Genomic DNA, 72089 nt, shown 5'->3' with positions numbered 1-72089 from the left:
TTTCTCTGAATCTATTTGTGCCCCTGCAGATCACAACTCTTACCATGTCACAAACTACATCGTACTATAATCAGTTACTTCTCTTTCTTTCAACTAAAGTGTGACCTACTTCACGGTAGGCAAATGACTTCTTAAGTCTTTACCTGAGCACATAACAGGGACAATCTAAATATTGAATGAATGAAGAAATTTTAAATGTATTAAAAAAAGAAGGGATATGTCAGTACCATATTGTCACGGACAGTTGTATATGTGAGGAGACTCTGTCTAGAGATGAGAAAGTCTTGTTTACCTGTGTCTGCCAAGGGGTAAAGTGTTTATTTTTGTTTTTCAGTTTCTTACTTTTCCTGGATGGAATATTTGGATAAGCTATTTCTTGGAGTAAAAAGTGAAGTAACTATCTTTCTCTGATGAAAGGGTGGTTTTTAACCTTGTATATTAAGGGCATAATAAAGTAATGGCATGATACGTAGGGCAGAAGTCCAGGCAGGAGTCTCCTGATTGTTCTGGTCTCCTTAGACAATCCTTTTCTGAATTCACCCTTCCTGGGCCTTTGATCCCTGTCAGCCTGGTGATGGTTAGTTGTGCTTTCAACTGCCAAGTAGTATAGAAACCACTGGTACCAACTTAAAATTTTTGTTCAGTTTATAGAAAGCTTAATATGTTGGAAAAATTATGAAGACGATACATGGAAGTGGTGTAAATGGCTCAATTTTATAGTTGTATAGGTGTAACACTCTTCCCATTGTTCTATTCAAAAGGCAACTTGTTATTGTCCAGACTAGATGGTCACTGGATCAGTTTTTCTACCAACTATTAGTAAAGACTTGATGGCAATTTTCCTCATTTCTTTGGATTGTATTCTTGAAACATTATGGATAGGCAGGAGATAGCCAGCATGTAATGAATATTTAAAGATAAATAGCCAGAGTCACATTGCAAGTATTCAGGGAAGGGATCATAACACCAAAACAGTCCCATGGGTTTACCTTAAATGCAAGAGGAATCCAGCTTCTTAGAAGTGTGGAAACCTGTTCAGCTAAGTTTTCTTCACTGAAGGTGGAGATGTGTACCTCTTAGCAACAGTGGAGCAAGTTTGAATAGAACAAAAGGCAGGTTCCCTTGACCCATAAATCATGTAACTTTTTCTGTGTAAGAGAGCTAAGTGCACATTGTTTTAGTGAAATTTATTCCAAGTTAAGTTTCAGTATAAGCCTTGTACTAAATAAGACATAGATCCCTGGGAGAAATTTAATTATTCTAAATAGCAGAGATTCATTTGGGTTCATGTCAGATGAACAAGGTGGTTATCAATCTGATCAAAACAGAGTTAGTTTGAGAGCATTAAGAACTGAATTCTAGCTGGTGTATTATTCAGTATGACAGACATTTTTTAAGTAACATCTCCTAATCTATTCTCACTCCTTGGGAGGGAGGGACAAGTGGAGGAGAAAAAGGCTGGATGGAACTGGGAAGAAAATAAGCATATTTCCAGAGCAAATTGTGCTATTACAGGAAAAATACCTTGAAGTCCCCACTTTTGTCTAGTAGAGGGGTACGGGAAAGAGGACACACTGTGGGTGGGATAGTGTTCAGGAGCTGAAATGAATAAAGTAACAGAAATGTCCTCCAAATGCCTCTAGCTAAGTGGATTTCTACCATGGATTGAAATTAGAAGGGCAAAGAGATGAGTTTGGACATATCAGGGATTCCGTTGTAGCATTCTACAGGGAAATTGTCTCAGAAGATACCAGATCAAGGGTCCCGTGGAAGAAGAATGTTAGAATTTCCATCAGTAGGTTCATGCCGTAAGTTCTAGGCACAAAGTTCCCTGGAGCACTTGGGGTCATATCTGAGGCCTTGAACATCAAAAACCACATGTGGCATTATATACATGTGGGGTAGAGTGTAAGATTCCAGAGGAAAGATTTCTTCCCCAAAGCATTTCTCTCAGATTGTCATGTGTTGTCTTGTGCAACTAATGCCTGACATATTAAAAATAAAAAGTCAAATGAAAACAAAAAACACTAACTGTCCTTCTCTTTCACAGCATTCGGGGGTGTGGTTATAAGGGTTGGGCCACCGGAGATCCTAGTGTCAAACCCCATGGCTTTGTCAAAGCTGACCTTCTACTCCCAAGCAGAATTACTGTGATTGGACCAGGTTGTGGTCCTCAGGATGTGTTCTTCTTAGAAGATCCCTTGTCATCTCATGCAAATGGAACCCTGTGAGCCCACTCTAAGACCCCTGACACAAGCCACACTGGTATGAATCCAAGGACAACACTAGTTAAGCTCAAGCTAGGCATCTTCAGTACATAAGGAAAAAAGGTAAAATATAATACATTTATTATATAAATATATTTAGGCAATTCAGATGATGATATCATATCCTGAATAAACATTGAGTAAACTGTGAAACCCATACCTAGTGACATGTTTTTGAAGAAATAGATACACCCCCTACCAGGGTACTAGCTCTGCTTGAGCCTTAATTCTCCCTGAGCTGGGCTCAGACTCGGGGGTATAATAATCTATGCAAGAAGGAGACCTCACAGCTTCTGTACCAAAAGAGAATCTTGCTTCTTTTATGCCTGGAGAATAGGAAGGACCAGATTCCCTCAGAAGCTGATGGAAGATAGTCAGCCATGGACAAAAGACCAGGCCACTGTGTCCTCTGTGAGTAGCACCAGCAGATGTTCAGCCTTGAGGCACAGCAGATCTCATGCTATTTGGGATAAGACCTGTATGGAAAAATTCCTCACTGGACCTCATCAGCAGGTGGACAGCTGGAGATGTATTAGGGGCAGGAGAGGGAGGAAGGAGGGGCTCCTCCTGAGCAGTGAGGAACCAAGATTGGAAGGTTAGAGGACCTTCCAAGGAGTAAGCCTCTAAATGAAAGTAAGTGAATATAGCCTCTGGGAGGATATCAGGGTGGAAATCAGGAGGGGCTTCCTATACATTAAAAAACTTGCTAAAAAATTAAGGAAATAAGGAAAATTAAAGAATAAAGAAGGAGACCCTGGCTCTCTCCATATGGGGGTGAATGTTGACTCACTCTGGTACCCACACAAGCAATATGGTTTGGTACCCCAGGGTTAAGAAGGGTAACTTACTATTGCAGTGCTATTGAGAATAACACTCAGGGATCTCAAGAGTAGAGATCAGGCCATAGAAACTGGGGTTCATGCCATGTCCTCTGAAGAGAAGGGGACCAGGATCCCACCTTCCACGATGACTGCCAGAATTACCTCAAGCACCCTGAGCAGTGCCATTCAATGGTAGCTGTGAGTGAGAATCATCTGTAGACCTCCTTGCCCTTCTCCCTCATCAGCTCCAAGTCCTCATTTTATTTATTTATTTAAATATATGATACAAACTATATACAAATTCGTATACATTGAAATGTTAACAAGAGCAAAGTAAAAAACGAATGAGTATTTACAACCTCTCCCCCTCAGGTACCCTCTAAGAAAGATTGTACATCTCCTTGCTTGGTTTTTGGTCTTTTGCTCTGCTGCATTATGTGTATATATAAAGTATAGAAAGGGATGCAGAAATTGTCCCAGAAAAAATATAGAGCAATTTTCATAATATAAAGGAAGAAAACAATTGGGAGATGGATAGAAGAATGGATCCAGAAAAGCAGTGGCAGGAATCAAAAAATGGGCAAATTTCCATGTAGTCAGAGAAGATTTGAAGAGAGGGTCTGCAGGGATTTAGAAAGAGAGGTAAAGGGAAAATATCTTAAGGGGTTCTGCAGTGCAGGGGCTGGAGAAATAGGGTACAGAATGGGGTGAGCAGAATCCAGATGGAAGAGCCTGGAAAAGATGGATTTTAAGAAGTTTTGTTCTGTGTTTTGAGTCCCAAAATGATCTGAATTGCATTTTCATATGCCTTTGCAAAAAACATATTTTTTTGTTGAGACGTATGTAATTTTTTATTTAAAGAGAAAGAAAATGTTTTTAATTGGAATTTTTAAAGTTGGTATTGGCACAAAAATAAACAAATAAAACTGCTTTAAGATTCCTTGCATACTCATGTATATATGAGAACTGATAATTGAATAATGGTTGTTTTTAAACTAAATGGGGAAAGCTTGACTGATGCAATAAATATTGTTGGGAAAATAGGATATCTGGGAAAAAATTAGATTCCAAATCTCCCACAATACACAAAATGAAATTTGATGTATACAGAATAAGAGGCAATAAGAGGGTTGGCTCTGAAGGCAGATCACCTGGGTTTCAATACCAGCTTTGCCATACACTGCTTTATGGCCATGAGCATGTTACTCTGCATCTCTGTGTCTCAGGTCATCCAGCTGTTAAGTGAGTATAATAAATCACTGAATGGTTATGGTTATAAATATATGAAACAAAAACAAACATTAAATACTAAAAGAAATGTGTATATAAAAAGTTTTTAAATTTTCAGATAGGAAAGCTCTTCCTGAGTGATGTGAAACACAAGGCTAAAAGGAAATGAGCAACACATTTTAATACATGAATTAAAAACAAAAGTCTCTCCAATACAGAACTATCAAGAAAATATAAAGACGTGAAAAAAATCTTAAAACATGCAATAGAATAATAATATTTTCAATATAAAAAGAGCTCAAAAAAGTTTAACCCAATAGCAACATGAGCAAGAAATATTGAGGTAATTTTCAAAAGCAGTAATAGCTACAAGTAGATAATATACATGTGCCAAATAATCAGCCTTCCTAGTGATCATGGATTTTTCATATAAATGAAAAATATGATAAAGAACAAGATAGCTTGGTGATGGTTGGGGTAAGAGCCCACACCTATACACAGTAGAAACATGAAATTTTTTAAAAATCAGTAATTAATTTGGTAAAAATTACCAAAATTTTTGAACCACTGGACTCACCAAATGCAGTTCTAGGTACTTATATTACAGAAATATTCTGTCCATACCCCTGCCCAAATATGAATACGAATTTATTTATAGCAACCCTATTTATATAAAAAGGAATTGTAGTCAAATTAATGTGCTATTATAGAGGATTGGTTAAGTAAACACTGATCCCTTCATATTATGGAATACTACACAGCAATTAAATTCATTTAGGTAAAGAATAGTCACCTAAATCCAAGCTTGTTCATAACATATTGAATGATGTTGAATGAAAAAGCAAATTAAGGAATAAGAATGATTACACTGGGGAAAACTGATGTCTCATTATTCCTAGAGAGTGCGATTTGATGGAATGGAGGGTAGAAATGAGATCTTTAAACTCCATTTTAATTTTTGGAACCTAGGTATCTTTCCCTTTTTTTTTTTTTTCTTAGTTATGTGTTTAAAATTGACTCTTTTAAATTGTGTCCAGTATTTCTGTTTTTCTGAAAAAAAGGGGGCTTGTCTTAGCTCAGTCTCCCAAAGTTGGTACTAGAAGATGACTCCTGACTTTGTATCACCAGGGACAGTATGGAGGAACCACTTCACTAGACTTTGTTAAAAGGTGAAGGTGGAACAGACAGAATTTTGGATAAAAATATTTTCCTGATATATAAATAAGAAAATTTTAATATGTTTCTCATTTAATGAATAAAACCATTGATATAGCTTTAAATAAGAGTAAGTAACTGACTCCTGAATGCTGATTTTTTCTTTACTATATGGTTTTTCATAGTAGTTTATGGATGAATAAAGTACATCCTGATTGTTTTCTCCAGCACTATTCTAGATCTTGGATCTATGTTTCTGCACCTCTTGGTATTAACTTATTTTCTCTTTAGAGCAAATACTTTCACTAAAAAGGATTTCTCTAACTCAATATCTTGCTTCAAACTTACCTTTAGCACTTCCAGGAATTGTTGAATAAGTTACAGCAGAAATTTCTCTACATGTATCTATTCCAATCAGAAGGGATGCTCTTGGATGAAATTAACATGAAGGAAGAACTTCTGGGATGCAAGTTAGGGAAGAAAGACATTAAGAAAAGGACTTCTGGTACAGAATTAGCCAAGATCTCTTACCTGCAGGAAGTATGAACCTACAACAAAACTCTACTAACTCAGAAGGATCCTGCAGCAGTCCAAAAGACCATTGTGATGTTGCCAGACTAACCAGGTTAAAAAAACTCAGAAGATTATGAACTTACTTGCATCTCTAGCTTACTTACATCTGTAGCTTTCTTGCAAATTTTTGAAATATGTATTTCAGTATCAACAAGAAAATGAGAAAGTATCTTCACACTTTGTGAAACTGCACTTCACAGAAGAAGATATAAACTGCACTTCACAGAAGAAGATATCCAAACCATCGATAAACTTGAAAAAAAGTGATCAACATCGTGACTGCTCATGGGATGTAAGTTAAAGCCAAAATCTCATACCACAACACACACACCAGAACAGCTAAAACTAAAAATATTAAATTAAAAAATTTAAAATACTGACATACAATTGTTGATGATGGGAGTATAAATTATTAAAACTTTTGAAAAGTGCTTGGTAGATTCTATAAAGATAAGCATGTATATACCCTGTGACAAAGCCACTCCACTCCTGGGCATATATCCAATAGAAATTATTGCTTAGGTCCACCAAAAGAAATGTCCAGGTATGCTCACAGAAGCCATAATCATAGTAGCCCCTACACATGCCAAAGAAAGCAAAAGTACATTAGTACTAGAATTGACACATATATTTTGATCTATTCAAAAAACATAGTACATAACAATGAAAATAATGAATTATTGATACACAAAACCAATATGGATGATTTCACAGACATAGCATTGAGTGAAAGAACTAGATATAAATAAAGTATCTGAAGTGTGTTTTCATTTATAAGAAGTTCAGAAATTGGCAAAACCAATCCATGGTGATAGAGGACTCAGAGTGGTTAGATTTATGGTGGAGTGTTCATTAATAGGGCTCAAAGGTAGTCTTACTTTTACCTTACAGAACTGTATTTTCCACTTACTATAATAATTTTGCTTCCTTTTTTTTGCTTCATATTTATCGTTATTATTCCACCACAATATTAAATACTAGAAGGGAGGTAGGTATTGTTGTCTTTTACCTAATTTTTAGGAAGAATACAGGCGTATCTTCTTTATCGTGCTTCGCAGATACTGCATTTTTTACAAATGGAAGATTTGTGACAACCCAGTGTTGAGCAAGTCTATCAGCACCATTTTTCAAACTTTGTGTCTCTGTGTCACATTTTGGTAATTCTCACAATATTTCAAACTTTTTCATTATTATTATATTTGTTATGGTGATTCATGATCAGTGATCTTTGATGTTACTATTGCAAAAATTATGATTCACTGAAGGCTCAGATGATGGTTAGCATCTTTAGCAATAAAGTATTTTTTAATTTAGGTATGTGCATCATTTTTTTAGACATAGTGTTATTGCACACTTAATAGACTACAGTATAATATAAACATAACTTAGATGCACTGGGAAACCAAAAAATTTGTGTGACTCACTTTATTGCAATATTGACTTTATTGCAGTGGTCTGAAACTGAACCTGCAAGATCTCTGAGGTATGCCTGTATTCCAGTTTATCATTTCTCCAGTTTATAAAGAAAGCTGCTTGATATTATTCCCATGTTTCTGTTTATTTCTCATCAGTTTGGAATTTTTAAAGATGATGCATATAATTTCTTTTTTTTTTACAAATATCACATCAAAATATTTGAGATGAAAGTTTATTTTTCTCATGTTAAATACTGATGAATAGATTGTTTTGAATTGTTCCCAGTAGTTGGATCAAAAATCCATGTTACTGGTTGCTTTATCAATTATGGTAACCAACTTAGAAAAAAATTGTACAAAAATCTTCCAAGTGCCATTGTATTAAAAAATCAAATATATTTACAGAAATCTAGAATAAGTAAATAATGTAAAAATGAAGAGGAAAAGGTAAGCTTTAAAATGGCGATGTCAGCCTGTGTTGTTATATACTACGTAATCTGACCATATCAGGCATCCAATGTAATTTAAGGGAAGTTCTGGAATTCTTTCCATTCTGATTTTAATAACATATCTTTGTCCTCTGGTGTCTCTTTGCTAAGAAGTATATTTGAATGGCTGAGTGCTGGTTTAAAAAAAAGTCTTAATTATGTTCATTAAGGATGAACATAACATGGTGTTATGTTAACTAACCAAATGCACTAAGACATATGAATACCTGGACTTAATTTATTTGCTTACTGTTGACACGGTAAGCAAGTGCCTTCTATGACTAATGTTATTCTGCCCTCTACTGGTTCAAATTGAAATCCCCAATTTAGATACATTCCAGGAAAACAGCTTTAAGGTAGAATTTTAATGAAATTTTCCCCTTAAAAAGAAAACAAGCAAAGGAGATTGGTTCAAGATGGCGGAGTAGAAGGATGTGCGCTCACCTCCTCTTGTAAGAGCACCGCAATCACAGCTAACGGCTGAACAAACATCAACAGGAAGATACCCCACATCCAAAGACAAAGGAGAAGCTGCAATGAGACAGTAGGAGGGGCGCAATCACTATAAAATCAAATCCCATACCCACTGGGTGGGTGACCCACAAATTGGAGAACAATTATACCACAGAAGTTCTCCCACTGGAGTGAAGGTTCTGAGCCCCACGTCAGGATTCCCAGCTTGGGAGTCTGGCAAGGGGACTAGGAGTCCCCAGGGAATCTGACTTTGAAGGTCAGTGGGAGTTGACTGCAGAACTTCCACAGGACTTGGGGAAATAGAGACTCCACTCTTGGAGGGCACACACAAAGTCTTGTTTGCACCAGGACCAAGGGAAAGGAGCAGTGACCCCATAGGAGACTGAATCAAACCTACCTGCTAGTGTTGGAGGGTCTCCTGCAGAGGCATGGGGCAGCTGTGGCTCATTGCAGGGACAAGGACACTGGCGGCAGCAGTTCTGGGAAGTACCCATTGGCATGAGCCTTCCCAGAGGCCGCCACTAGCCCCACCATATAGCCTGTAGGCTCCAGTGCTGGGTCGCCTCAGGCCAAAGAACTAACAGGGAGGGAAAACAGCCCCACCCATCAGTAGACAAGTGGATTAAAGTTATACTGAGCACAGCCCTGCCCACCAGAGCAAGACCCAGCTATACCCACCACTAGCCCCTCCCATCAGGAAGCTTGCACAAGCCTCTTGGATAGTCTCATCCACTAGAGGGCAGACAGCAGAAGCAAGAAGAACTATAATCCTGCAACTTGCAGAACGAAAACAACAATCACAGAAAGTTAGAAAAAAAAAAGGCAAAGGATTATGTCCCAGATGAAGGAACAAGATAAAACCCCAGAAAAACAACTAAATGAAATGGAGATAGGCAACCTTCCAGAAAAGGAGTTCAGAATAATGATAGTGAAGATGATCCAGGATCTTGGAAAAAGAATGGAGGCAGTGATTGAGAAGATGCAAGAAATGTTTAACAAAGACCTAGAAGAACTAAAGAGCAAACAGAGATGAACTGAAATGAAAAATACACTAGAAGGAATCAATAGCAGAATAACTGAGGCAGAAGAACGGGTAAATGACCTGGAAGACAGAATGGTGGAAATCACTGCCATGGAACAGAATAAAGAAAAAAGAATGAAAAGAAATGAAGACAGCCTAAGAGACCTCTAGGACAACATTAAATGCAACAACATTCTCATTGTAGGAGTCCCAGAAGGAGAAGAGAGAAAGGACCTGAGAAAGTATTTGAAGAGATAATAGCTGAACTCCTCCCTAACATGGGAAAGGAAACAGTCAACCAAGTCCAGGAAGCGCAGAGATTCCCAAGCATGATAAACCCAAGGAGGAACACGCCAAGACACACAGTAATCAAACTGACAAAAATTAAAGACAAAGAAAAAATATTGAAAGCAACAAGGGAAGAACAACAAATAATATACAAGGGAACTCCCATAAGGTTATCAACTAATTTCTCAGCAGAAACTCTGCAAACCAGAAAGGAGTGGCACCATATATTTAAAGTGATGAAAGGGAAGAACCTACAACCAAGAATACTCTACCCAGCAAGGCTCTCATTCAGATTTGATGGAGAAATCAAAAGCTTTACAGACAAGCAAAAGCTAAGAGATTTCAGCACCACCAGACCAGCTTTGCAATGAATACTAAAGGAGCTTCTCAAGGCAGGAAACACAAGAGAAGAAAAAGACCTATGAGAACAAACCCAAAACAATTAGAAAATGGTAATAGGAACATACATATCAATAATTACCTTAAATGTAGATGGATTAAATGCTCCAACCAAAAGACATAGACTGGCTGAGTGGATACACAAAGAAAACCTGTATATATGCTGTCTACAAGAGACCCACCTCAGACCTAGAGACACATACAGACTGAAAGTGAGGAGATGGAAGAAGGCATTCCATGCAAGTGGAAATCAAAGGAAAGGTGGAGTAGCAATGCTCATTTCAGACAAAATAGACTTTAAAATAAAGACTGCTATAAGAGACAAAGGACACTACATAATGATCAAGGGATCAATCCAAGAAGAAGATATAACAATTGTAAATATATATGCATCCAGCATAGGAGCACCTCAATATATAAGGCAAGTACTGACATCCATAAAGGGAGAAATCGACAGTAGCACAATAATAGTGGAGGACTGTAACACCCCACTTTCATCAATGGACAGATCATCCAGACAGAAAATCAATAAGGAAACACAGGCCTTAAATGACACATTAGACCAGATGGACTTAATTGATATTTACAGAGTATTCCATCCAAAAGCAGCAGAATACACATTCTTCTCAAGTGCACATGGAACATTCTCCACATGCTGGGCCACAAGGTGAGCCTCAGTAAATTTAAGAAAATTGAAATCATATCAAGCATCTTTTCTGATCACAACACTATGAGGTTAGAAATAAACTACAAGAAAAAAGCTATAAAAAACACAAACACATGGAGGCGAAACAATATGCTACTAAGCAACCAATGGAGCACTGAAGAAATTGAAGAGGAAATCATAAAATACCTAGAGACGAATGAAAATGGAAGCACAATGATCCAAAACCTATGGGATGCAGCAAAAGCATTCTAAGAAGGAAGTTTACAGCAATACAAGCTTACCTCAGGAAATGAGAAAAATCTCAAATAACAACCTCAACTTACACCTAAAGCAACTAGAGAAAGAAGAACAAACAAAACCTAAAGTTAGTAGAAGGAAAGAAATCATAAAGATCAGGACAGAAATAAATGAAATAGAGGCAAAGAAAACAATAACACAGATCAATGAAACGAAAAGCTGGTTCTTTGAAAAAATAAACAAAATTGATAAACCGTTAACCAGACTCATCAAGAAAAAAAAGGGAGAGGACTCAAATCAATAAAATTAGAAATGAAAAAGGAGAAGTTACAACTGACACCACAGAAATACAAAGGATCATAAGAGAATACTACAAGCAACTGTATACCAATAAAATGGACAACCTGGAAGAAATGGACAAATTTTTAGAAAGGTACAGTCTCCCAAGACTGAACCAGGAAGAAATAGAAAATATGAACAGACCAATCACAAGCACTGAAATTGAACCTGTGATTTTAAAACTCCCAGCAAACAGAAGTACTGGACCTGATGGCTTCACAGGCAAATTCTATCAAACATTTAGAGGAGAGCTAACACCTACCCTTCTGAAACTGTTCCAAAAAATTGCAGAGGAAGGAAAACTCCCAAACTCATTCTATGAGGCCACCATCATCCTGATACCAAAACCAGACAAAGATACCACAAAAAAAAAGAAAATTGCAGGGCAATATCACTGATGAACATAGATGCAAAAACCCTCAACAAAATACTAGCATTCCGAATCCAACAATACATTAAAAGGATCATACACCATGATCAAGTGGGATTTATCCCAGGGATGCAAGGATTTTTCAATATTCTCAAATCAATAAGTATGATACCCCACATCAACAAATTGAAGAATAAAAACCATGTGATCATCTCAATAGATGCAGAAAAAGCTTTTGACAAAATTCAGCACCCATTTATGATAAAAACTCTCCAGAAAGTGGGCATAGAGGGAATCTACCTCAACATAATAAAGGCCATATATGACAAACCTACAGCTCACATCATACTCAATGGTGAAAAGCTGAAAGCATTTCCTGTATGATCAGGAGCAAGACAAGGATGTCCACTCTCGCCACTTTTATTCAACATTGTTTTGAAAGTCCTAGCTGTGGCAATCAGAGAAGAAAAAGAAATAAAAGGAATCCAAATTGGAAAAGAAGAAGTTAAACTGTCATTGTTTCCAGATGACATGATACTATACATAGAAGATCCTAAAGACACTACCCGAAAACTACTAGAGCTCATCAATGAATTCGGTAAAGTCGCAGGTTACAAAATTAATACACAGAAATCTGTTGCATTTCTATACACTAACAACAAAAGATCAGAAAGAGAAATTCAAGAAACAATCCCATTTACTATTGCATCAAAAAGAATAAAATACCTAGGAATAAACCTACCCAAGGAAACAAAAGACCTATACTCTGAAAACTATAAGATGCTGATGAAAGAAATCAAAGAAGACACTAACAGATGGGAAGATATACCATGTTTGTGGATTGGAAGAATCAATATTGTCAAAATGACTATACTACCCAAGGCAATCTACAGATTCAGTGTAACCCCTATCAAATTACCAATGGCATTTTTCACAGAACTAGAACAAAAAAATCTTGAAATTTGTGTGGAGACACAAAAGACCCCAAATAGCCAAAGCAATCTTGAGAAAGCAAAATGGAGCTGGAGGAATCACGCTCCCTGACTTCAGACTATACTACAAAGCTATAGTCATCAAAATAGTATGGTACTGGCACAAAAATAGAAATATAGATCAATGGAACAGGATAGAAAGCCCAGAAATACACCCATGAACCTATGGCCAATTAATCTATGACAAAGGAGGCAAGACTACACAATGGTGGAAAGGTAGTCTCTTCAACAAATAGTGCTGGGAAAACTGGACAGCTACATGTAAAAAAAATGAAATTAGATCATTCTTTAACACCATACACAAAAATAAGCTCAAAATGGATTAAAGACCTAAACGTGAGACTGGACACTATAAAACTCCTGAGGAAAACGTAGGTAGAACTCTCTCTGACATAAATCTCAGCAATATCTTTTTCAATCCATCTCCCAGATAATGGAAATAAAAATAAATGGGACCTAATTAAACTCAAAAGCTTTTTCACAGCGAAGGAAACCATAAACAAAATGGAAAGACAACCCACAGATTAGGAGTATTTGCAAATGATGTGACTGACAAGGGATTAGTCTCCAAAATTTCCAAACAGCTCATGAGGCTTAATATCATCAAAACAAGGAACCCAATCAAAAAATGGGCAGAAGACCTAAATAGACATTTCTCCAAAGGAGACATACAGATGGCCAAGAGGCACATGAAAAGATGTTCAACATCACTAATTATTAGAGAAATACAAATCCAAACTACAATGAGATATCACCTCACACCAGTCAAAATGGCTATCATCAAAAAATCCACAAACAATAAATGCTGGAGAGGGTGTGGAGAGAAGGGAACCCTTCTGCACTGTTGGTGGGAATGTAAATTGGTACAGCCACTATGGAGAACAGTATGGAAGTTCCTTAAAAAACTAAAAATAGAGCTACCATATGACCCTGGGCACATATCTGGAGAAAAACATGGCCCAAAAGGATACATGCACCCCCATGTTCATTGCAGCACTGTTCACAATAGCCAAGACATAGAAGCAACCTAAATGTCCATCGACAGAGGAATGGATAAAGAAGATGTGGTACATATACATACAATGGAATATTACTCAGCCATTAAAAAGAATGAAATAATGCCATTTGCAGCAACATGGGTGGACCTAGAGATTGTCATATTGAGTGAAGTAAGTCAGACAGAGAAAAACAAATATCGTATATTAATGTATATATATGGAATCTAGAAAAATGGTACAGGTGAACCGGTTTGCAAGGCAGAAATAGAGACGCAGATGTGGAGAACAAACGTAGGGACACCAACGGGGGAAAGCAGGGGGCGGGGGGGTGGTGTGATGAACTGGGAGATTGGGATTGACATGTATACACTAACATGTATAAAATAGATAACTAATAAGAATCTGCTGTATAAAAAAAATAAAATAAAGTGAATGCTTTAACTCAAGTTCTATTTTAAAAACCCTTTAAAAAAGTAAAATGGATAACCAACAAGGACCTACTGTATATAGCACAGGGAACTCTGCTCCATGTTATGTGGCATCCTGGATGGGAGGGGAGTTTGGGGGAGAATGGATACATGCATATGTATGGCTGAGTCCCTTTGCTGTGCAGCTGAAACTATCACAACATTGTTAGTCAGCTATACTCCAATATAAAATAGTTTTTCAAAAATCATGAAACAAAAACAAGCAAAAAATAAAACAGTATGGAAAATTTGATGTATATACATCATCAAATAATCAGAGCAGAAATATTTTGATCCATGTAAGATTTCAGATTTACATTGCTTAGCACATTACGTCGTTCAAAAGCTTTCAAAACTGCAACATTTCTACTCAGTTTTAAGCTTTCACAACCAACAATAGCTTCAACAGTAGAGTTCAACAATAGCTTCCCCATACCATTTTTTGAGCAGAGTAACTTATCTTCAAGCCTTAAGAGAGTAACATTTCTGAAAGCCAGAAATGGAACATACAACATATTCAGACATAAAAAAAAAAAAGCTGACAAACTTAATATTCTAAGTGCTTTGTATACACTATTTCCTTGTAGACACTAGGTTTTTTGCTGCTGTAGCCGAATAGCTTTCAACACACACACAAGAACAAAGGCACACGCGTGAACCACCCCCCTACCCTCCGACATACACACACATATACAGGCACCCATGTGTGAATGATACAGACTGGCTTCTAGACCAGCTAACCCAAATTCTCCAGATACTCACGCCTGTTTCTGCCCAGGTTATTTGTTGACCCTCTGAATAGTCAGGTGGCACTGACTGCATTCCCCCACTCTCCAGCCATTATCTCTGCAGGATGTTCTCCTATACTAAGCATTTTCCACTTGGGATGGATGTGGCTATAAACACATGTGCTTTTCAATGGTGCTTTCTAAACTGCAGCTTGCCTGCACATATTTTCATCTTTCTTTTATAGATATAACCAAAGGCATAAGTTTAGATAAGAGGCAATATCAGAACAGGATCAATATACCGTGGATGAGAGCTCCCCAGGTCTGTGACTCAAGCACTGCTGTTTTATTTTTGCAGTCTCCCTTCCTAGTTCTTGTCTATAAAAGCAAGTCCAGCCCTTTATTGGTCCATATCCTCAAATTTGTTACCATAAAAGTGTGGACTTAGCATTCTTTGACCTATGTCAGGTGCCTGCAGATTCTCCCTCATCCCAATAACTTAATATGTCCATTGGTCCTGAACAAAGAGGCTTCACTGAGATTCAGCCCCAAAATCAGCCTGGGAAATATAGGTATTCTTGTTTCCAGTGTAGGTCTCACATGGGAAAACATCAGCTCCATTGCAGTTTGTGTGTGCGTTGATTTAGATATAAAAATTGAACACATGAGCATATAACTTTTGAGAAATTGCATGTATGTTTACAAAATAAAGTTTTATACATTGTAATGAGAACATTTTGTTCTATAAGATATAAATAACATGTAGAAAATAAATATGTGATAAATTTAAAGCTGCCAGGCTTATAATCATTGAATATAATTCATATTTCTCTGCTTTTAAGGTCACCATTGTTGATTCTAGGCTTCAGTTTTCAGTTGGTAAAGGAACTTCTAAAATGCATGAAAACCTGAACTTTGTAAGGATCATTTTGTCACCGTTTTGTGAAAGCTTAGTTTTCTTCCTTTTTTTCTTTAATTTCTTTTACAAGTTTGTTAATGAAGAGAAAGCACCTGTTGATTCCCACTGCGACAGTTTGTTAAACATGGGGTCTGTATTATTCCCCCTTTAGGGAAAGGTTCATTCCTTGAAAGTAACTCTTCATAACCAGTCTTGAATCCTCACTTCTAGCAAGTTCTCTTCTAAATGTCTCTCTTGTCCCAAACACATCTCCAGCTGTTCTGCTACTGATGATGTCCAATGTGGAATTTCTCCAAGAGAATCTCATCCCAGACATCCTGGGCCCTTTGTACTGAAGATGCTACAGAGAAATCTCAGGGAAGACAGCGTGATGTGGACTCCTTGAAACTGCCCAGCATGCCCTGGTTCTCAGAGATCAGTCAGATCTGTTTTCCAGAAATAACAGATGGGAAGCACTTGCTTTTTGTTGGAGAAACATTAAGATGTGCCTCTTGTCCAGCCCATGACCTGAGTCACCTCACAACTTGGGCAATATTTGGGGCAGAAGAATGGAAGTTCTTTAAATTCTTTAAATTTTTTTCTGTAAAGTATTTTGCACTGATTTGATAGACTTTTACAGGCAGGTTCCCAAGGAAAATGTGCATGTGTAAATGTCAAATAAAGATGTGAAAAGATGCTCAACATTATTAGTCACCAGGGAGATACAAATTAAAAGCACAATTAAATACCACTTCCTATTTATGGAAGTGGCTAAAATTAAAAAGATTGTCCATAACTAGTACTACAGAGGATGTGACATCACTGGAGTTCTCTTCCATTGCTGGTGGAAATGTCAAATGGTACAACCACTTTGGAGAATGGTTTGGCAGTTTCCTAAAATGTAAAACATATACCTTTCATATGATATAGCCGTTCTACTCTTAGATATTTACCTGAGAGAAATGAAAGTACATGTCCTCATAAAGACTTATACATGAATGTTCTGAGCAGCTTTATTCCTATTTAAAAACCCTGGGGAAAAAAATATCCATCAACAAGTGAAACAATGAATTATCATAGATCCATAAAATGGAATATTTTATTGCTGAATGCAATAAAAACAATCAACTATTGAAACATAGTAAAATATGGGTGAATCTTAAAATGTTGAAGCCGAATGAAAAGAAAAAGAGCACATACTGTGTTATTCCATTTACATAAAATTGTAGGAAATGCAAACTTGTCTTTAGGGACAGAAAGGGCTGACTGGCAGGGTGAGAGGTGAGGTTGGAAAGGGAGAGGGATTACAAAGGTGCATGAAGAAACCTTTGGAGGGTGACAGGCATCTTCATTATCTTAATTGTTGTGATGGTTTTATGGATATATATATATATATAAATATCAAAACATAATTTAGATTTATATTCTCTGCAGGTAGGAGATCTTTGCTATGTCTGTATCAGAAGACCTTGTTCAATGTTTTCTTCTTCCATAAGGCACGTTCCAGCAGACCCTCCCTGCTATTTTCTGCCAAGAGTGTACCTAAGGATTGGAATAGAGACCCATGAAGGATTTCTCAGCTGATGGAACAGCTAAAGGTAAATTTGGAGCAGGATGTTGAATCAAAAGAGTCCTTTTGGTGCAAGCTCTGGCTCTATAGAGGAAACAAACCACTACCAAGAGGAGCAGAAACATAGCTCTAAGACCTAGAAGAGTCTGGAGAAAAAAGCCAAGAGGTGCTTTTTATTCATTCATACTAAGAAAACTCAAATGTTGAAGAAATAAACTTCCAAGATTGAAAACATTACTTTTGTATAAAATTATCTCAAAGTTTTTATTTATTAAATGAGAAACATCACTAGCGTTCTCTTCTTTCTGTATTGGTAGACAACTCCGACTGCTATCTAAAGTTTTAAGTGGTCAATGCTGTCTGCTCTACCTCTGCCTTTTAAAGAGTCCAGTCAACCATTTTCCCCCATGTTTTCTCCTGGTGATACAAAGACAGTGCTCTTTTTTCAGTATCAAACGTGTGGGATACTAAGCTAAGATGGACATCCCTTGCTTCAATCTAATAGAAATGTTGGAAACAATATTAAAAAATCAATTCTAAGTATATAGCTTATTTTTTTAAGTAAATAAAAAACGATCTATAGGTTCCAGAAAACAAAAGGAAGTCAAATGATCTTATCTCTACCCTTTATTTCCTAAAATCCTAATCTTTAGGAATAGCTAGATATCAATTTTCACCAATGTGTTTACTCTTATCCCTTAACTTGCTTTTTCACTCGAGAAAACACTCAGAATATCATGAACATCCTTGGATGCTGGTGAGTATTGGTCCACCTTATTCAAGTTAATGTGGCTGCACAATATTCTGTGAAGGAATCATGATTTACTTAACCATTCATCTGTACTGTCACACATTAAGTTGATTTCAATTACCGTTCATATAAATAATGCTACACAATGAGCAAATTTGAGTATTCACTTAGTATTTCTGTAAGATAGACACATACTGCTATATTTGCTGGGTCTGATGCTTTAGAATTTTTTTTTTTAATTATTTATTTATTTTTGGCTGAGTTGGGTCTTCGTTTCTGTGTGAGGCTTTCTCTAGTTGCGGGAAGTGGGGGCCACTCTTCATCGCGGTGTGCGGGCCTCTCACTATCGCGGCGTCTCTTGTTGCGGAGCACAGGCTCCAGACACGCAGGCTCAGCAGTTGTGGCTCACGGGCCTAGTTGCTCCGCGGCATGTGGGATCTTCCCAGACCAGGGCTCGAACCCGTGTCCCCTGCATTGGCAGGCTGATTCTCAACCACTGCACCACCAGGGAAGCCCTAGAATTTTTGATAGATGTTACTAAACTAATGATCAGTAATGTTTGAAATTTTTACACTTCTACCAACTCTGTGTAACTGTGCACTTTTACCCCAACTACCACCAAGCAATCTTTTTGTTGTTGCTGTTCATCACATTTTTCATTTGAAATTTCATTTACAAAATCTGTGATCACTAGGAGACTGATTATTTAGCATATGTATGTTACCCACTCAGTTATTTCTGCTTCTGTAAATCGCCTCTTTATATTCTTTTGCCCAGATTTTTTTGGATTCTTAAACTTTCTTGAGCTCTTCCTATTAGTAAAAATGTTAATACTCTACTATACGTTATAAGGTTTTTCAATACCATGTGTTTTAAAATTTTATGATGCTTTGCTAAACAGACTTTTAAAAAATTAATGTGTCAAAATGCGTTGCTCTATTCCTTTATCGTTGCTGTATCTCAAGTTTCTCAGACCTCTGCATCTGTTAACAAAACAGGCTGATGTAGTTTCTTTCATTATTCTCATTTTTATAGAGAAGAAAACATAGCCATGGAGAGATTAATAACGTTCCCAAGGTCCTGGCCTTGTTTTAGAATCCAGGCCCTCTGAATGCACAGCTTGAGCTCTTCACCAATTTTGGGAATATCGAAGTCCACAAGGATGAGAAAGACCGCCGGGAATCTGAGCATTCTTTCTCCAGGACAATCTTAAATAGATAAATAATGATAAGTTCTTTCTTCCCAATTCCCATTTGTCCCAGTCATAATAGGCACCATTCCCTTGTGACAGACTTTTTATGGTACCATTAATTTGGTCATCACTTTCCTTATACCTGTTACAAACCAGCCTTGTCATCCTGAGAATATTTCTGTGTTTTACCAGCAGTGTTATCTAAAAACTGAATTTGGGTGATATATACATGTTGCATTATGTGAAGTATTTATTTTCTGCCTTTATTGAATTTCCAATCAGGCTCTGATTTCCAGGCTCTGATTGCCTCCTTCAACAGCCAGCCATTCTGCAACTTGTCCGAAAATACAGCTGGAGAAAGAAAACCATAAATGTAGACAGAAAACCATAAACCAGTCCATGGCCTGGGGGTTGGGGACCCCTGCTCTAGATCTATCTATGTTGTTGCAAATGGCAGGATTTATTTTTCTTTTTATGACTAATATTCCATCATGTGTGTATACCATATTTTCTTTTTTCAAATATGAATGGACACTTAGGTTGCTTCCATATCTTGACTATTATAAATAATACTGCAGTGAACATTGAAGTGCATATATCTTTCCAAATTAGGGTTTTTCTTTCCTTCTGGTAAATACCCAGAAGTGAAATTGCTGGATCATATGGCAGTTATATTTTTAATTTTTTGGAAAACGTCCAGACTGTTTTCCATAGTGGCTGCACCAATTTACAATCCCATCAACAGTGCACAAGGGTCCCCTTTTCTCAATATCCTTGCCAACACTTGTTATGTGTTGTCCTTTTAATAATAGCCATTCTGACAGGTGTAAGGTGGTGTCTAATTGTGTTTTTCAACTGCATTTCCCTGATGATTAGTGGTGTTGAAGATCTTTTCATGTGTCTGTTGGCCATCTGTATATTTTCATTAGAAAAATGTCTATTCAGATCCTTTGCCCATTTTTAATCAGGTTGTTTGTTTTATTGATGTTGAGTTGTATATGTCCTTTGTATATTTTGCATTTTTTCCCCATTGATTATATTGTTTGCAAGTATTTTCTCCCATACAGCAGATGGCCTTTTCATTTTGTTGATAGTTTCCTTCACTGTGCAAAAGCTTTTTAGGTTGATGTAGTCCCATTTGTTTATTTTTGCTTTTGTTTCCCTTGCCTGAGGAGACAGATCCAAAAAAAATATTGCTGTGTCAAAGAGCATACTGCTTATGTTTTCTTCTAGGAGTTTTATCGTTTCAGGTCTTACATTTAAGTCTATAATCCATTTTAAGTTTATTTTTGTATATAGTGTGAGAAAATAGTTGTTTCATTCTTTTACATATAGCTGTGTAGTTCTCCCAACCATTTATTGGAGAGGCTGTGTTTTCCCCATTGTAATATTCTTGCCTGTTTTGTCATAGATTAGTTGATCATGTAAGTGTGGCCTCTTAAACTATCCTCATTTTTTAAAATTCTTTTTTTCATTTAGCTTGGGTGATTTCCACTGCTCTGGTTTCCAGTTCACAGATCCATTCCTCTGTATCATCTAATCTACTGTTGATTCTTTCTAGTGTATTTTTTATTTCAGTTATTGTATACTTCAGCTCTGTTTGGTTCTTCTTTATATTTTCTAAGCCTTTGTTAAAATTCTCACTGTGTTGATGCGTTCTTCTCCTGAGTTTGCTGAGCACCTTTATGATCATTACTTTGAACTCTTATTGGGTAGATTCCTTATCTCCACTTCAGTTAGTTCTTTTTCTGAGGTTTTGGCTCGTTCTTTTGTTTGGAATATATTCCTCTGTCTCCTCATTTTACCTAATTCTCTGTGTTTATTTCTACATAGTAGGTAGATCAGCTATAGTTCTGAATATTAGAAAAGTGATCTTATGCAGGAGATGTCCTAGGGGGCCCAGCAGCACACTCTCCTCTGATCACCAGGGCTGTATGCTCTAGGGGTGCCCCCTGTGTGGGCTGTGTGGGCCCTTCTGTTTTGGTGGGGCTGACTACTGTGGGCACACTGGTAGGTGGGCTGGCCCCTGGCCCAGTTGGCTGCCTGGCCCTGCCTTGTGTGGTAGCTGCTGGCCTGCTGGTAGGTGGGACCTGGTCCCAGGGCAGCTGGTTGTGGGGCGGGGAGTGGCGGTTCAAATTCTTGAGGGGCTGCTGGCTCCTACAAGTATTTCATAGTTCTTGTTGCTTTGTTTATTGAGCAATTGAGCATTACATGACTGGTGCATTATTCTTCTAGTGGAATCAGAACTCAAATGCACCTAAACATTGATGCAATGACCTCCTGGGTTCTTGACCAGCTTGTTTCATGTAGACATGTGGGCAGTGTTGGTGCTTGCACCTACCTCTATTTACTGCATTTCTGTGCATTGCTGGATATCAGGAGCACCTTGACCTCTGCAGAGGAGGGCTCGGCAGATGGAGAGGGTTGAGTCGTGGCCATGTTCCTACTCTCACTCCAGCAGCCAGCAAATCTCAGCTACCTCTCACTGACAATGCACTATGATCCCCTGCAGAAGCTCATGGCCACCATAGCTGCAACCCTGTCTTCCCTCATCCTTTCCCCAGTTGACCACATGTGTCTTGAGCTGCTAAAGTCCAGAGCCTGGGCAGGACCTGTGCACGGTTGGCTGGCAGCGCAGTGCTAGCAGCAGCTCAGTCATCCCTAGCTCTGCTTTGCCAACCCAGCTTCTTGTTTCTCCAATAATTTGGAACATACAAGTTAATAACTTCTGAATATTAAACAGGATATGACTGCAAGAGATTTTCAGGGCAAGGTGATAGTACAGAACTAGCTAGGACAAGTTTTTTACATTAAATATAACAATGTAACAAAATGAACAAAAATTATACGTATATATGTATACCAACTGGCCAAATGGGTGGGTCAACACTACATCCTATATTGTGAGGTATGTATGACTCCTTAAGTTTCATACTATGGATTTCTGTCATCATTTCTTAAATTTGAATTTATTCAATCCTTAAACTCTCTCTTGCTCTCTGTTCTTTTTTTCCTGGCTAATGTTATAACTTTTCCCATATATTACTTAGTAATTGTTCTTAGCCTTAAGTTTTGGGAGAAAGATTCTCTGATACCATTTCTTTCATTCATTTTTATTGGATGTCTCTTCTTTGTTATAATTAGCCATTTGGGGATCCACAAATGTTTGTGATTCTCATTAAGCCAATGCTCTTAACCTTAGAACAATTCTAAAACTAGTCAGGAAATAATGCAAGCAATGATATTTAAAAGCCGAAAGGGATTCTTGACCTTGGTTTGCTACCTCAACCAGAAGTATTAAATGAGTTTTAAAGTAGCTGTAGTAAAACAAGTGTAGCAATGAGTAAAGTTCAGTAATCATATTAATAAATCAAAGAAAATCTCAAAAATAGTTGTATTATCAGAATTAATTAGATTTATGCTAAAGATGTACCTATTGTTAATAAGGAAAGAAATAATATTTCAATAAAATGTTCTAGAAAAATTGCCTTGCACTCTAACAGAAAGCAATTTAGATTCTCATATCATAGATCAAAAAAGGAAAAAAACTGCTAATGAAATACTGAATTTAATGTAAAAACAGGTGGACAAGAAAGGGCACTGAATACATGTAAACTCAAAAGAGGAATGAATGTGACTAGGGAGAGCCTTGGTTCTATGTCCTAAACAGCCCTTGGAGAAATATACAGGAACTGTCCAGGTCTTTGTACACAGGAAAAATTAAAAACAAGTCAAAACTACAATGAGGTATCATCTCACACCGGTCAGGTTGATGGCCATCATCAAAAAATCTAGAAACAATAAATGCTGGAGAGGGTGTGGAGAAAAGGGAACACTCTTGCACTGTTGGTGGGAATGTAAATTGATACAGCCACTATGGAGAACAGTATGGAGGTTCCTTAAAAAACTAAAAATAGAACTACCATACGACCCAGCAATCCCACTACTGGGCATATACCCTGAGAAAACCATAATTCAGAAAGAGTCATGTACCAAAATATTCATTGCAGCTCTGTTTACAATAGCCAGGACATGGAAGCAACCTAGGTGTCCATCATCGGATGAATGGATAAAGAAGATGTGGCACATATATACAATGGAATATTACTCAGCCATAAAAAGAAATGAAATGGAGGTATTTGTAATGAGGTGGATGGAGTTAGAGTCTGTCATACAGAGTGAAGTAAGTCAGAAAGAGAAAAAGAAATACAGTATGCTAACACGTATATATGGAATCTAAGGGGAAAAAAAAAAAAAAAGGTCATGAAGAACCTAGTGGCAAGACGAGAATAAAGACACAGACCTACTAGAGAATGGACTTGAGGATATGGGGAGGGGGAGGGGTGAGATGTGACAGGGTGAGAGAGTGTCATGGACATATATACACTACCAAATGTAAAATAGATAGCTAGTGGGAAGCAGCCGCATAGCACAGGGAGATCAGCTCGGTGCTTTGTGACCACCTAGAGGGGTGGGATAGGGAGGGTGGGAGGGAGGGAGATGCAAGAGGGAAGAGATATGGGAACATATGTGTATGTATAACTGATTCACTTTGTTATAAAGCAGAAACTAACACACCATTGTAAAGCAATTATACTTCAATAAAGATGTTTAAAAAAAAAAAAAACAAGTGTCCATCAAAAGAATATGGCTATAATTTATAGAAAATGTATGTGTCAATGATTAGAGATATAAAATGATAAATAATGTAAATTACCAATATAAAATTAAAGGAAGTAGCAGATAAAAGAAAATGAAGCTTGATTGTAAAACTTGATTGAAAAAAGAAATTAAATTAGCAAGCAAATGGGTTACCATTGAAATTCACTACAAAGTGATATTAATTAGAACAATGCTAAATTAATTTTTAGCCAAATAAGCAATGTATTAAATATCTAACTAAGCAATTGTTTAAATCAAATAAGTTAGATATTAAAAATGTTCTTCTGTTTTGTGGCAATTCATCCATTCTTTGAAAATGATTCTCGAAAAACATGAAGAAAAATGTGCATGGGCATGTTAAGCCACAGTCTCCTCTATGTACCATCTTATTTCACTTCTCCACTTCACAAACAAAATTGTGAAGGTAATTGTCTATACACAATGCCCCTAATTCTCTTTCTTGTGTTTGCTTTTCAACCTACTCCCATCTAGTTTCTGTCTCATTAATTCTACTAAACCAGATCCTGCTAAGGTCATAGTGGCCTTTGTTTACAGGTCCGCTGGGATAGTTCAGTCCTCACCTGCCCTGCAAGCACCCCTCCTTCTTTTAAACACACTTCTTCCCTTCAGTTTTGTCTCCCCTGTTCATCCTTGTGTCCTTCTAACTGTACTGCCACTCTGCCTTAGTGCCTGTTGCAGACTCTCCTCTGTTCAACCTTTAATGCTGAGGGTCTGCAGGATTAGGTTTAGGTCCTCTTCTCGTTGTCCATTCTGTTTATAAGTGACCGCATCCATCCCCATGCCCTCATTACCAGATACACAATAATTTCAAATTAATACCTCCCCCTTGGCATTTTTTTTTTGATTCAAGACCCATATTTCCAGCTGTCAATAAGACTGCACTTTTATGTCTTCCAGGCAGCTTAGAAAGGATATACTGTATAATATTATTTTTCCTTTCCAGCATCATTTGTACCTAAAACTTCCAGTGTGAGAAAATTATTTTCCTTTACTTCTCTTTGCAGTGTTTAATATACTTGAAATAAAATAAACAATAATACTGTTTTATGTCCTCTTCCCTGTAAGACTGAGAGTTTCAACACAGTAAAAACTGCATGTGCTTTATTCGCTTGCATTTCTTGATAGCAATTACACAAACTATCTGTCATTTAGGTACTCAATTTATATGTATAATCTGAATGGAATGAATGAGTAAATAAATGTTACCATCCATTCTTCAATATCATTTACCAAATGAGGGTTTGAATTTAGAGTAAACAAACTCAAATTTTCTTTGTTAAGAATTTAATAAATAAAGTGCAAACTTAATAACATGAAATGAAAAACATGTTTTAAAAAGTTTAATAAAATGTACAGATGAAATGTAATTTTATAAATAATTTATAAACATTATAAATATGAGAGATGCAAGAAGGAATAGATAAATAAATAAACAAACAAACAATAAATAACAACAGTCATCGCTTAGGGCCTGATGACCCTGTAGCTGAATACTTTTATATATACTTGCTTATTACTGTGGACAAGTAATAGCTGAACTAATGCAATAAATTTTGTGGCTAAAGCAGAAATAAGTCTTTTGAAATGACCAAAGTTGAATGTGCAAGGGTGATGTGGCTTCTTAGTCAATGAGAATCATTTCAAGGTGATCCCAGGTCTCCATTCATAATTCTTAACCTTTCTTGCAAGTTGGTTGATGAAGACAAGGATCTCATGATTTCCACTCTGACAATTTCCCAGGCACAGTCACTGTATTTCTTCTCTTTCAGGTAGAGATGGATTCCCTGGAAGTACCTCTTCACGGCCAGTGTCGGGCCCGTCACTCCCAGGGCAGATTCTTCCTCTCCCATCACCTGCACCAAGCAGGCGTCCAGGTCCTCCAGCTGCTGATGGAGTCCAGTGTGGAGTTTGTCCAGGAGGGAGGTGTCCCAGGCGGCAGAGGAGTGCTCTGTGTGGAAGAGGCGGAAGATCTGCTGGAGCATCTCGTGGAGGACAGAGGTGGCCTGGGCCTTCGGGAGCTGGCTGCCATCCACCGTGTCCTGGGGGAAACCAAAGTCTTTTCTATCCTTCAGACAGAAGTGAGGGGAGATTCTCCTCATTTGGCCCAGAACCATGAAGTTCTTCCTGCTAATCCACACGTGGTTCTGAGACAGGTCGCAGCCCAGAGATCTACCAGGGCCGTAGCTGAACACCACCAGAGCGGTCAGTAGAGAGAGCACGAAGGCCATGGAGCAAATGAGGCTGCTGCTGGCCTGGCTGAGACGGGCGTCTGGGGGAACCTTGTGGGTAGGTTCTCTGATAACATCGTTTCTAAGTATGGCTTTTAAATAGGGAAGACAGTTTCCATTTTCTGAAAATTTCTCTCTACTTTCACTTCCAATTTGTGTTTTCATTTAGATATTTTCTTTTGACCTAAGAAGATGTAATCAATCTAAACTCTTAATTTACAATAGAAATTTAAGTTTCCCAGTAAACTTTGGATGTGTCAATCCAAAAGGATATCAATTAAATGAGAAACTAATTAAAGGCTGAAGTATATGTAGGTATGTAAAGATTCATGCACATACTTATGTACACATTTTATTATTTTTTTCTTTTTAAAATTTATTTATTTATTTATTTTTGGCCGCGTTGGGTCTTCGTTGCAGTACGCGGGCTTCTCACTGCGGTAGCTTCTCTTGTTGCAGAGCATGGGCTCTAGGCATGCGGGCTTCAGTAGTTGTGGCATGCTGGCTCAGTAGTTGTGGCTCGCGGGCTTAGTTGCTCCGCGACATGTGGGATCTTCCCAAACCAGGGCTCGAACCCGTGTCCCCTGCATTGGCAGGCGGGTTCTTAACCACTGCGTCACCAGGGAAGTCCCTGTACACATTTCAATATGTATAAATGTTGCTCTTCTCTGTGTTAGGAACAAAATTTGTCCTTGAATCTGGACTACATTTTTACCATCCTTACTTTATACATAGGAAGTTGGGGTCCCTCACCCCTATAGGTTTCTGTATTTTGTTAAGTAATTACCAGACCATGCATGGTAAATAAGCTGTTTAGAACCAAAAACTGGTTTTGTTTTCTGTTTTATTTAGAGCAGAGGCTTAAGATTACTAGTGAACGAGCTTCTCAGGTGTTTCTCTTCTTTCTAGAATGCATTCATTCAAGTTCCTGAGGTTATTCTTCACTGGGGCCACAAGGTCAGGACTAATATACTAGACATCACCCTTTCTTTCCACCATTTTCTTACAGGAGACCTATAGTGCTCCACAGGCTGTGCCAATACGCTCAGCAGGAATCCTGGTTCTTTTCTGGTGAATGTAGGTATGCAGATTCTAATTCCAAGATAATTAATTGTATTTTCCAGCACCGCCTCACTCACAAGGTAGTTATCACATCTAGTAGCACTTTCCTGGAATGACAGAGTGTCCTCAGCCCAAACTCTCTGGGGCTTACTCCCTGAGGGCAGGCTCACCACATCCCGAGGACTTCAGAATTCTACTGTGGAGGGGCTTGTTTCTTTGTTTGCAAAATAATTCATCTTCCAGGACCCGAACCCTTGCCCCTGGAGTGTTCGTGTGTAGGACCCTCGTTCTCAGTGGGGACTTCCTCCTCTCCTTACCTGTGTCCCCAGGTATCAAAAGTATCAGCAGCCCGCAGATGCTGAGAGCAAAAGTTTGTTTTGTCTAAGTAGGTGGAGGAATTATTCAATTGCAATTGTTTCACCTTTAGTAGACAATTTTTATTTTGCCAGTACAGCTTTTATTGTTCAACTCTTTTAAACCGTTGAACTTTTCTTACGCTCAGAATTTCTGAGTTGGCTATAGGGAATTCAGTGATGATGCTGTCTCTCATTAGAAGTTTGTGTCACAGAAACTAGCGACCTTCAGTTGTTCATTCAGTCTACGTATTTCTACTGGGCTTATTTGTTTGTCCATCTCTGCCTTGTGTTCAGAACGCAGAGCAGTGAGGCCCAGATTATGTCAGAGAGAAATAGCCAGGTTTCCTTTACTTATTCATGATGTCTTGTTTTAAATTTAAATAACAACCAAAAAAATTTAGGAACTTATTTTTTACATAGTGATTTACTGGCCATAGTTACTTTCCATTTCATCCTGAGGTTAATAAAATGGGAAGTAAAAGAATGGCAAAGGGGTTTCACCTTATTTTCTATGATTTTCAAGACTTGAGATTTTTTGTTTCTCATTTCAACTTTCCTAGAAAGCAAAACTTGAGAGCTGTTTGTGGGCAAAAATAAAACAAAGGTAATTCTGAATGTCATGAAAGTGAAAAAAGAGAAGTGACGTTTCTGCTGACAAAATGGCAAAGTGTAAGTTAAACCTAAAAAAAGCATCAACCATAGAATAGAAGGAATCATCGTATTTGAAAGATGTTAAGCAGCCACAAAGACAGAGTCAAGTAAGTCCAAAAAATGTCCATGTTGTCCTGCCCTGAAATGGGCTCCCGAAGTGGTGAAGGAAGATAGAAAGACAAAGGACAAAAATTATTTAACATGTAAATTAGAGAGCCCTCTCATCCGTCAATTGGTTACGAAGTCTGTAACCTAAGGCAGAGATTTGAGAGATCTAGGCTAAATTGAAGCCCTTCCCTGCTACCTGAGCAATTCACACACACACATACACACACACACATGCATGCATGCATGCATACTTCCTGGTTAACTTCGCCAATTACAATATTGGATTACCTTAATCGTTCTCAATTCTACCCAAATAGACATACCCCAGGCTGTCAGTTGGCAACAATTGTATTCTCTGAAATTCCTTTATGTATGTCTGTGTTCACTCTTACTACTGAGTCAATGTGGAAGGGATGCAAGTGCAGTCATTATTCAAAGGGACATTGAGAATTTTCTCCTAACTGTAAAGTCAAGCAACATGATCTCATACTGGGAATGGATTTGAAAAACTGACAACATACTCTTAAGAAAGAGTTAATGCACCTTCAAACAGGAGCTATTTCCTCTGATTCCCCTTGCATTTCCACACCCAGAATGGCAGGCTGTAAGCCTCCAAGAGTCCTACAGTATGTAAAGCAAATAATGATTCAGGAGCCTTGGCCAGCTGAGCAGCCTGGAGGCAAGGAACACATTCTAACCCTTCTCTCCACACAGCTGCCTTAGCCCAAAGACATGTCCTGCCTGAAGCTGGGAGTATTTTCCCTCTCTAAGATGCAAAGCTAAGGAAGCAGGCTTAGCCAAGTTATTGGTGTCAGTTCTTTCCAGGAAAGATTCTCTTTTAGCTCCGAAGAAAATGCTAGTGGAAGAAGACAGACTTCTGCCTAGAACAGAAGGAATCCTGCTCTGCAGACTTGGTCAATGTCCTAGTCCGTCTTGGCCACTAAGTGGCACTCTTCCTCCATAAGTGTTTTAATAGCCTCCAGAGTAAAATGGATCCTGCTTTCCAGTTCATTTTTGCTACAGCTACTGTTACAATATTGTAACAAGGACATCCCCTCATTCCCAAAAATATTCATCAGAAGAAAAACAATAACCTCTTATATAGGAGTTTCTGAAAAGTCCAGAACTTTCGCTCAACTTTTGCTTTTAATTTGTGGCTTTGTACTCTTAAGAGGAAATTGGTGGCCAGAACCACAAAGGAACAGGAAACAGCTGTATGAATGGCTGGTGCAGGTGAAGGAGGAGTGAATGAGGGGAGCATACTGCGAATTTCTACATTGGAGAGGAAGTACAGGCATACTTTGCTTTATCGCACTTCACAGATAATTGCGCTTTTTACTAATTGAAGGTTTATGACAACCCTATGTCAAGCAAGTCTATCAGTGCCATTTTCTAACGGCTTTTGCATACACCATGTCTCTGTGTCACATCGCCTTAATTTTCAGGATTGTTCCAACCTTCACCGGCAAAAAAATTCTGACTTGCTGAAGGCCCAGATGACCATTAGTAGTTTATAGCAATAAAGTATTTTTTAAATTAACGTATGTATGTATGTGTGGTCAGGCCACTCAAGATGGCTGCTCTCTTGCTCTCTGTACATCCCCTGCCCCACCAGTGCCTGCTTCTTCACCTACACCCTATGCACATGACTGACCTTCTTATGTACTTGCACCAGGCCCCAGCTAGTTAGTTATCTTATCAAAGGGGCGGTGAGGGGCGTGCCCCTCTACTGGTTTCCCTGGTAACTAATGAGCCCACCTGATGTCAATTCCCCTAGAACTGGCAATCTCCCCTTTGTTAGGGGAACCACTGACCAAAACTGACCACCCTGGCCAGGCAAGATAGTAGCCACTTGCATGAGTTATCTTACAACAGCAGGTCCTGGTAAGGAATGTGGAACTAACAAGCTACCACCAGCCAGAAGATTTCCGGAAAGGTCAAAAAGAGAGAGGAAACGCCAGTCCATATGTCCTACCGACCTCCCAGAATCCTTCTTACTGGAATCCATCTTGGCTGAACGATGGGCGCGCCACCAGGAAGGACCCTGAGTCAGAATGATTGCTCAGAGACAACCCGGAAACTAACCCCGTTACCATAAAACCTGAGACTGTGAGCCACGTGGCAGTTCTCCTGGGTTCCCTTACCCTGCTGCTCTCCTTCCGAGCACCCCTCCCCAATAAAGTCTCTTGCTTTGTCAGCACGTGTGTCTCCTTGGACAATTCACTTCCAAGCGTTAGACAAGAGCCCACTCTCAGGCCCTGGAAGGGGTCCCCCTTCCTGCAACACCTTCCCCCCACAGGATCGAAGACTGCCACCAAGTCTGGCCCACTGCGCACCGCACACGGTGGGGTTTCACTCCAGGACCTTGCTTCAGACGTGTAAGCTCCCCCATCCATTAAACCATAGATGTCTCTGTTGCTGACTCTGGGCTCTTCAGTCTTGAATCTGGGCAAGCACAGGACTTGTAGGCCTGTGGGGTGCAGCCCAACAATTGGCGGACCAGCCAGGAGCCCGAGGAAACTGCCATGAGCACAGAGAGGTTGGAAAATACAGGAAGGGTAATGGAAAGTTGCAGAGGCTGTCCGCTAGCATGCGGGGCCCGAAAGTTGCAGGGGTAATCCTGTGGTGGCTGTCTACTAGTTTGTGGTGGCTGTCCTTGGTTAATGGGGGCTGCCAAGAGATATGGAGAACAATGGTCTCTAATGGCTCCGCTGTTGTATCTAAGTGAGCCTTTTGTAATTGGTTAAGCCAGCTTTCTAGAAGGAATTGGTATTTCTCTTATGCCTTTGAGATGTAAATGATCTACCTGGGATCTCTAATCTTCTAATCTCTCTAATCTTCTGTGATATCTACGAGTAAAGGAGAAAGAAGAGCTTTTAGGTAAACTCTGCAGAAATAAATTATGTTTGGGGAATGTCTATCTAAAATAGTCTCTCCAGATTTTGGTAACTTGAAACTAAACGAAGTTGAATGAAGAGAATTCATTGACTATCTAGGTCATTTCAAATAGGATAAAATATTGAAACATTAATTGCTGGGCGGGCCTAAGTTTACCTACTCTTGCCTTCTTAGGAGAGAAAGACTAAAGTGTAAGTTTCCAATCAGGAAATGCACAATTACTTGCTTCTTGGTTTTTGCCAAAGATTAAGGTTTTTAAGGGTTAAGATTATAATCGGTTATAATTCTAGTTATTGTAACCAAGTTTCTTTATGGATTACATTGTAATCAGGTGCTTAACCATGCCTTTTTAAGTCCTCTGTCATTTATAGACAATGTTTGTTGTACTCTGATGCGTTTGCAAAAGTGCTTCATCTTCAAGAAGATTCATAGGAAGGACCTTTTGACAATAACAGGTCTCTGATAAATGTCAGATTATACTTCTGAACAGAGTAAGAAATTAAGGTATCCTAATGGAAAACCTAATGACTTCATAAAAAGAAAACAAAAAGATTGGTTACTGAGTGAACTGGCGAATATGGTTATAATTTTTATGGGTTTTGTCTGGAAAGTTACTGGTTTTTATGTGTGTTTTCCAGATAGAGGGAAGCCCTTCCCCTCAAGTTGGTTATGATTTACAGCAATTTTGGTAAACTACACCTGTGGGTAGAATTAAAACATTTTTCTTTTCTCTCTGCCCGGTCCCTCCAGAAATTGGGGACTCTTGGGTTCTGAGCAGACTTATCAGGTGAATGGGAAAAACTGTCTCCTGGCATGTGCAAGAATCTCAATATTTTGGGGACTAAGAAATCCACTGAGGCAGAGCCTGATGGCAGGCCTTGGGCATGACTTTCCTGGCCTTGAGAAGCCTGTTGGGAATTCAGTCTGAGACTCCTTCTGGGGAGTTCTACCTCAGCCAGTTTGGAGGAGCCTATATGATCAATTGACCAGACTTGTTTTGCAGACAAATTAGTCTTGATTTGGCTGTGTTTAGTGGAGATGAGGGTAATTTTAGAGAGAAAAATATATGTTTCAGTGGATGTTAAATTCTAGTTCTGCTAATTGAGGTCTAGATTTATTGTGGTGGTCTGGAACTGAACCTACAATACCCTGAGCTATGCCTGTAAGTAACTGTGGTATATATGAAAATAAAAGAATGTGATTCAGAAAAGCAAGGAGGAGAGGGCAAAAGGAGCCAGATATCAAAATCTGCAAATTAATACTATACATATTTCACTTCAGTTTAGAAAACTAACTTCTCTTCCAGATATTTATTCAGGCCGCCATTTTGGAACTGAAAATATAAATGTTACCTTTGATGTGAAGAGTGACTATATTTCAGTCTTCTCCAGAACACTTCACAGAATTCCCTTTTTCAGACTGTCATGTTTTTGCAGGTATTGAGAAAGAGGTGGGAGACTTCACTATTCTGATAGATATCTATATGAAAAAATAAGAAAATAGTTACCATATTTAAGCCCTAACTCTGTGGAAAATAGCCTACGAAGTGTTTTAAAATGTGTTAGTTTAGTACAGTAATTCTTAGAATATTTTCACCTTATTGTACGTTTGAGAAAACTGAGGCTCAGAGAAGTTAGGTGAATTTTCTAGGATCACACATAATTGCTGGCAGAATCAAGATTCAATACAGAACCCTATATTGCATATTATAGGCAATTGAAAAAGTTTCATGTTTTAGAATTCTATTAAGTTTTAAAATATGCTTTGATCCCAAAATTAAATAAACGTCTTGCTGCCTTGTTTTCTTTTTATTGGTACATACTATTTTATTTCTTTTTTTGCTGGTTTCCACCTGTTCTTTACCTTAGATATTGTGGAAGAGAACTTCCTTGATCCAGTTTCAGTCTTCCATCTTATGAAGGAATTGTCCCAGGCTATTATACTCATTGCAGTTTGGTTATCTGTGCATCCCCAGGAGCCTGTGATTTTCATAAAATTGATGCTCCACATTGAGGATGAAATATAAATTTAATCAGGAAGAATGCAAATAATGTTAAAGAATAGAAGAATTCTTAACATACCTATCTTTTCTAGAAAATGAAATGAGGTTATAGTAGTAATACTAAAAACAGTGTGATAAAGAGAGAAATTAGGTAAACAGATTATTTCAATTCTGAAATTGAATTATCAGTATTAATTAGATTTAAGATAAAAGGTATTTCTGATGTTAACATGATGGAAAAACATTTCAATAAATGGTTCTAGGATGATTAGTTAGCAATCTAGGAAGAAATCAAAATAAAATCTCATCCCATACCATATGTGATAGTAAAATCTTGATGGAATGGAGAATTGACAGTAAGATTAGATTTAAAAAGGAGAGAGGAGGCCCACGGTAACCTTGTAAGCTCATGAAAAATAGCTAACCTATAAAAAAAGGTGGTTATTTTTTAATATATACAAAATTTTAACTTCAGATGAAACAGGACATGGCTACAGAGACTTGCCTGGCAAGGTGGCTGAATGAAGCCTGATCTCAGAATTTCCTCGCCCAGAAACCAACAAAATAAGGAAAATTAAGTAAAATATACAAAATACATAAGCAGCCATCAAAGAATGGAAGAGGAATAATATTTGAAAAGTGTTAAGACATGAATTAGGGAGGAACAATGTAATAGTTCATTTTATATGTCAACTTGGCTAGACCATGTTACCCAGATACTTGGTCAAACACTATTCTAGATGTTTCTGTGAAGGTAGGTTTTACATGAGATTATAGGAATTTGACATTTAAATCAGTAGACTTTAAGTAAAGCATATTACCCTCCATATTACAGGTGGCCCTCATCCAATCAGTTGAAGGCCTTAATAGAAAAAGACTGACCCTCCCAGGAATAAGAAGGAATTCTGCCAGATACTGCCTTTGGACTTGAACAGCAACTCTTCCCTGGGTTTCCAGCCTGCAGCCTACCCTGCAGATTTTGAACTTGCCAAGCCTCTACAATCACCTAAGCAAATTCCTTAAAATATCAATATCTCTCTTTCTCTGGTTCCTGCTGGTTCTGTTTCTGGAAAACCCTGACCGATACAGGCTGGGAAGCCAAATGTTTCCAAGCCTTCTCCATCTGCTGAATGTTTCCATCTGCCCCTCCTCCAGAGGGGAGAACAAGACAGCAAAGGACAAAAGTCTGTTGAAATTTTACTAAGGCCCTGGCCAACTCCAAGTTGGAGAACAGCAAATCCAAATGTTGAGTGAGTAACCTCAGGAAAAGATTGGAGACACACACACAGTTGCAGGCCCTCCCTGCTACCTTAGCAATTCACACATACTCCCCAGTGAAATACCTCAATGAAAATATTGATTACAGAAATTCCTCTCAACTTATACCAAAATTGATACATTTGAATTTAAAAAAATGTCACTAAGCTCTCAGATACTATTCATTCACACTTCTTAGCTTCTCTCTTTTGCTACCTAGGCAGAGTTTTTACTACTGAGTACAATAAATGTCAAGATTGTTATTCAGAGTGGCAATGAGAATATTTTTCTATTTAATAATAGTTGAAGTCTCATATTTGGAATAAATCTGTGAAACTAAAATTTTATTGTTGAGAGTTGTTTAATGCATTATAAACCTGAGGTTTTCCTGGTTATCATTGAATTCCATGTCCAGATTGGCAGCTCTGCCTGTTTTGTTGTACATGGAAGGAGTAATTCAAAGGGAGGCTGTGGTCTGCATAGTGGGTTGTAGGCGGGGAACACATCTTTGTCCCTTTGCCTGATCCCAAAGAGTCCATGCCCTGCCTGAAGCCAGAGACTCTGGAGACTCTTTCTCTTTGTAACAAAGAGTAAAGAAACAAGTTTATGACAGCATTAGAATTAATTGGTGCCAAGAAGAAGCCTTTTTGTAGCATGAAGGGACATCCCCAGGAAGTGGTAGGATTTCTGCATAGATCAGAGGCCTGTCCTCCAGTCTTGGTCGCTGCTCTTGTTGCACTTAGCCACCTGAGGGCTGTCTTCCCTGAGAGGAGTTTCATCTTCCCACCCATAAGCTGGATCCTGCTTTGTTTCCTTTTAGCTACAGCTACTATTACATCATACTCAGCTGAAATTAAGGAAAGCCTCTCTTGCAGATGTTTGTGCAAAACCTAGAAGTTTTATTTAACTTTTGCTTTCTTGTTGTGTTGTTCTGCTTTTTAGGAAAACCATTAAGCTGAAAAAACAGCAGAAGGGAGTTGTGTGAATGGTGAAGAGGTAAAAAGTGAATAAGAAGGATGGTGTGGGAATTTCTACCTTGGAGGGGAAGGAAATATTGTGATATGGGAGTGTATCCTGGAATGCTGAGAGGGAGGGAATGTGCCAGGTGCCAGAACCATTAAATAGATAGCATGTTCTTCTGCCCTTTATCTAAATATTTATTCCTGTCTCTCAGATATCAATACAAGCCACCATTTCATCTCTGAATGTAAACAATACACTTCTTTGAAATGAGGAACGAAATGACAATTTTTCATCCTTCTGTAAAATTCATGACAGAATTCTGTTTTTTTTAGGCTGCCTCCTTTGGAGGTCAGTTACTGAAAAGTAGGTCACAGTTCCTGAGAATTTTATAGAAAGAGACATATAATATTCTCATATACAACTGTCTGAAGGAAAACAGGAAAATACCTAGTATATTTTAATTCCTTACTCTAATATATGATGCTAAATGCTTTAAAACACATGAGTTCATTTAGTATTCATAAAAAATCTATAAATATTTTGAACCCATTTTATTTATGGAAAAACTGAGGCTTAGATTATGTGGGTTTCGCGACATAACACGTGTACAAGCAGAATGGAATTTCAATGAAAAATTTTTCATTGTGAGTTACGGGTGATTTTTTGAGCTTTGTATTCTGGATTTCTGTTATCATTGTTAAATCTGTTTTTACTCCTGAATTATACGCAACACTCTCTTGCTCTATGGATTTCCATGGTTCATGTTATATTTTCAGACGGTTTTGACTATTTTTTTTCCTTTACATTAAGTATTGAGAAAGAGGTTGCCTGATCCAGTTTCCCACTTTCCTTTTTGAAGGAAGTCTGTCAGTCTTTATGTTCAGTATAATTTTTGTTATTTTGGAATCCACAGAAGATTGTGATATTCATAAAATTAGGAAAAATTACCAAGTAGTAATATAAAAGAATTCTTTTCATATCTAGCTGTAATATAAAATGAAATGTGTGTAAAGTTGCTGTAGTAACCAGTGTCACAATGATGAAAGTTAAGTAATATAACTAATAAAGCCAATAATTCCAGGAAACATTACATTATCAGTAGTAATTAGATTTTTTGATGAGGGATTGAATTAGTTAACTATTCCTGCCTAATGAATTTTTTTAAATGATGAGCAGCTTACTGATATACAAAGTAGTATTAACTTAGATAAATTATCATTGTAAGTAATTAAGTCATGATTTAAAATAAATACAATATTAAACACATTAATATGATTTGCCAGTACATCGATTACATAAAATCATTTAGAAAAAAGATATGCTATGTAAAAAGGAAAACTATGCACAGAAAAACTAACCGACATTATTTACCAGATCCCACACTATTTCCTTCTCCACCTCAGAGTCACTAACTTCTCTGATTTACGCTTCTGCCTACTCCATTGTGGTTTCCGCTTATTCACTCCACCAAGCCAAATCTCATTAAGGTTGCCAATGCCATCTGTATTCCTGATGTACTGTGTAGTTTCAATCCACATCTTCCATGAATCCACTGATTTCTTCTAAGCACTTTATTTTCTTAAATACACTCTTATCACTGTTCTCTGTTATTGTCCTTGTAATGTATGGCCATTCCACCTCTGTTTCCTTTGTGGCTCTTCTCTCCCCTCCCTTTAAAGGTGAAAGATCCTCAGAATCAATTTTAAGTCTTTTTCTCACTCTTCACTATCTCCGCACACAACTACCTCCGTTTCTGGCTTTCGTTTGCCAGATAAGGTACCTCCAGCTACAGCATTCCTTTTAAATTATAAACTCACATATCCAACTAACAAATGACATTTGCACTTAAATGTCTTCTAGTCAACTAGAGAGGATATCTACTGCTTTTATTTTTATTTCCTGACATTTTCCACTCTTGCTTCTCGTGAGAGAATTCATTTGTTTTTCCTTCTTCTCATTATAGCATTAAGTATGATTATTATTTTTAGATTTCTTTCCCTTCAAAAATCAAAGAAACAAGAGAGCAAGAGCTGTATTTGTTGTGTTCACTTTTATATCCTGAGGGCAATATCCAACCTGGCTTACAGAAAGTCAGTTGTTACTTTTAATTTGAATATAATGTGATGGGTAAATGAATTGTGACATCCATTTCTTTAATCAAGTTGCACAATCAGGCTTGGTGTTTCTTTTTAAGGAATAAACAAATACAAGAAGTTTTCTATAATAAAAATTTAATAAACAAGACAAAATAAACTAATTATAAAGAACATATTATATTACACAATGTAAAGGTACACAAAATATTATAAAAATAAAAATACTTTAAATCTTATAAATAGTTAAATAAATATTAAAATAGATAAATATTTAAGTAGATAAATAAATAGATCAGCATGGGCATCTGTGAGGGACTAGTGCCTGTAGAGTAGAACATCATGTTGCTTAATATTCCTGAAAACATTTGACAAATTAATTCAATTCAGGGCATAATGAGAGCAGAAATGAGAGTCTTTGACGTGGCAGCACAGGAAGTGTGGTCTTGTTAGTCAGTGAGAATCATTTCCGTGTTGAAGCAGGTGTGTGTCATTCCTTCCTCCTGAGTCTTTCTTGCAAGTTTGTTGATGAAGAGAAGGATCTCATGACTTCTGCTCTGACAATCTCCCAGGCACAAGGGCTGTATTTCTTCTCTTGCAGATAGACAGTGATTCTGTGGAAGTATTTCCTCACAGCCAGGATGGAGTCCTCCTTCAGCAGGGGAGTCCCTTCCAGCCCCGCCTCCTGCATCAGACAGGCTTGCAGGTCAGTGAGCTGCTGATAAAGTGCAGTGCAGAACTTGTCCAGGAGGGTCTCATCCCAAGCGGCAGCCGAGCCCTCTGTGCTGAAGAGCTGGAAGGTCTGCTGGATCATCTCATGGACGACAGCGATGGCTTGAGCCTTCTGGAACTGGTTGCCACCAAACGCCTCCTGGGGGAATCCAAAGTCATTTCTGTCCTTCAGGCAGGAGAAGGGGGAGATTCTCCTCATTTGTTGCAGGAGCATCAGGGCCCTGGTGTTAGCCAGGCTGCGGGTCTGAGGCAGGTCGCAGCCCAGAGAGCAGGTGGAGTTGCAGCTGAGCAGCACCAGGGCCAGGAGGAGGGACAAGGTTGGGGCCATCGGGGACCTTGTAGATGCTGCCGGCCTGGCTGAGGTGGGGACTCTGTGAACCCTGCTCTCTAGGTTCTCTGAAGACCTTCCTTCAGGCCTGGGTCTTAAATAGGGACATATTCATTTCCATTTTCTGAATATTTCTTCTTACTTTCTACTTCTGTTTTTAGTTTTCATTTTTCACTCTCCAAATGGGTTAGAGCAGTGTTTCGCAACAATTTTTTTCCATTATTGACTCCTCCCCTACCCACAGAGCCTTTTTAGATATTATTTCCTAATTGCCCCCCCCCATGAAATTTTGATAACATGTATATCCTGTGTATGTAGTTATGTACTCCATGGATATCTCTATTCTGTACATAGGAAAAGAAAGTGCAAAGTTTGCTCTTTTTATTCAATGCAGGATTAAGAATGACTAAATAAAAATGTTAAGCTACAAGTTAAATTTAAAAGCTATTGGCACAACTTTATAACTAAATTTGCTGAGTGACTTACAAGTTTGTTTAATTATATAAATTGTAATATAGAAAATTACATATGCAAGTTAACAGTTTCTAAAAATACATAGTAATTTTAATGTTATTAAATATTTTAAATTATTTAAAACTGCTAAGAGCAATTGAAAATTAAATTATTTTTAAATTTATTTTGGTATTTAACTTTTAATTTTACCTCATATGAGAAAATAATTAATTTCACCAGCTGCTAGATATTCATCAAGATATTGTCAACATTTTTTATCTGTTTAGCACTAGACATAATGATTGATGTGTTGAATAACTTTAATAGAATTAAATCATGGAATAGAAACTATTTGTATTTCATTCCCAAGGCCCACATCACACTCAGCAGTGATGAGGATTAAACATAAACAACGTCCACAAGACAGCCAATGGCAGCAAGAAGTATGCACAGCCCACCTCTCACAGTATGACTAAGATGCAGGAAAGGATGGAGAGAAAGCCTCCAGTCACAGCCATCTGTTAGCTATAGGTTTGTAGCCCTGATCTTGCATACATTTTGTGTATCTCACAAGACAATGAGAGAAAAGAAATACTAAATAAGGTTTTTGTTAGACAAGGTTGTACTTTGGAGCTCCCCAAACCATTGTAATGTCTAAGATGTGTTCACACCCCCAAGAACTAATTTTCACACTCTTGGAAGCAGTGTTAACAAATGTTCCATCTGGTGAGGAATGTTGATGATGGGGTGACTATGCATATATAGGAGCAGGGAATATATGGGAAATCTCTATACCTTCTGCTCAACCTGGCTGTGAACCTAACCACTCTTTTTTAAAAAAAAGTATATTTAAAAAAATATTTACTGCTTATATGTGGAATCTTTAAAAATGATACAAATGAACCTATTTACAGAACAGAAATAGAGTCACAGATGTAGGAAACAAACTTACGGTTACCAAGGGGAAGGTGGGGTAGGGATAAATTGGGAGATTGGGATTGACATATACATGCTACTATATATAAAATAGATAACTAGTAAGAACCTACTGTACAGCACAGGGAACTCTACTCAATACTCTGTAATGACCTATATGGGAAAAGATTCTAAAAAAGAGTGGATATATGTATATGTATAACTGATTCACTTTTCTGTACAGCAGAAACTAACGCAACATTGTAAATCAACTATACTACAATAAAAATTTTTTAAAAAAGATCCATCATCAAAAATGTATATATTTAAAGGCTAACAAAGCAGGCTTCTTAGACTACTGGAGACAGTTCTTTCCAAGAAAAAGCGTTTTTAGCTCTGAAGAAAAATCTCCTGCTAGAGGACTAGACTTTGGCATAGAACAGAAGCCAGGTCTTCAGATTGGCTGCTGTCATTGTCCATCCTGGCCAATAGGGGGCACTCCTCCTTCATAAATATTTTAATAGCCCACAGAATGAAATGGATCCTGCTTTCTATTTCCTTTTTGCTACAGCTACTGTTACATCATTGTAACAGGGACATTCACTCATTTCCAAAAATATTCACCAGGAGAAAAAAAAAAAAAAGTCCTCTCACATAGGAGTTTCCAAGAAACCTAGAACTTCACACAACTTTTGCTTTCAATTGGTGGTTTTGTACTCAAGTAAAATTGACAGCAAGAAACCACAAGGGAATAGGAAACAGCTGTATGAATGGGCATTACAGGTTAATGCAAAGTGAGTGAGGAGAGCACACTGGGCATTTCTTCACTGGGAAGAAGGAAACGATTATGATATGGGAGTGAAAGAATGGGGTCCAGGAAAGTAGGGAGGAAAGGGGAAGTGTGCCAGGTATCAGAATCAGCAAATATCATATATATTTTTAATATGTTCTATACAATAATACATGCCATCATACATTATATACTATATATTATTCAAATACATATAATTTTTTCAACTTTCCTTTGGAGACTGATCTCTGTACCAGATATTTACAGGCCACCAATTTCTGATTGCATATACTTCAGACTTATCCCTGATATTAAGTGTGTCTAATTTCTTCAGGATACTTCCTAAATATGTTGTTTAGACTGTCAGTGTTTTGCAGTCAGTTACAGAGAGAGGGGTAGGAGATTTCACTACTCTCGTGTAGATCTATATGAAAACATAATAGCCACCATCTGTTAAGCTCTCACTCTGTGGAAGATACTCTGCTAAATGCTTTTAAATGTTCTTGTTTGTTTAATACTCAAAACAACTCTAGGAATATTTCCACCCTACTTTACATTTGGGAAAACTGATGGTCAGAGAAGTTAAATGAATTCCTCAAAACCAAACATCTCAATTCCTAACAGAATCTAGGTGTGATGCATAATCCTATTATCACATCATAAATAATTACTTACATTTTATATCTTGAAATTCTCATACATTTTCATGCCAAAATTACACACTTTCTTGCTCTCTGTATTTTGTTGATGGATGTTATTGTGTTTTTTCCTGGCTTTCACCTAATTTTGCTCTTTACTTTGGATATTGAGGTAGAGAAATTTTCAGTTTAAAATTTTCATCCTATGAAGAAAGTGTCTCTGACTATTATATTCATTGCAAATTGACTACTTATTAATCCCTTAAGAGCTTGTGGGTTTCCTGAAGTCATTGCCCTACATATAAATCAAATCTTAATTTAATCAGAAAGAAAGGAAGCAATAGAGTAGAAGTCTTGGCTATCAATCTCTACACAAAAAGAAGATGTGTTTTATAATAACAGAAAAAACAATGTAACAAAGGGAAAAATTAGGTAGCCAGATTACTAAAACACATAAATTCTAAGACTCTTATATTGTTAGTAACAATTAGATTTAGGATAAAGGATGTATTTAGGATAAAGGATGTATCTGATGTTCAAATGGTTAACTTTCAATAAAATGATTCCAGAATGATTACCTGGCAATCTAAGCAGAAATCAGTGTAAACTCTTATGCTATATGATAGATGAAAATAAAATCCTGATGGAATACAGAATTGACATAAAATTAGATTTGTTAAAGGGAATTAGGACAGTTCAAGTTCCATTCATGATGTATAAGAAGGCTTGAACATGTCCTACTACCATCAACATCTAGAAAACTGGCTGTGATGCTGAGACAAAAATATCTCCTTGAGCTATCTTGTCAACAATTATCTTGACTCTCTTCCTGGAAGTATAGAGAAGTAAAGAAATGGAAGTTACCAATAAAAACCAATATGAACTTTTAGAAATGAAAAACATAATAACTGAAATGAAAATTCAAGTACAGATGTAAAGATCAGTAACTTTAAAGACACAACAGTAGAATCTGTCCAAAAGGAAGCATGGAATGAGATAAGAGCTCCAGATGTTTGGAATGCCAAAAGGAAAAGAATGAGAAGAGTCAACCAAAATATTGGAAGAAATAATGGCAGATAATCTTTTGAATTAGATTAAAACAACAAATGTATGGATACAAGAAGCTCAGTGAATCCCCAGCAGCACACACACACACACACATACACACACACACACAGCCACAGCAAAGCACATTATAAAATTGCTGACAACAAGTAATAAAGAAAAAAACTTTAAAGCAGTTACGTATCAAAAGCGCATTACATTGCAAAGAAAGAAAAATAAGAATACTTTTGGATAGCTTATCAGAAATTATGCAAAGTAGATGTCAATTAAAAGGCATATTTAACAGCAGAAGGGGAAAAAAAAAACAACCCGGAATTTTAAATCCAGAAAATATATCCTTCCAACTGAGGCTAAAATAAAGACTTTTTCAGGGAAACAGAAGCTGAGAGAATTCATCATGATCAGACCTGTCCTATAAGAATTGTTAAAGGACACTCTTCAAAGGAGAAAATGATACCAGATGGAAACTTTGAGCTACACAAAATAAGAAAAAGGGTTAGACAGTTTACTGCAAAAATAATATAAATGTATCCAGCAGTTCAAAACACATGTAGCAGTAATAGGTATGGCACAGTAGCCTAGGAGAGAAGGGTGACGAATGAAGCATACTAAAGATTCTTACAATATATGGAAAGCTCCACAAAAGGTAGAGTTTGATAACTTGAAATAATACATGGTAAACAGTATAGAGAAAACTAAAATTGAAACAGAAAGGAATAGTTATTAAGCCAATAATGGAGATAAAACAGAAAATAGAATCATATGAAAAAGGTCAATTAATCCAAGAGAAGGCAGGAAATTAAGAAAGGAACAGTCACAAGAACAGTTAGACATAAAATAAATAGAAGGAAACAATAAGGAGAATAGCAAAAATCAAGGAAATAGAAAATCTATGAAGAAAATAAAAGAAACCAAGAATTTGTTTTAAAAGTTTAGTAATTTTATAGAACTCTAGCAAGACTGATCTAGGTAAAAAGAGGGAGGAAAAAATTTACCACACTACCATTATTCATCCTTCAGTCTACACCAGTCAGGTTTCTGGCCTACTTTTCTACCAAACCAGATCTTACTAAAATCACCAAAGGCATCTGTGTTTCCAGATCCACTGGATAGTTTAGCCCTATCCTTCCCTAAATGTACTGCTCAATCTTCAAACCCTTTGTTTTCTTCTTCAATACTTTCTGAAGATCATTCTTCCCTGATTGTCTCCTGACTGCACTGGCTACTCCATCTTTGTAGCCTCTCCTTGTCTTTTAGCCTTAAAAGGTAAACATCTTCATAAGCTTTAGGTCGTCTTCTCATTCTACACTCATGAGTAAACACATCAATTATCATGCCCTGATTTGCAAATTTGCAACAAACAATTGCAAATTAATAACAACAATGTACATTTTTGGAGATTCCAGATCAACAGATTCATCTACCAATGGGATGTCTGCCTTTAGATACTTCTGAGGCATTTATAGAATACATCTACTTTTTCCTCCTTCTTGATATCCCTCATTCAAGCTTCTGGTGAAAGAATCCCTTGTCTTTTACCTCTCACTGTAGGATGATAGAAAATTGAAATTCATTAAGCATGATTAATGTTTTATTTCTCTTTCTCTTCAAAATTGAAAGTTCCAAGAGAATGGATTTTTGCAATTGCTTTATTTTCCTCTATATCCCCAGAATAACCACATAATGTGGCATAGAAATATGCAGTTTTAAATATAAGCAACTGGAAAAAATGAATGAGTAATTTGAATTCATCATCCATTCTTCAATATGGGTTGCAAATTTATGCCTTTTTTTTTTCAAAAATAAACAATTCCAAGAAGTCATCAGGGAAAGAATTTCATAAATCAAACAAGAAAACAATTTCACAAAAAAGTGTATATTTTTGTTGTATTTTAATATATTATAAAGGTAAACATGGTATTATGTGAACAAACCTATTTTAACTACGATACATAGTATGACATAGATAAAGTAGATGAATGAATAAATGAACGAGTATATGAATACATTGGAGCCCTCAGCATATTAATGGTAGTTATTTTAAATTCCTGGTAGGATAATTCCAAAATCTCTGCCATATCTGCGTCTACTTCTGATGCTTGCTTTGTCTCCTCAAACCGTGTCTTTTGCCTTTTAGTGTGCCTTGAAAGTTTTTGTTGAAAGCTGAACATGATGTACTGGGTAAAAGGAACTGAGGTAAATTGACCTTTAGAATGAGGTTTTGCATTTATCTTGCTAGGTCATGCCCTATGTTTACTGTTTGCTCTAGCTGTAGATGTCAGAGACTAAAATTTCTTCTTTTGTCCATGCTTTTTTCTCCCCTTTTGTCTTTGGATTTCCCTAGAGATTTATTCTTAAATAAAGTCTGATATTTGCAGTTCTTTTCAGTCTTAATCCCCTATAGTACAGGACCCAGTTGATGTGATGATACGTATGGGGAAGGGTGAAGTTTTATATAATCCTACGATTATGTCTCAGTGTTTTAGTGAGTCTGTGCTCCTGGGCTGTGATCTTCACAGGTGCTTCTCAGATTTTTTTACCACCCTATTTCCTGCCCTTATGAGACAGGAAAAGTTGTAGGGGGTTGAAGTTGGGTATTTCCCTTCCCCGAGGTGGGTTAGTCTCTGGTAAAATAGTTTTCCTTGAGGACAGGCCTTTGTTAAGGGGAACAGAACACTGAGAGTGCTTCAAAATGATCTCCTTTTCCCTACCTCCGCTGGAAGCACCAGGAGGTTCTTCTTTGACCTTCACAGTGAGCACCTGGTGAGGTCCTGAAGGTAAGACTCACAAACATGTAGGGCCCTCAAAAACTGGGCATCCCACAGTCAGTTTTTAAATCTCAAGCTCATCCATGTGGATGCTCCAGTAATTCTTCAATTACAGTTTAAGTGTTCCTACCAGTACTAGTTTCAGCTCTGGTTCCTATCCTGCAGTTCTGCTCCAAGTAAGCCATGATCTCTGCATCCTCCTCTCTCCACAGTTATAAGGGCAGCAGCTTGCACTGTGACCTCAGTTCTCTGATGGATCTAAGAAGAGTTGTTGTTTTTCAGTTTGTCCTGCATTTTTGTTGTTGTTGATATGAGGTGGGGAATGATGACTTCCAAGCTGGTTACATGTTGAGTAGGAAACCAGAATTTCCCCCAATACATTAATACATACATAGCATCATTGTAGGTATCTCTCAAGGAATGATGCCCTTAGAGATAATCATTTAAGAACAATATTTTAACACAATTTTGAGCAATTTAACCCAACGCATTCTAAGACTAAAGGAGAAATAAGATTCTGTAAAATGACTGAACACATGGGAATGTGACTTAGTATATTAAAGAGTATCATCTCCAGGTCCCTTACCTTACTTCTTAATCTTCCTTGAAAATTTGAATATGAAGAGAATGAGCACATAATTTCCACTCTGACAATTTCCCAGGCAAGATCACTGTCTTTTTTCTTTTTCAGGTAGAGATGGATTCCCTGGAAGTACCTCTTCACGGCCAGTGTAGGGCCCGTCACTCCCAGGGCAGATTCTTCCTCTCCCATCACCTGCACCAAGCAGGCGTCCAGGTCCTCCAGCTGCTTACAGAGTCCAGTGTGGAGTTTGTCCAGGAGGGAGGTGTCCCAGGCAGCAGAGGAGCACTCTGTGTGGAAGAGGTGGAAGATCTGCTGGAGCATCTTATGGAGGACAGAGATGGCCTGGGCCTTCTGGAGCTGACTGCCATCCACTGTCTCCCAGAGATGTCCTTCACTCAGGAGATTAGAGAGATCCTCCTCATTTGTCTCAGAAGCATCAGGTCTTCCTGTGAACCAATCCATGCCTCTGAGACAGGTTACAGCCCAGGGAACATATGCTGCTACAGCTAACCACCAAGTGGGCCATCAGACAGGGTGGGCATTGAGGATCTTGGGGATGCTGATAGCCTGGATGAGGTGTGTGTCTGTGTGAATCCTGGCCCCTAGTTTCTCTGAAGTCCTTTCTATAAATGTCTCTTAAATATAATATTGTAATGTTTCATTTTCTGGATGTTTCTGGATGTTTCTTCTTTTTTTTTTTCTTTCCTTTATGTATGCTCTAAATAGATTAGAATAGATTAGAAGACATCAATCATTTAGATTATTGTTTTCACTATTTCTGTTTAATTTGCCAAAAATCTTCAGATGTTTGAATGTAAATGAATTGAAAGCTTTCAAATGAGAAAAGTCTCTTGGTTAAAATCAAAAGTATGCAAACAGTTCTCCTTGCTAAGAACAAAATTTTACCTCTGATCCTGGGCTCTGGTTTTGCCCTCTTTATTTCCTTTGTCATCCAAGCTGCCTCAGTCCTCTGGATTATCCTCTTAAGAAAGGATTTACTTGGGAATTCCCTGGTGGTCCAGTGGTTAGGACTCTGCGCTCTCAACTGCCAAGGGCCTGGGTTTGATGCCTGGTCGTGGAACTCAGATCCCACATGCCCTGTAGTGCGGCCAAAAGCAAAAAGAAAGGATTTACTAGACCTGTTTGACAAGTAACTCCCTTAGGAGAAAGGTCTATGTCTTGTTCACAATTTTATCATTATCTAGGGTCCATATTAATTACTCAACACAAAATTATTAATGAATAATACACTCAGATTTTGTGTACAGAAAGTATGACCAGGTGGCAGTGCTTCACTAGGGCCTCAAGACCAGAAATGCAACTGGCATTTTGCACTCTTTTAACATGTTCCTACTAATGACTCTTCAGGTTGTTCCCCATATCCATGGCTGGTTTCTGCATTTTTTTAGCTGCACGTGGGCATTTCAGCTCTAATTCCAAGCCCCACAACATGTTTATCCTTCACGGTACCACCTCCCCTCACCCATTAGCACATGTTTAATCTCACCTTCTGGCTCAGTGTGCACACAAGCCACACATTGTCCAATTGACTCTCACTAACTCACTCTTTAAATGAGCTGCCATTGAGTCAGCTCATCACACTTTCAACTTTTAGCAAAACTTTATTGGAGGGTAATTGCTTTTGTCCCCAAAACAATCAACTGCCCTAGACCCAACAGTGTTTCTGTGAACAATCCCTCTTCTTTTCATTGGGTACTCAGGTGTCAAATAGCTTCCAGATGACACAAGCCAAACATTATGCACTGTGTGTGTGTGTGTGTGTGTGCAAGGAGCGTGGGTTTGGGTAAGTCATCCTTTTTTTTTTTTCACCTTTACCTTAAATGAATTTTATTTTGCTAAATGTTGATTTCTGTATTGAATTTAATTCATTAAACTCTTGAATACTCATTATGTTCTTAAGTTTCTGAGCTGGCCACAGGAATTCAATGATGATTTACCTACCGTTAGAAGCTTATATTGAAGTATTTAATTACTGTCCCTAGATTATTCAGTGACTACATTTCTGCTGAACTTCTTTACTCATCATTTTTTGTCTCACAGTGAAAATGCAGGGCAGTGAGGCAAGTACATGATGCTAGAGAAAACTAGCCATCTTTGCCTTACTAGTTTCAGAGTCTTTAAATTTTTATATGTTCATTTTAATTTAGTATTTTTCTGGGCAGCGGTTGTCTTGCTCTTCTGAATTACTTTCTATTTTATCTTGAGGTTAGTCCCAAAATAAGGAGGTAAAATGGAAACATAAAGGGCCTGTACCATTATTTTCCATAATGTTCAATACTTCATTGGTTTCCTTCTCCATTCAACTTTCTTAGAAAGCTGTTGTTGCACTTGGATGCACTGAGGCAAAAGGAAAACAAATGTAAATATAACTATGATGAGAGTAAGAGAAGTAAAGTGACTCCCAGGGTGAAACAATTACAATGGGAGTTCTTCTCTTGTCACCCTTCCACCTACTCCAGTATCCAGGTTTATGCTGATTAATTCCATCAAATCACCTCTCATCTGTTTCCCCAAGTAGTGGATGGTTTCAATCCACAGAGCAGCTGACTGACATTCGACATCCTATTAATCAAAAGAATGATAATTATCATTGTAAGTAATTAAATGTCATGATTTAAAATAAATAAAATATTAGACATATTAATATGATTTGCCAATATATCAAACCCATGAAATCTATCCAGAGATTAATATACTTTAAAAAGAGAAAATTATGCAGAAAAAAAATCCACAATTGTTTCTAGTTCCCACTTTATTTCTCTCCTGCATTTCAGAAGGCAGATCTCCCAGATGATATATATATTGTCACTAACTTCTCTTCTCTTATTCACCCTTCCTCCAGTGTGGTTTCTGGTGATTAATTCTCCAAACCAGCTCTCACTAAGATCTCCAATGACATCTATTTTCCCGATGTACTGAGCAGTTTCAATCCACGTTTGGAATGATGCAATTCTGAAAGCAGATTTAGTCTTTTAAATAGGCTCTTATCACCGTTCCCTTTTATCCTATTAACTTATGGCCATTCTACCTCTGCTTCTCTGGTGGCTCTTTCCTCCTTTTACTAGTTGAAGGTTCTATGAGTCAATTTTAAGTCCTTTTCTCATTCTATTCACTCTTCACACATAACTACTTCTGTTCCTTGGCTTTCAGTTCATGGAATTGCTTGTAAATTGCAGACTCAAAAATCCATTTTCCAAAGGACATTTGCACTTGGATGTTGGCCCCTCAAATGTAGAGGATACTGACTGCTTTTGTTATTATTTCCTGACATACCTTGCTCCAGCTACTGCTGAGAAATTCATTTTTTTCTATTTCTTCTCAGTGTAACATTTATATAACTAATATTAATTATGATTATTGTTTTTAGTCTGGTATCTCTACAGAAATCAACAATACAAGAAAGAACAGTTGAATTTGTTACATTCACCTCTGTGTCCTGAGAGCAGCATAAAACCTGGCTTAGAGGAAGTCTCTTTTTACTTATAACTTGAATAACATAGTAATGGGTAGTGAACTGTACTATCCATTCTTTAATCAGGTTACAATCAGATGTGGTGTTTTTTTTCTTTTTTTCAGGAAAGCTAAACGTTTTAACTTTCTTTTTTTGTTTGCTTGTTTATTGAAGGATAGTTGATTTACAGTGTTTTGTTAGTTTCTGGTGTACAGCAAGGTGTTTCAGTTATACATATATATATTCTTTTTCATATTCTTTTCCATTGTGGTTTATTAAAAGGTACTGAATATACTTCCCTATGCTATACAGTAGGACCTTGTTGTTTATCTATTTTATATATAGTAGTTTATACCTGCTAATCCCAAACTCCTAATTTATCCCTTCTCCCCTTTCCCCTGTGGTAAACATGAGTTTGTTTTTTATGTCTGTGACTCTGTTTCTGTTTTGTAAATAAGTTCATTTGTATCATATTTTAAATTCCGCATATAAGTGATATGTATTTGTCTTTCTCTGACTTACTTCACTTAGTATGATAGTCTCTAGGTCCATCCGTGTTGCTGCAAATGACATTATTTCATTCTTTTTTATGGCTGAGTAGTATTCATTGTGTGTGTGTGTGTATACACCAAGATGTAATTTTTTTAAAATAATAAACATACAAGAAGTTTTCTATAGCAAAAAGAATTTAATGAACAAAGAAAATAATAAGTTGACTAAATACAAAGAATGTATTTTTTCTCTGAAACTACAGTGTAAATGTGCACATAATATTATATGAACAAAAATAATTTTAATCTTTGTAAATAGTTAAATAAATAAATATTTAAATAGATAAATAGATCAGCATGGGCATCTTTGAGGAACTAGTGCCTGTAGAGTAGAACACCATGTTGCTTAATATTACTGAAGACATTTGACAAATTAATTCAATTCAGGGCATGATGAGAGCAGAAATGAGTCTTTGACATGGCAGCACAGGTGGAAGTCTGGTCTTGTTAGTCAGTGAGAATCATTTCCGTGTTGAAGCAGGTGTGTGTCATTCCTTCCTCCTGAGTCTTTCTTGCAAGTTTGTTGATGAAGAGAAGGATCTCATGACTTCTGCTCTGACAATCTCCCAGGCACAAGGGCTGTATTTCTTCTCTTGCAGATAGACAGTGATTCTGTGGAAGTATTTCCTCACAGCCAGGATGGAGTCCTCCTTCAGCAGGGGAGTCCCTTCCAGCCCCGCCTCCTGCATCAGACAGGCTTGCAGGTCAGTGAGCTGCTGATAAAGTGCAGTGCAGAACTTGTCCAGGAGGGTCTCATCCCAAGCGGCAGCCGAGCCCTCCGTGCTAAAGAGCTGGAAGATCTGCTGGATCGTCTCATGGATGACAGCGATGGCTTGAGCCTTCTGGAACTGGTTGCCACCAAACGCCTCCTGGGGGAATCCAAAGTCATTTCTGTCCTTCAGGCAGGAGAAGGGGGAGATTCTCCTCATTTGTTGCAGGAGCATCAGGGCCCTGGTGTTAGCCAGGCTGCGGGTCTGAGGCAGGTCGCAGCCCAGAGAGCAGGTGGAGTTGCAGCTGAGCAGCACCAGGGCCAGGAGGAGGGACAAGGTTGGGGCCATCGGGGACCTTGTAGATGCTGCCGGCCTGGCTGAGGTGGGGACTCTGTGAACCCTGCTCTCTAGGTTCTCTGAAGACCTTCCTTCAGGCCTGGGTCTTAAATAGGGACATATTCATTTCCATTTTCTGAATATTTCTTCTTACTTTCTACTTCTGTTTTTAGTTTTCATTTTGCACTCTCCAAATGGGTTAGGGCAACGTTTCTCAACCACTGTTTTTCATCCTTGCCTCCTCTTCCCCTGCCCACAGAGCCTTTTTAGATAGTTTTTTCCTAATTGCCCCCCCATGAAAGTTTGAAAACACATATGTACTGGGTATCTATTTATATACTCCATGAATATCTGTATATATAAAAAAGAAAGTGAAAATTTTACTGTTTTTATTCAATGGAGGGTTAAGTGAAAAAAATTTGCGCTAAAAATTATATTTAAAAGCTATTGAGAACTAGGGACTTCCCTGGTGGTCCAGTGGTTAAGAATCCACACTTCCACTGCAGGGGGCACGGGTTTGATCCCTGGTTGGGAACTAAGATCCCACATGCTACGCAGTGTGGCCAAAAAGAAAAAAAGTTATTGACAACTAATTTAACTTTATAACTAAGTTTGCAGAGTAATTTTTTTTTAGTCAAAAGGTATATTTGAAGAAGCTTACTGATTTTCTAAATTAAGCTTTATATTATAAACATTTTCTCATGCCATTAAAAATTACTCAGGGACTTCCCTGGTGGCGCAGTGGTTAGGAATCTGCCTGCCAATGCAGGGACACGGGTTCAAGCCCTGGTCTGGGAAGATCCCACATGCCGCGGAGCAACTAAGCCCGTGTGCCACAACTACAGAGTCTGCGCTCTGGAGCCCGCGAGCCACAACTACTGAACCCCGTGCGCCTAGAACCCGTGCTCCGCAACAAGAGAAACCACTGCAATGAGAAGCCCGGGCACTGCAACAAAGAGTAGCTCCTGCTCGCCACAACTAGAGAAAGCCCACGCGCAGCAACAAAGACCCAATGCAGCCAAATATAAATAAATAAATTAATTAATTAATTTTTTTTAAAAAGACAGATTTAGATAAAAGACAACTTAAAAAAAAAAAAAGAATCCACCTGCCAATGCAGGGGACACGAGTTCAAGCCCTGGTCCGGGAAGATCCCACATGCCACAGAACAACTAAGCCCATGTGCCACAACTACTGAGCCTGCGCTCTAGAGCCTGTGAGCCACAACTACTGAGCCCGTGTGCCACAACTACTGAAGCCCACACGCCTAGAGCCCGTGCTCCACAACAAGAGAAGCCACCGCAATGAGAAGCCCGTGCACCACAATGAACAGTAGCCCCTGTTCACCGCAACTAGAGAAAGCCTGTGCACAGCAACGAAGACCCAACACAGCCAAAAATAAATAAATAAATGAACTTAAAAATATTACTCAAATAAAACATCTACAATGCCTGTATAATGTTCTAGTCTACGGATGTAGCCTTGTTTAACATTTTAGTTTTTTTAGATTAAGAATATTTCAAAAGGGCTTCCCTGGTGGTGCAGTGGTTGAGAATCTGCCTGCTAATGCAGGGGACACGGGTTCGAGCCCTGGTCTGGGAAGATCCCACATGCCGCGGAGCAACTAGGCCCGTGAGCCACAACTGCTGAGCCTGCGCGTCTGGAGCCTGTGCTCCGCAACAGGAGAGGCCATGATAGTGAGAGGCCCGCGCACCGCGATGAAGAGTGGCCCCCACTTGCCGCAACTAGAGAAAGCCCTGGCACAGAAACGAAGACCCAACACAGCCAAAAATACATAAATAAATAAATAAATAATTTAAAAAAAAATTTCAAAATTTCACAATTACCAATCATGTTGGGAGAATGTCCTTGGGTATAAAATTGTACCCAATGATGAATATTTCCTAGGATAGATTTAACAAAGTATAATTATGAAATCAAAAGACATCACCGTTTGTAAAGTTCTTGAGACCTAAAACTAATTTGTTTTCCAGGGAGTTGCTGAAATTTATGCTAGGACTGTGGTAATGTCCATTTTATTGCTCACTTGCTAATTTTTTTTCCAGTTCGATAAAAATCTGATACTGGTTTTATTTTGCATTTGTATAGGGTATTTGATATAGAGTGAAATTTACCTAATTATGCAGAGTAACTTTTAATGTAATATATTTACTTATATAAATAGTAATGTATCAAATTATAATTTCAAATAAAAATTTATATAAATATTTCATAATAGTACCAATGTATGGATATATTTTAAATAAAATCATCAGAATTGCTAAAACCACTGAAAATTTAAATTATTTACTTAGCATATATTTTTAGGTAATTAACTATTAATTTTGATTCATATCATAAAATTTTTAACTTCACTAGCTGCTAGGTATTCATTCATCTAGATATTGTCAACAGTTTTCTGTTTAGAACTAGGCATAATTAGTGATGTGCTAAATAACTTTAGTAGAATTAAATAATAAAATATAACCTATTCATGCTTAATTCCCAAAGCCCAAATCACACCAAGGCTCAAACATAAGCAACATCCACAAGACAGCCAATGGCAGCTCATAAGTAAGTAAAGGACACTTCTCACATTATGACTTTGAGATCAAGCAAATGATGGCGAGAAAGTCCTGTAATGAACAGTTAAGTCACCATAGGTTGTAGCACTGATCCTGCATAACATTTGTTTATATTCCATGAACTCAGTGTCAATGCTTCTCACATCATATACAAGAAAACCTGAAGAGCAAAATGAATACAAAGGAATAAGACTTTGTTGGATAAGGTTGACCTTTGAACACCAAAGCCATTGTAATGGCTGAGATTTGTTCATACCCCAGAAAACTAATGTTTGCACCCATGGGAGCATCCCCAATGAGAATGCATAATTTAGGCAACATCAAAAATTGAATTGTCGCGATGTGGTTCGAGATTCTCCCCGGGATCGCAGTCATGGCCGCGTGCTTGTTCATCCCGGGAATGGCCACTGCACGCATCCACAGGTTCACTAATGGGGGCAAGGAAAAAAGGGTTGCCCGTTATTCACATCAGTGGAATTTGATGGAAAGAGATAGGCGCATCTCTGCAGTTAATCGTTACTATGTGTCAAATGGTTTGGAGAACATTGATTAAGGAAGCATTTTCCTGATTGATGAAAAATAACTCAGTTATGCTTGTCTACCCCTGCTAGAAGTTTATGCAGTGTATTGTGTAGCATGCAGTGTATTTTGTAGTGTGTAATAAAAATAAAACAAAAAAGTAAAAAAAAAAAAAATTGAATCATTCTCCATATTTTTGCATTAATGTTCAAATTTCCCTAAGGACCTCCAGAAGTTCCAATCCAAGTCTGTTCTTTTAAACGGAATGAATACATCTTTGTATTTGACTCATAACTGGATAAATGTTATTATCATGGAAAGAATTAACTTTCATCTCCCATCTTGAATTCTTTTATTTTGCGTAGGAAGTCATGTGGCCTCAGCCCTCTACATTCCTGCTCTTTACATGGTAGGTATGTGATAATCTTTGGCAAATTAGCTCTTTAGTAACTGGACTCTATCCATTCCCTGTATTATCCTTGGCAGCAAGTCCAGTGTAATCACACCACAAGTAATTTTTTGTAATAGACTCATCTATGTATTTTATTTTATTTTATTTTATTTTCATTGAAGTATAGTTGATTCCAATGTTTGTTAGTTTTTCTGGTGTATAGCAAAGAGATTCAGATATAGATATATATATATTCTTTTTCAGATTCTTTTCCATTATAGTTTACTAGAAGATATTGAACATAATTTCCTGTGTTATACAGTAGGACCTTGTTGTTTTTCTATTTTATATATAGTAGTTTGTATCTGCTAATCTCAAACTCCATTTATCCCTCTCCCCCCTTTCCCTTTGGTAACCATAAGTTTATTCTCTATGTCTGTGAGTCAGTGTCTGTTTTGTAAATAAGTTCATTTGTATCATTTTTTGATTCCATATATAAGTGATATCATGTGATATTTGTCTTTGTCTTACTTCACTTAGTATGATAATCTCTAGGTCCATCCATGTTGTTGCAAATGGCATTATTTCATTCTTTTATATGGCTGAGTAGTATTCCATTGTATATATATATACCACACCTTCTTTTTCCATTCATCTGTCGATGAACATTCAGGTTCATTCCATGTCTTGGCTATTGTGAATAGTTCTGCTATAAACATTGAAGTGCATGTATCTTTTCGAATTAGAGTTTTCTCCAGATATATGCCCAGGAGTGGGATTGCTGGATCATATGGTAACTTTAGTTTTCTTTTTTTAAGGAACCTCCATCCTGTTTTCCATAGTGGCTGCACCAATTTACATTCCCACCAACAGTGTAGGAGGATTCCCTTTTCTCCAAATCCTCTCCAGCATTTATTGTTTGTAGACATTTTGATGATGGCCATTGTGACCAGTGTGAGGTGATACTTCGTTGTAGTTTTGATTTGCATTTCTCTAATAATCAGTAATTTTGAGCATCTTTTCATGTGCTTATTGGCCATCTGTATGTCTTCTTTGGAGAAATGTCTATTCAGGTCTTCAGCCCATTTTTTTTTTTTTTAAATGTATATGCTTTCATATACTTTTTTTTTTTAAATTAATTAATTTATTTATTTATTTATGGCTGTGTTGGGTCTTCGTTTCTGTGCGAGGGCTTTCTCTAGTTGCGGCAAGCGGGGGCCACGCTTCATCGCGGTGCGCGGGCCTCTCACTATCGCGGCCTCTCTTATTGCGGAGCACAAGCTCCAGACGCGCAGGCTCAGTAGTTGTGGTTCACGGGCCCAGTTGCTCCGCGGCATGTGGGATCTTCCCAGACCAGGGCTTGAACCCGTGTCCCCTGCATTGGCAGGCAGACTCTCAACCACTGCGCCACCAGGGAAGCCCCAGCCTTTTTTTTTTTTTTTTTTTTTTTACAAGAGATAAATAGACTGACACCAAGCATTGTACATGGATGACCACAACAAAAGCAACAATGATTGCAATTACCAAACATGAAACACACTCATACTATGTCATAATAATGACATTCAGTCCAGTAATCCTCCACTGTAACAGCTCCTTTACTTTGCAGTAAAAATTGATTTGTATATTCTTTGCCTCTGAGTCCTTGTGGGATTTTTTTTTTTTAATTCAAACAGAAAGTCACAAAAATTATACTCATCCTCATCAGTTCACTCAGTCCCATTTAATTAATTTTTCTTTTTCATCTTGATCTTTTGTTAGCACTTTTATGAGTTCATCAGTTTTTCATTAGAGTTCTGAAAATGCTTATTCATTCAGTTCAGCAGTACAGTCAGTTACCAGAAACCTGTACTTGTCAGAGGCTTTTCCATGAATTTCTTGAAGATGAAACCCTTTTATAGGAACATATTTGCAAAAGCATCAGAGTACACCCAGAACCGTCTGTAGATGACAAAAGACTTAAAAAGGACCACGGTTAAAGATTTGATGAAAGTTCATAATAATGCAGTTGACAAGAAAATTAGTTATTTCTGAGATATACATTTTAAAGTAATAACTAGGATTATGACTTATAACATTATACCAGAACATATAAGATTTTTAGAAATTTCACGTAATGTCTGAAACATTTATATTAACATATTTCCATACAAATAACCCAATGAAAGTTTAGTATTAGTTGTTTTGTTTGTTTGTTTGTTTATACTGCAGGTTCTTATTAGTCATCAATTTTATACACATCAGTGTATACACACACCACCATCCCCACCCCACCGCAGTTTTCCCCCCTTGGTGTCCATATGTCTGTTCTCTACATCTGTGTCTCAACTTTCGCCCTGCAAACTGGCTCATCTGTACCATTTTCCTAGGTTCCACATACATGCGTTAATATACAATATTTGTTTTTCTCTTTCTGACTTACTTCACTCTGTATGACAGTCTCTAGATCCATCCACGTCTCAACAAATGACTCAATTTCGTTCCTTTTTATGGCTGAGTAATATTCCATTGTATATATGTACCACAACTTCTTTATCCATTCGTCTGTTGATGGGCATTTAGGTTGCTTCCATGACCTGGCTATTGTAAATAGTGCTGCAATGAACATTCGGGTGCATGTGTCTTTTTGAATTATGGTTTTCTCTGGGTATATGCCCAGTAGTGGGATTCCTGGGTCATATGGTAATTCTATTTTTAGTTTTTTAAGGAACCTCCATATTGTTCTCCATAGTGGCTGTATCAATTTACATTCCCACCAACAGTGCAAGAGGGTTCCCTTTTCTCCACACCCTCTCCAGCATTTGTTGTTTGTAGATTTTCTGATGATGCCCATTCTAACTGGTGTGAGGTGATACCTCATTGTAGTTTTGATTTGCATTTCTCTAATAATTAGTGATGTTGAGCATCTTTTCATGTGCTTCGTGGCCGTCTGTATGTCTTCTTTGGAGAAATGTCTATTTAGGTCTTCTGCCCATTTTTGGATTGGGGTGTTTGTTTCTTTAATATTGAGCTGCATGAGCTGTTTATATATTTTGGAGATTAATCCTTTGTCCATTGATTCGTTTGCAAATATTTTCTCCCATTCTGAGGGTTGTCTTTTCGTCTTGTTTATGGTTTCCTTTGCTGTGCAAAAGCTTTTAAGTTTCATTAGGTCCCATTTGTTTATTTTTGTTTTTATTTCCGTTACTCTAGGAGGTGGGTCAAAAAAGATCTTGCTGTGATTTATGTCAAAGAGTGTTCTTCCTATGTTTTCCTCTAAGAGTTTTATAGTGTCCAGTCTTACATTTAGGTCTCTAATCCATTTTGAGTTTGTGTATGGTGTTAGGGAGTATTCTAATTTCATTCTTTTACATGTAGCTGTCCAGTTTTCCCAGCACCACTTATTGAAGAGACTGTCTTTTCTCCATTGTATATCTTTGCCTCCTTTGTCATAGATTAGTTGACCATAGGTGTGTGGGTTTATCTCTGGGCTTTCTATCTTGTTCCATTGATCTATGTGTCTGTTTTTGTGCCAGTACCATATTGTCTTGATTACTGTAGCTTTGTAGTATAGTCTGAAGTCAGGGAGTCTGATTCCTCCAGCTCCGTTTTTTTCCCTCAAGACTGCTTTGGCTATTCGGGGTCTATTTTGTCTCCATACAAATTTTAAGATGATTTGTTCTAGTTCCATACAAAATGCCATTGGTAATTTGATAGGGATTGCATTGAATCTGTAGATTGCTTTGGGTAGTATAGTCATTTTCACAATGTTGATTCTTCCAATCCAAGAACATGGTATATCTCTCCATCTGTTGGTATCATCTTTAATTTCTTTCATCAGTGCCTTATAGTTTTCTGCATACAGGTCTTTTGTCTCCCTAGGCAGGTTTATTCCTAGGTATTTTATTCTTTTTGTTGCAATGGTAAATGGGAGTGTTTCCATAATTTCTCTTTCAGATTTTTCATCATTAGTGTATAGGAATGCAAGAGATTTCTGTGCATTAATTTTGTATCCTGCAACTTTACCATATTCATTAATTAGCTCTAGCAGTTTTCTGGTGGCAGTTTTAGGATTCTCTATGTATAGTATCATGTCATCTGCAAACAGTGACAGTTTTACTTCTTCTTTTCCAATTTGGATTCCTTTTATTTCTTTTTCTTCTCTTATTGCCATGGCTAGGACTTCCAGAACTATGTTGAATAATAGTGGTGGGAGTGGACATCCTTGTCTCGTTCCTGATCTTAGAGGAAATGCTTTCAGTTTTTCACCGTTGAGAATGATGTTTGCTGTGGGTTTGTCATATATGGCCTTTATTATGTTGAGGTAGGTTCCCTCTATGCCCACTTTCTGGAGAGTTTTTATCATAAATGGGTGTTGAATTTTGTCAAAAGCTTTTTCTGCATCTATTGAGATGATCATATGGTTTTTATTCTTCAATTTGTTAATATGGTGTATCCCATTGATTGATTTGCGTATATTGAAGAATCCTTGCATCCCTGGGATAAACCCCACTTGATCGTGTTGTACGATCCTTTTAATGTGTTGTTGGATTCTGTTTGCTAGTATTTTGTTGAGGATTTTTGCATCTATATTCATCAGTGATATTGGTCTGTAATTTTCTTTTTTTGTAATGTCTTTGTCTGGTTTTGGTATCAGGGTGATTGTGGCCTCATAGAATGAGTTTGGGAGTGTTCCTTCCTCTGCAATTTTTTGGAAGAGTTTGAGAAGGATAGGTGTTAGCTCTTCTCTAAATGTTTGATAGAATTCACCTGTGAAGCCATCTGGTCCTGGACTTTTGTTTGTTGGAAGATTTTTAATCACAGTTTCAATTTCATTACTTGTGATTGGTCTGTTCATATTTTCTGTTTCTTCCTGGTTCAGTCTTGGAAGGTTATACCTTTCTAAGAATTTGTCCATTTCTTCCAGGTTGTCCATTTTATTGGCATAAAGTTGCTTGTAGTAGTCTCTTAGGATGCTTTGTATTTCTGCGCTGTCTGTTGTAACTTCTCCTTTTTCATTTCTGATTTTATTGATTTGAGTCCTCTCCCTCTTTTTCTTGATGAGTCTGGCTAATGGCTTATCAATTTTGTTTATCTTCTCAAAGAACCAGCTTTTAGTTTTATTGATCTTTGCTATTGTTTTCTTTGTATCTATTTCATTTATTTCCGCTCTGATCTTTATGATTTCTTTCCTTCTGCTAACTTTGGGTTTTGTTTGTTCTTCTTTCTCTAGTTTCTTTAGGTGTAAGATTAGATTGTTTACTTGAGATTTTTCTAGTTTCTTTAGGTAGGCTTGTATAGCTATAAACTTCCCTCTTAGAACTGCTTTTGCTGCATCCCATAGGTTTTGGGTCATGGTGTTTTCATTGTCATTTGTCTCTAGGTATTTTTTGATTTCCTCTTTGATTTCTTCAGTGATCTCTTGGTTATTTAGCAACGTATTGTTTAGCCTCCATGTGTTTGTATTTTTTACGTTTTTTCCCCTGTAATTCATTTCTAATCTCATAGCGTTGTGGTCAGAAAAGATGCTTGATATGATTTCAATTTTCTTAAATTTACTGAGGCTTGATTTGTGACCCAAGATGTGATCTATCCTGGAGAATGTTCCATGCGCACTTGAGAAGAACGTGTAATCTGCTGTTTTTGGATGGAATGTCCTATAAATATCAATTAAATCTATCTGGTCTATTGTGTCATTTAAAGCTTCTGTTTCCTTATTTATTTTCATTTTGGATAATCTGTCCATTGGTGTAAGTGAGGTGTTAAAGTCCCCCACTATTATTGTGTTACTGTCAATTTCCTCTTTTATAGCTGTTAGCAGTTGCCTTATGTATTGAGGTGCTTCTTTGTTGGGTGTATATATATTTATAATTGTTATATCTTCTTCTTGGATTGATCCCTTGATCATTATGTAGTGTCCTTCCTTGTCTCTTGTAACATTCTTTATTTTAAAGTCTATTTTATCTGATATGAGTATAGCTACTCCAGCTTTCTTTTGATTTCCATTTGCATGGAATATCTTTTTCTATTCCCTCACTTTCAGTCTGTATGTGTCCCTAGGTCTAAAGTGGGTCTCTTGTAGACAGCATATATATGGGTCTTGTTTTTGTATCCATTCAGCCAGTCTATGTCTTTTGGATGGAGCATTTAATCCATTTACATTTAAGGTAATTATCGATATGTATGTTCCTATTACCATTTTCTTAATTGTTTTGGGTTTGTTTTTGTAGGTCCTTTTCTTCTCTTGTGTTTCCCACTTAGAGAAGTTCCTTTAGCATTTGTTGTAGAGCTGGTTTGGTGGTGCTGAATTCTCTTAGCTTTTGCTTGTCTGTAAAGCTTTTGATTTCTCCATCAAATCTAAATGAGATCCTTGCTGGGTACAGTAATCTTGGTTGTAGGTTCTTCCCTTTCATCACTTTAAGTATATCATGCCACTCCCTTCTGGCTTGTAGAGTTTCTGCTGAGAAATCAGCTGTTTACCTTATGGGAGTTCCCTTGTATGTTATTTGTCATTTTTCCCTTGCTGCTTTCAATAATTTTTCTTTGTCTTTAATTTTTGCCACTTTGATTACTATGTGTCTCAGCGTGTCTCTCCTTGGGTTTATCCTGTATGGGACTCTCTGTGCTTCCTGGACTTGGGTGGCTATTTCCTTTCCCATATTAGGGAAGTTTTCGACTATAATCTCTTCAAATATTTTCTCTGGTCCTTTCTCTCTCTCTTCTCCTTCTGGGACCCCTGTAATGCGAATGTTGTTGCGTTTAATGTTGTCCCAGAGGTCTCTTAGGCTGTCTTCATTTCTTTTCATTCTTTTTTCTTTAGTCTGTTCTGCAGCAGTGAATTCCACCATTCTGTCTTCCAAGTCACTTATCCGTTCTTCTGCCTCAGTTATTCTGCTATTGATTCCTTCTAGTGTAGTTTTCATTTCAGTTATTGTATTGGTCATCTCTGTTTTTTTGTTCTTTAATTCTTCTAGGTCTTTGTTAATCATTTCTTGCATCTTCTCAATCTTTGCCTCCATTCTTATTCCGAGGTCCTGGATCATCTTCACTATCATTATTCTGAATTCTTTTTCTGGAAGGTTGCCTATCTCCACTTCATTTAGTTGTTTTTCTGGGGTTTTTTCTTGTTCCTTCATCTGGTATATAGCCCTCTGCCTTTTCATCTTGTCTATCTTTCTGTAAATGTGGTTTTTGTTCCACAGCCTGCAGGATTGTAGTTTTTCTTGCTTCTGCTGTCTGCCCTCTGGTGGTTGAGGCTATCTAAGAGTCTTGATGGGAGGCTTTGTTGGTGGGTAGAGCTGACTGTTGCTGTGGAGGTCAGAGCTCCGTAAAACTTTAATCCACTTGACTGTTGATGGGTGGGGCTGGGTTCCCTCCCTGTTGGTTGTTTTGCCTGAGGCAACCCAACACTGGAGCCTACCTGGGCTCTTTGGTGGGGCTAATGGCAGACTCTGGGAGGGCTCACGCCAAGGAGCACTTCCCAGAACCTCTGCTGCCAGTGTCCTTGTCCCCACGGTGAAACAGAGCCAGCCCCCGCCTCTGCAGGAGACCCTCCAACACTAGCAGGTAGGTCTGGTTCAGTCTCCCCCAGGGTCACTGCTCCTTCCCCCGGGTCCCGATGCGCACACTATTCCATGTGCACCCTCCAAGAGTGGGGTCTCTGTTTCCCCCAGTCCTCTCAAAGTCCTGCAATCAATTCCCACTAGGCTTCAAAGTCTGATTCTCTATGAATTCCTCCTCCCGTTGCCAGACCCCCAGTTTGGGAAACCTGACGTGGGGCTCAGAACCTTCAGTCCAGTGGGTGGACTTCTGTGGTATAAGTGTTCGCCAGTCTGTGAGTCACCCACCCAGCATTTATGGGATTTGATTTTACTCTGATTGCGCCCCTCCTACCATCTCACTGTGGCTTCTCCTCTGTCCTTGGACGTGGGGTATCATCCTTGGTGAAGTCCAGTGTCTTCCTGTCGATGATTGTCCAGCAGCCAGTTGTGATTCTGGTGCTCTCGCAAGAGGGAGTGAGAGCACGTCCTTCTACTCTGCCATCTTGGTTAATCCCCCCTCGGCAGGCCCATTCTTAACCACTGTGCCACCAGGGAAGTCCTCCTTCACTTCTTAATACCTAATTTTCTTTGAGAATTCAGTTCAGCCATAATCTGCTCAGTTCTCTCTGACTTTTCTGTTAAGCAGTTTCCTCATTGTACTTCTTATGACAGCAGACTCTTCACAACCTCTTCCATGCGTGCCATGTAGCATTTATTAGTGTGAGCCTTTGATTAATCCCAGCCCATTTTTTGATTGGGTTGTTTATTTCTATGTTATTGAGCTGTATAAGTTGTTTGTATATTTTGGGAATTAAGCCCTTGTCAGTTGCATAGCTAGCAAATATTTCCTGCCACTCCATAACTTGTCTTTTCATTTTGTTAATGGTTTCCTTTGCTATGCAGAAGCTTATAAGTTTGATTAGGTCTCATTTGTTTATTTTTGCTTTTATTTCTATGCCTTGGGAAACTGACTTAAGAAAATATTGCTACGATTTATGTCAGAGAATATTTTGCCTATGTTTTCTTCTAGGAGTTGTATGGTGTCACATCTTATATTTAAGTCTTTAAGCCATTTTGAGTTTATGTTTGTGTATGGTGTGAGGAAGTGTTCTAACTTAATTGATTTAATTATGGCTGTCCAGCTTCCCCAAAACCACTTGCTGAAGAGACTGTCTTTTCTCCATTGTACATTCTCGCCCCCTTTGTCGAAGATTCATTGACTGTAGGTGTGTGGGTTTATTTCTGGGCTCTGTATTCTGTTCCACTGATCCATATGTCTGGTTTTGTGCCAATACCATGCTGTTTTGATTTCTCTAGCTTTGTAGCATTGTCTGAAGTCTGGAAGGGTTATACCTCCAGCTTTGTTCTTTCTCCTAAGGATTGCTTTGGCAATTCTGGGTCTTTTGTGGTTCCATATAGATTTTAGGATTATTTGTTCTAGTTCTATGAAAGATGTCATGGGTAATTTGATAGGGATCGCACTGAATCTGTAGATTGCTTTGTGTAGTATGGCCATTAATTCTTCCCATCCAGGCCCATAGGATAACTATCCATTCCTTTGAATCATCTTCAGTTTCCTTTATCAGTGTTGTATAGTTCTTAGTTATAAGTCTTTCACCTCCTTGGTCAGGTTTATTCTTAAATATTTTATTATTTTTTTATGAGATTTTAAAAGGGATTTTTTTTTACTTTTTCCTTTGATATTTCATCATTAGTGTAAAGAAATGCAACAGATTTCTGTATGTTAATCTTGTATTCTGTTACCTTGCTTAATTCGTTCATAAGTTCTAGTAGTTTTTGACTCAACAAGTAATTTTACTAAAGCACTTTCTGAGATTTTCTCTTCCTACTGGCAGACATTTACGAATGACCAATCTATTTTGCTTCCTCACAGCCATATTTACTGGGATTATAACAGACAATGGCTAACATTTCCACTCTACTCCTGCTGATATCAATAATGCCTACTGAGTTTATTGCTAAAATCACTTGGATTCTCTTTCCTTTAAGGTGCATATGGCTGGGGATTCAAGTTGCAAGAGCAGCACAATTTTCAGCCTGTGCCCGGAACTATATTAAACACACAAGGATGGCCTTGTCTCTAATTTGTCCACTAGTATGTCACCATAGAAAATAACCAGACTGGTGTCATATACAGAGCCGAGGATCTAAACTCAAACTCTCTCTGATCCTCATAGCTCACAGCAGCCAGACATTTACCATATTACTCTTTCGTGGATCTTTACTAATGTGATAATTATTACCTTTATCCTGAGATTTTTTGGAGACTCCTTACAAAAAATGATGAATATCATTTTCATCCTGTATTTTCATTCCATCCCATGAGACAGCGGGCTCCTTTTCAGTTTGATTTCCAATATTTGACATATAATAATTAAAGCATTATGGCAGGTTGTAAATCGAGAGTTTGGATTCTGAGTCTTTGGTCTACTCTTTTTGCCTGCTAACCTGTTCATTCTTTTTTACTCAGTATGACTATATTCTTACTTCTAGATGCATGTAACCTTTAAAGACCTTTAAATTCATATATTGATGTCCTAACCACCAAAGTGGTGATATCAGGTGGCGGACCCTTTGGGACTTGATTATGCTGTGAAGATGGAGACCTCACAAATGGAATTAGGGCCGTTATAAAACAGGTCAAGATAAATCCCTCCCTCTTCTGCCCTGTGCTGATACAAGGAGAACTCTGCAGTGTGAGACCTGAAGCAGCCTCTCACCAGAACTGGACCAGGCTGACACCCAGATCTTGGATTTCCAGACTCTAGAACTGTGAGCAATACATTTCTGCTCTTTACAAACTACCCAGTCTATGCTCTTTTGTTGAAGAAGCCCAAATAGTAAGACATGACCTGACCTATTGTATCCTCAGAATATCTTCCAGGAGTCTGTAAAATACCTAAAGCGAGAGACACCATGTTACCCAACCCTGTTTCCTAGACAGCTAGTCCAGTCCCTGTCATTTCAGGAGCTCAATCAATATTCATGTAACATCAATCCACAATGATGGTAATGATAGGAGAAAGAATTATACCAACATATACTAGATAGATATGATATGAGAAGACAATAATCTAAAGATACTTTAAAGATTCTTCATGGTTCTACAGGGGAAGTGATAATGGAATATTGTGTGAGGGTTTTTTTTGTTTGTTTTTTGGGGCTGTGTTGGGTCTTCATTGCTGCGTGCGGGCTTTCTCTAGTTGCGGATAGCGGGAGCTACTCCTCATTGCGGTGCGCAGGCTTCTCATTGCGGTGGCTTCTCTTGTTGCAGAGCACGGGCTCTAGGTGCGCGGGCTTCAGTAGTTGTGGCACGTGGGCTCAGTAGTTGTGGCGCATGGACTTAGTTGCTCCGTGGCATGTGGGATCTTCCCGGACTAGGGCTTGAACCCGTGTCCCCTGCATTGTCAGATGGATTCTTAACCACTGTGCCACCAGGGAAGCCCGTGTGAGGTATTTTTTTAAAGATTGTTTGCAGGAATATTTTCTTCAAGTTTGCATTTCTAATATTTGGAAGATCTGGTGAGTGGAAGACTCACTCTCCACTCAGTGATTCTTAAGTACTTGCAAGGAGCTGCCTGATCATTCTTCTCTTGTCTCCCTCAGGAAATAAGGAAACAACTTGTAATGTGTCTACACTTGTGGGTATTTTCCTCATAGGCTATGCCTTTGGGCATCAACTTGAATGTTTCTTTCAAATAGTCTATGATGCTCTGAACTCTGAGTCACATCCATATCATCTTCCCCAAGCTGAAACTGTGGAATAAGAATTTGTGTCAGATTGTTTTTAATGAAGTGTGTGCAAGCAAGAACATTAGTTGTTCCTCTCCACCCCACTCAGAACTTCACTAGGACAAATAGTGTAAAAATGAAAAGTGGTCTCATGCCCTGAACTTGTCTCCTCATCCATTAGTCATCCAATAATTTCCCAACTTCTTTGCAATTAGATTACCATGAGGATAAATTCAGGCCATGTAATGTGAGCAGAAGTGCTCTTACCCTGTATAGTGCTGGCCCTTGAAAACATCCATGTGGTCCGCCAGACTTTTTCCCTTTACCACTGAGTGGAATAGACTCAAGTACTACAGACAAATTTGGAGTCACCTGTTGATGATGCAAAAATCCACACAACAGTGTGTACCCATGTCCTCGAATCCCTCTTTGGAGCAGAGCCAACCAGAATATTCACCTGATCAGGAAGGCCTGCATTGTGCCCTTAAAAGAAGAAAAGATAAATTTCTACTATGATCAAATTCCTGACAGTTTGCTGTTTACCTGTCACAGCAGCCAGCATTAAGTTAACTGACAAATACCTTTAACAACATACTATCCTAAAAACTTTTCCACAAAAAGAAAATAAACTTCATAGGTTGAAAATAGCAATACCCCCAAAAAACCTAAACAAATCTTTTATTATTATGAAATTGTTTATTTAAGAAAAGAGATTGTGTTCTTCTGTCTAAATATATTTTTGTAAAAGTATGATTTTCATTTCAGACATTTATCAGCTTGTGAGGAAATATGAGTCGAGATTGCTTTGGAACACTAAGCAAACACTAATCTGATTAGAGAGTGTCACAAATATAATTTTCATTTTATTTGTTGACATTTCTTTGAGGATTCTTACATGAAGGAAAGGACCTTTCAGTTTCCACTCTGACAACCTCCGAGGCACAGGGGCTGTATTCTTTTGCCTTCAGGTAGAGATGGATTCCGTGGAAATACTCCCGGGCAGCAAGTCCCAAATCGCGACAATCTAGATTGCCTTTTTTCAGCTGCTCCAGTCGGTCCAGCCTCTGATCAAGGCTAGAGAGAAGTTTATCGAGGAGGGTGTTGTTCCAGGCAGCATGGCTGTCCTCCGTGGTGAAGAGGTTGAAGTTCTGTTGGAGCGTCAGTTGGCAATAAACGGGTGCCTTGAGTCGTCTGGATTGGGGTGATATTCTCTCTTTTCCAAGGAAATTTGAAGTCGGTTCTGTCCTCTAGGCACGACTGAGAGGGGATCCTTTTCATCTGTCTTAAATGTATGAAGATTTCTTTGTTGCCAAGAGAGCAAGCAGGGATGGAGCAGAGCATCACTCCTGCCACTAGCAAATAGATCTGGGCCATTGAGAATTTCAGTGAGCCACAGGGCGGCGGGCGGGCACCGCTAAACAATCAGCAAAAGGTTCCTTCCCTGGGTCCTGGGACAGCGCGCTTCTCTAGGCGGCCGCAAGAGGGCGCAGGATGTCTTTTTTAATCGATTTTGTTACGGAAACGCCGATTTCTGAGAGTCTGCAGTCTTCAACGGGTCTGGCAGCTCGAGAGAAAAGGCGTTGAAGCCTCAGAGACCAACTTTGTGCTGCTTTAATAGTGCGAGAAAAACATTCATTTCGGAAACCCAGAAGGCTGAGGAAGGAACTTTGTCGCGGCCTCGCCAGCGACATTTTTGTCTGATTGGAAGCTGGAACCCTGCATTTTCGGGGCTGCCGCTGAGTTTTGTGCTTTATTTTCGCACAGAAACTTGAGCGAGTCCATTTTGGAGAATGAAGCCGTTTTCTGAGGGGTTTGAAGCTGGGAATCAGAGCGAGTTGGGGCCGATTTTACAGATTCGGGCTCGTTTCTGGCGCTGTGCTGCGACGGCCCAGAGAAAGGGGAACGCGGCGGCGGCGATGGGACGCCCAGAAGGGATGGGGACACCCTGGGTGTGAGTCGGAGCGCGGCCACCACCGGGGCCGAGGACGCGGGAGCTGAGCCCCCCTGTAGATGCTCTGGGACTTCATGGTGTCATTCAAGAATACAGCGTTAACGTGGGGGAGGAAGTACTGAATAACTGAAAAGTGGGAATATTTTAAAACTCACAGCATTTTATTTTGAAAATTTTAAATTAAATTTATATTTAATTTCATTTATATTATGTGTAACTTAAATATTTTTAAATTTTTTATATTTTGAAATATTTTTATGAACATATTTTAAATATTAGATATAGGATATTAAAATATATACGAGTATCAAAACACAGCATTTTATTAAACTCTATTTAAACTATAGTTTCTTTATACTAAAACAAGAATATAATTTTACTCTCTTAGCAAATGGAAGCAAACTCATTAATATATTCAAGATCACTTCTATACTTGACAATTTCTCGTGACTCTGTGACAGTCTTAAATAATTTTTATTTAACCCGGGTTTCTGAAACACCTTTCCCAGGACCCCATCTTGATTGCATTGTAGAAAGAAGAGGACAGTGGTTAAGACTCTGTGCTTCTAATGCAAGGGGTGTGGGTTTGATCCCTGGTGGGGGAACTAAGATCCCGCATGGAGTGTGGCCCACCCAAAAAAGAAGAAAGAAAGAGAGAGAGAAAAAAAAAAGAAAGAAAGAAAGAAGGAAGGAAGGAAGGAAAGAAAAAAAAGAGGGAGGAAGGAAGGAAGGAAGGAACAAAGAAGAGTTAGTGTCCTGTACAAAGCGTTGAGGACATTTACCAGGTCTGATCTTTTCATTTTCTTTGGTAAGAATTTCGTAGATTAAAGGAAAATTGCCCAGATTTCATTGGCAACGTGAAACCTTCCTTTGTAAGACATTCACAGTCATGCAAATGCAGGGTCATTTCTTGTCTTTATTTAAAATTTTGATGTTTTGTTCAGGAGGCATGTTTTGTCATTTTCATTTTTCAATATTGAATTAAAATATTATTTATCTTGACGTCTTAGATTTGGTGCCTTCTTACATTCCATGCTTAAAGAAAGTCCTTTTCACTTAACCCTAAAACTAACCTAGGAAATAGCTTTTGAAGTACTGTTGAGAAAGTACTTCCCTGGATGAAAGTATAAGAAAGTATAGGTGAAAGTCCTGTCACCCTCTCCCCCATCTACATTTTATAACCAATTTCCTGGTCTCTTTAACTTTTAAAACAATCTTTGTCTTAAAATAATATCACCAGAGGTGATGTGAGACTAACTAAGGATGAGGTACTATTCATTTATACTATTCACAGAGCAGTCATTTTTTGTGTGTGTGAGACAATTTTCCTAGATCCTTGTTCTCTGCAAAATTATTCAAGGGCTGTTAAGATTTCTGTCCATAATGTACCAGGCACCGCTCCAAGACTGGAATCTTGGGCTCTGCTGCTTCACAGTCCTGTGGGCAATCCCTCTCCTAGAGTTTGCATTTGGGGGACTCAACATGCAGACCATATATATACATTTTAACCATTTTCCTTCTCTCTAAATCTTCTTTTTAAAAATCTGTGTCTCTTTATTTTTTAAGAAAAAAAATACCTCAGACTGCCTTCATCTGATTTCCTATCTCCCCACCCCCTGCCCTTTGGTAACCACAAATCTGATTTCTTTTTCTATGAGTTTGTTTTTGAAGTATAATTTAATCTGTGTCTTAAAAATTAGCATCAGAGGTGGTCTGAAACTAACTCAGGATGAGGAAAGGGACTGCTTATCTCATTTACAGTATTTACAGAGCAGCTATGTTTTATCAGACAACTTTCCTAGATGCTGGTTCTCTGCAAAGAGCTTCAATTGCTGTAAGATTTCTCTCCATAATGTACCAGGTACTGCTCTAAGGGTGGAAACTTGGGCTCTGCTCCTTCACGGTCCTGCAGGCAATCCTTCTCCTAGAGTTTCCACTTGGGGCCTCAACGTGCAGACCCCTGACAGTGTTAAGGGACCTGCAGTCAGAGCTTCTCTTGGCTGGGCTGAGGGTGGACTATACAGGTTACCATTTGTTGTATTAATACAAAAGCCTGCTATCATATACTCTTCGGATTCTCAGCCTGTAACTTGCAAACTTTATCTTATTTGATCTATGCAATGTCCTGTGTGACCACTAGTAAAGATGACTCAATTTTTTAAAAGAGGAAGTGAAAGTCTGATGTCTTTTAAATTCAGAAGCCACAGACCTTTGTCAGAGTGGAGCTTTCCGCTGCTTCCAGGCCCTCCTCTTCATCAGCTCTGAGTACTGGCCCTCAGCTGCACTGAGCACGCGGTGCTGCCTTCATCCTAATCCTGCCTCTAAAGTCTGTCCTCCCTGCTCCCTGGAGGGCAGTCACCATCCCTGCCTTATTTTCCTGGAATCCACATTGCCAAGCACATTGTCACATATATGTGCAGTCAGAACATTTTTGGTGGCAGAATGAAGAGGACTGTATGAATTAACCCTTGTTGTTCAGTATTATGCCACCATTATCTGCAGACTATGTCAGAAAACGAGAGCTATAGTTCTGTAAATAATTGTGGAAGAATTCAAATCATATGTATTAGACCCTTAAAAAAGAAATGCAGAGAGGTGTGGCTAGATATATTTTGGTGCAATTTAAAAAGTGTCAAAATAGAGTACAGGGTCAAACCTCTAAGTTCTCTTATTAGACTTAAAAAACGGAGTTAGATTGAGCATCAGGTTTTTATTTCAACCTGAGTTGACTCACTTAGATGACTACATCCTGTTGGATTGAATCTTCTGTCATTTTCCATGAATATATTTAATTTCCAGTGTAATAATACAAAAACAGCATTGAAGATGTGACATTCTCTGATGCCCAAAACAGAGAATTTTTTTTAAAGTGAGGAAACAAAATTGAGATAAGTACAGAAAATGACAATTCTGGCCTAATTAAGAATCTCATTTGCGGGAAGATTTTCAGCACAGCTGGATAAAGGCCGCCACAGCCAGACATCTGCAGCATCACCAAGCTCACCAGAGGCCTGCCAACCTCTTCACTGATGACACCGAGGATGATGTTCTCCAGCCCTGTAAAATGTGATGGATGGAGCTGATCATCACCATTGCCGTCCCCTGAGAGACCAGGATTCCGCAAATTCAGCGTTTCAGTGAAAGAGCGCCAGGGCTACAGCTCAACAACGCGCAAAGCTCCTTTGCCTGCGCCGCAGCGACCAGGAGCGGCGCCCGAACTCGCCGTAAGGGACCGACCGGCACCGCCCACCCAGTGGGACCCGCCTCCGGGTCCAGTACCGCGGACTCGAGCGCTGCATACACGGGGAGAACCCGGCCATTGCCGTGGGCAGGAGCCCAGGCCCGGGCGAGGCGCCGCCGGGGCCCAGGGAGCGAGTGGGGCCGCGAGGGCAGTGAGTAAACTTTCCTTGGTGCTGCCCTCACTCTTTATGACACATTAGTCCTGAATTGATTACTAATTAAATGTTACAATGCTACTGTGAACATGATTACCAAAGACCTACCAGACAAATTACACAGACTTTTAGTCTTTATCAAAAATGATGATGACAGCAACTACAAATTCCGTAGCCCTTATAAGGGACTCACTTAATCTTTCCAACATAGTTGATGAGTGTTAATATTCTCATTTCCAAAGAGCCACCTGCTAAGGCTTTATGTGAATAAAACAATCTGATAAGTAAATGGCAAATCCAGGTTTCAAAACCTAATATGTCAGATTCCAAACTCCACTTCCCTATCCACACCATAGACACCTGTGCAAACTGCATGTGTTGAACCATCCCTTATTTTCTGGAAAGCCCTATACTTTTCTCGTAACACATTGATATTCCTTTGTTGTCTCATACCTCGCTGTTACAAATTCTTTATATTTTCATTAATTTTTGTCCACCTACAAATTTCTAGATGAGTTGAACAAATTACAAAGTATCCTGATTATTTTACATAATAAGCAAAGTAAAATGATCAACTGGCAATTATTTCTGAGAGCCTAAATGTGATCAACAAAATTAATAATTCTAATAATTATAAAATAATCATATTTAATTGTCCAAGATGATTCATATATATTGTTCAATTAATTGTCACCATAAATTTATGAGCTGCGTGCTAGACAAGACCCTTGAGAGTTTTGACCCCTGCACCAGATTGGATTACAAACATTTCAAGGAGTCCTCTGTAGACAACACCAAAGCTCTAGTGGATTCAGGCAACAAATACTGAACGCTCCCAACTTACATGAATATGGGAAATGATTGGAAGAATATAAGACGATGTATACTAACGGGTAAAATGTGAGGGATGGAGCAGAGCATCCCCACGGCCATCAGCAGCGAGATCAGGAGTCCAGAAATTCAGCACTTCACCTGGACCACCCTGAAAGGGAG

The 72089-nt window shown here is 38.2% G+C and overlaps 4 protein-coding genes and 2 pseudogenes across 4 annotated transcripts; 1 reads left to right on the top strand and 5 right to left on the bottom strand.

The window, feature by feature from the left end:
• Positions 1 to 25663: 25663 nt before the first annotated feature.
• LOC133097218 (interferon omega-1-like) lies at positions 25664 to 26338 on the bottom strand. The gene has a single exon (XM_061199118.1). The coding sequence runs from the start codon at positions 26249 to 26251 to the stop codon at positions 25664 to 25666; it is 588 nt and encodes a 195-aa protein (XP_061055101.1). The 5' UTR covers positions 26252 to 26338.
• Positions 26339 to 38131: 11793 nt separating this feature from the next.
• Positions 38132 to 38701, bottom strand: LOC133097217 (interferon alpha-1-like). Its single transcript, XM_061199117.1, has one exon. It carries the CDS (start codon positions 38699 to 38701, stop codon positions 38132 to 38134), a length of 570 nt encoding a protein of 189 aa, XP_061055100.1.
• Positions 38702 to 43750: 5049 nt separating this feature from the next.
• LOC133097340 (interferon omega-2-like) lies at positions 43751 to 46439 on the bottom strand (annotated as a pseudogene).
• A 3985-nt stretch (positions 46440 to 50424) lies between these two features.
• On the bottom strand, positions 50425 to 50994 carry LOC133097216 (interferon alpha-1-like). The gene has a single exon (XM_061199116.1). It carries the CDS (start codon positions 50992 to 50994, stop codon positions 50425 to 50427), a length of 570 nt encoding a protein of 189 aa, XP_061055099.1.
• A 2912-nt stretch (positions 50995 to 53906) lies between these two features.
• Positions 53907 to 54262, top strand: LOC133097215 (NADH dehydrogenase [ubiquinone] 1 alpha subcomplex subunit 1-like). The gene has a single exon (XM_061199115.1). The coding sequence runs from the start codon at positions 53908 to 53910 to the stop codon at positions 54118 to 54120; it is 213 nt and encodes a 70-aa protein (XP_061055098.1). The 5' UTR covers position 53907; the 3' UTR covers positions 54121 to 54262.
• A 12351-nt stretch (positions 54263 to 66613) lies between these two features.
• On the bottom strand, positions 66614 to 67124 carry LOC133097339 (interferon alpha-H-like; annotated as a pseudogene).
• Between the last annotated feature and the right edge of the window lie 4965 nt (positions 67125 to 72089).

This window comes from Eubalaena glacialis, chromosome 9, assembly GCF_028564815.1.
Source record: "Eubalaena glacialis isolate mEubGla1 chromosome 9, mEubGla1.1.hap2.+ XY, whole genome shotgun sequence".
NCBI classification, from domain to species: Eukaryota; Metazoa; Chordata; class Mammalia; order Artiodactyla; family Balaenidae; genus Eubalaena; species Eubalaena glacialis.
Note: the sequence above shows the minus strand (reverse complement) of the source record. Positions and strands in the feature narration are given on the sequence as shown.

What these genes read in the sequence shown, in the direction of transcription:
- LOC133097218 (XM_061199118.1), bottom strand. Translation starts at nt 26,251, where the DNA reads ATGGCCTTCGTGCTCTCTCTACTGACCGCTCTGGTGGTGTTCAGCTAC.
- LOC133097217 (XM_061199117.1), bottom strand. Translation starts at nt 38,701, where the DNA reads ATGGCCCCAACCTTGTCCCTCCTCCTGGCCCTGGTGCTGCTCAGCTGC.
- LOC133097216 (XM_061199116.1), bottom strand. Translation starts at nt 50,994, where the DNA reads ATGGCCCCAACCTTGTCCCTCCTCCTGGCCCTGGTGCTGCTCAGCTGC.
- LOC133097215 (XM_061199115.1), top strand. Translation starts at nt 53,908, where the DNA reads ATGTGGTTCGAGATTCTCCCCGGGATCGCAGTCATGGCCGCGTGCTTG.